This window comes from Cornus florida, unplaced genomic scaffold, assembly GCF_030987335.1.
Source record: "Cornus florida cultivar Cherokee Brave unplaced genomic scaffold, ASM3098733v1 CherokeeBrave_3.0.0_Hap2_Chr01, whole genome shotgun sequence".
Lineage (NCBI taxonomy): Eukaryota > Viridiplantae > Streptophyta > Magnoliopsida > Cornales > Cornaceae > Cornus > Cornus florida.
Window position 1 is genome coordinate 98,626,808 of NW_026775571.1, and position 72,089 is coordinate 98,698,896.

At 34.3% G+C, this 72,089-nt stretch overlaps 5 protein-coding genes across 5 annotated transcripts; 1 reads left to right on the forward strand and 4 right to left on the reverse strand.

Moving 5' to 3' along the window:
* Positions 1-13,864: 13,864 nt before the first annotated feature.
* LOC132308717 (plant UBX domain-containing protein 4) lies at positions 13,865-20,986 on the reverse strand. The gene is made up of 4 exons (XM_059806909.1): positions 20,753-20,986; positions 15,422-15,707; positions 14,801-14,896; positions 13,865-14,521 (listed from the first exon to the last, which is right to left on the reverse strand). Exons 1-4 carry the CDS (start codon positions 20,902-20,904, stop codon positions 14,144-14,146), a joined length of 912 nt encoding a protein of 303 aa, XP_059662892.1. The 5' UTR covers positions 20,905-20,986; the 3' UTR covers positions 13,865-14,143.
* Positions 20,987-23,820: 2,834 nt separating this feature from the next.
* LOC132308725 (uncharacterized) lies at positions 23,821-33,697 on the reverse strand. Its single transcript, XM_059806922.1, has 14 exons — positions 33,266-33,697; positions 32,261-32,412; positions 31,879-32,034; positions 29,647-29,777; positions 29,316-29,460; positions 28,916-29,175; positions 28,042-28,166; positions 27,249-27,292; positions 25,850-25,981; positions 25,636-25,713; positions 24,967-25,049; positions 24,758-24,880; positions 24,305-24,365; positions 23,821-24,226 (listed from the first exon to the last, which is right to left on the reverse strand). The coding sequence occupies exons 1-14, from the start codon at positions 33,390-33,392 to the stop codon at positions 24,065-24,067; spliced, it is 1,779 nt and encodes a 592-aa protein (XP_059662905.1). The 5' UTR covers positions 33,393-33,697; the 3' UTR covers positions 23,821-24,064.
* Positions 33,698-34,677: 980 nt separating this feature from the next.
* Positions 34,678-42,496, reverse strand: LOC132308731 (pyrophosphate--fructose 6-phosphate 1-phosphotransferase subunit beta-like). Its single transcript, XM_059806934.1, has 16 exons — positions 42,208-42,496; positions 41,619-41,780; positions 41,418-41,539; positions 40,742-40,795; positions 40,489-40,595; positions 40,194-40,299; positions 39,500-39,563; positions 38,385-38,473; positions 37,128-37,259; positions 36,788-36,958; positions 36,587-36,702; positions 36,364-36,475; positions 36,104-36,188; positions 35,338-35,382; positions 35,081-35,149; positions 34,678-34,991 (listed from the first exon to the last, which is right to left on the reverse strand). Exons 1-16 carry the CDS (start codon positions 42,392-42,394, stop codon positions 34,915-34,917), a joined length of 1,698 nt encoding a protein of 565 aa, XP_059662917.1. The 5' UTR covers positions 42,395-42,496; the 3' UTR covers positions 34,678-34,914.
* Positions 42,497-46,001: 3,505 nt separating this feature from the next.
* Positions 46,002-46,469, forward strand: LOC132278560 (probable transcription repressor OFP9). The gene has a single exon (XM_059780378.1). The coding sequence runs from the start codon at positions 46,002-46,004 to the stop codon at positions 46,467-46,469; it is 468 nt and encodes a 155-aa protein (XP_059636361.1).
* Positions 46,470-48,164: 1,695 nt separating this feature from the next.
* LOC132278568 (ankyrin repeat-containing protein ITN1-like) lies at positions 48,165-51,248 on the reverse strand. The gene is made up of 5 exons (XM_059780390.1): positions 50,925-51,248; positions 50,518-50,550; positions 49,449-49,987; positions 48,941-49,023; positions 48,165-48,825 (listed from the first exon to the last, which is right to left on the reverse strand). The coding sequence occupies exons 1-5, from the start codon at positions 51,088-51,090 to the stop codon at positions 48,165-48,167; spliced, it is 1,482 nt and encodes a 493-aa protein (XP_059636373.1). The 5' UTR covers positions 51,091-51,248.
* Between the last annotated feature and the right edge of the window lie 20,841 nt (positions 51,249-72,089).

The window sequence follows — 72,089 nt, forward strand, 5'->3', positions numbered from 1 at the left end:
TAATTGTTGTATTGATTGTTTTATAAGCTTATACAACTTGTATGCATGCCTAGGTAAATTATGTAGAATTTAATTTAATTATTTTCTTTGTATAAGATTTAATTCACACGGTTGTATATAGCTTGAAATTAAATTGTGGCATGCTATTAAATTAGGCCTTGATATGTTCACTAACATATATTAAATTAGGAGTATTTGAATAAGTATTGAAACTTTTATTTAATTATTTTGTTGTATGAAAATTTAATTCACATGGTTGTAACTAGTATGAAATCAACTTGTAATATGATATTAAAATAGGCCTCGGTATGTTCTTTACCCTATGTTAATTTGAGAGTAATTGAAATTGTTTTAAAATCTAGAGAAAATTAATTAATTAAATTAATTAATTTTATTTTAAGTGTTCTATTCACTTGAATGGATTTTGATTTGATATTGTTGATGAGCTTGGCATGTTCTATCATATATATTAAATTGAGAATATTTGGATAAGTTTTGAGAACTTTATTTATTTATTTTCTTCGCATTGAGTTTAATTTACCTAATTGTAACTAGTGTATAATTAACTTGTAATATGATTTTAAATTAGGCATTGATATGTTTATTAACATACCTTAAATTGAGAATATTTGAATGAACCTTGAATATTTTGTTTAATTATTTTTTTGTATGACATTTAATTTACTTAGTGATGCCTAGTGCAAAATTAACTTGTAGCATAAAATAAAAATAGGCCTTGATATGACCTTTGACATATATGATTTGTAGAATTTTTGGAGTTACTTTGTAATCTTGAGAACTTAATTATTTAAGTCAATTAAATTCTCCTTTATGCTTCTATTGAGGGAATTAGGCATTGATGTTGTATACTTGCTTAATTTGTAATTTGGAACTTGTTATATGATTACATGATAGCATTCCATGAGTTGAAATTATGATTTAACTTGTAAGTATTCACATTTTACTTATATGACATTTAATATGTCATTGTAACTTGAATGCCTAGGGCATGGCTTGTGTGTATTCCGTGACTTGGTTGTGCATGGTAATTGATATTGTGCATTGTGTATATGTGATATACATGTTGCACAACTTGATGATTTTAGGAAAGCTTGTTTGGACATTGGAATATGTTACGGTTAGGGCATGGTTCTAGTACTGGGGATAAGAGTTTCCTCTATAACATATAGTGCGCATTAGGTAATACGCACTAGGTAATACCTTGCGGGATAGTAACCCGGAATCACTTGCTTGGTCATTGACACTTTATGTCCTTTGTCTTTCCGCCATTGGTTGATTTCGCATTCAATTCTTAGTTGTAATTGTGGATTACTTTTAACTTGTGCTTGGGTGCATGATATTTTATTTCTTGCTTAGTATACTTGGATTTGTATACTTGTATGCCATGTATGTCAATATTGCTTAGTATACTTAGGAATGTATACTTGCATATATGTTGCATTTAGCGTACTTAGTATGTACACTTGTATATTGATGATATACTTTCTAGATAACCTAGTATACTTGTGTCTCGTATACTTGTCTTAAGTGCATTTCAATATTAATTGTATACTTGTATATTGAATATCTTGTTGCGTTGTACCGCATGCTTTTATGTTACTTAAATTGTATGAATGATGTGGTTTGTGTTAGAAATGTTTTAAGGTAGCTTAGGATGCTCCTTCAGTTTCACCTTGGACATAGACGTTAGGTGGCATGGACCATTTGTATTGATGTATATCAATTTAATGAATAGTAAAATGTTAGGTTTATGCATGCTCATCTCCTACGAGTAGCTTTATATTACTCACCTACGTAGTAGGGACATTTTTCAGGTACATGAATCATGGTTTGGGATGCACATCATGTCTTGGATGATTTGTAGACTTGAGTTTTCAATTCATGCAAATGTTAACATGAAATGCTATTTTTTTGCTTTTTATGTCAAAACTTTTATATTTGGTTTTAAATATGTAATGTGCACATAAGTACACCTTCTGTGATGTATTTAACATGAGATAAGGTTATGGGCCAATGATATTTATTTTGTATCCTAAATACTTTTATTTTCAAGTATATTGTTAAAAAATAAAAAAAATGGCATGCTTTAGCATCACTAAATTTGCATGGGTGGTGGGAAGTGGACTTTAACACTTCTATAGGTTCCCTTTAATTATGTATGAAGTGTGGCCAAAGGCCAAACGGACTTTTGAGACCATTTGATATTTTTAGTTTCAAGTTTCTCTTTTAAAAGTCATTTTTGGCAAAATTTAAGGTTTAATAGGTGATATTTTGTATTTAGCGACCATTGAGGATGTAGGCCATTGAAACGCGTGTAAATATGTATATTACGTTTGCGTCAATGCTTACCTTACACAAAATATCACATTTGTATGAAATAGATGCTTGTTGGTCTTAAGTTTTCCATTTAAAGCATTTTCTTTGCATTTTGAGGTTCGGATATGTTATATTTTGCATCGGGCATTTTTGGGAGCTGCGGACAATTCCCGTGAACTTAAAATCACTATTTACGTTTGCGTGCATGATCGTTTTAGCACATAACACCATTTAGGATTAAATGAACACTTGTTGCAAAGTTGTTTATTTATTTATTTTTTTATCGTTTTTGACCTAATCTGATCTAGGGGCATTTTGGAATTTTCTTTTGAAAAATAAATTCCGGCCTTGACATGGTCATATCGAAAATGTGATTTTAGGGGGGTTTCTTCACAACATTTTTCCAGAAAATACTGTCTTGGTCTCGAAAACCCAGTGTCAAATCTGATTTTCTGTGCATATATGTATTTTTTCAAAAAGTCTGTTGTAAGGGCATTTTGGGAATTTCACGTCAAAAATTAATTTTTCTTTTGACATGGTCAGCTTAGTATTTTGAGGGGGGTTTCTTTTTCGTGTTTTTCCAAAAACGACTTTTAGTGCCTCAAAACGGCACACGAATTTCAGTATTTTGCCCAGGTCACTATTCACTGCTGTCAAAACAGTGTTCATTGCTGTCAAAACACTATTCACTGACGCGGCAACGTCAAAACTTTGTTTTGACTGTTCCCTTCCATTCGGACTCCGACTCAAGTGATTCTTGAGTCTAACTTGATTAATTTTTCGTCGTCTTTCCAATGGTGTGCTCGATAGCACCCAAATCTTGCTAGAAATGACCATTTTGCCCTTGGGGCTAAACTTGTCCGTTTTTAAAACATCGCTTCTGCTTGTTTTCCTTTTGTTTCTGTAGCTTCATACGAAGTCATGATTGTGTTTTAGGAATGACGTACATTTCTAGAGACGTTTATATTTAAAAAGACCATTTTGCCCTTGAGGGCTTATTTGGTCTTTTTCCGATCTTTTTCTTTCGCGTTATTCTCGTTAAGTTCCGTGGCCTTATGGAGGTCACTTTGGCGTCAATGCAGCTCTAGAGACTTGATTTCTATTTTCGTTTACGCATTCAGATCCGTTATCGGGTCAAATTTCGGTTCATCACAGGACGCGCTGGTTTGAAAAACCAGGACCGTCACAATATAGGCCTCACATATGTATGTGTAACCATTACATTTAATTACACCCATTATTCCCACTAACATGATATTTAGTAGGTATAACTCTCACTAATATAACTATTTAGTCTTAACTCTCATGACTCTTGAGGTTACATAACCTTCACCATCACACTAACTCTTATATACTAATTCTCATCAAGATAATTTACTACTTACTAACTTGCTAAATGCCCACATACACTATGTAAGACAAATACTTGAAATGACTAATTAAATACTAAAATCAAGTTTATTTTTCAACACCCCCTTTTAAACTTGATTTTGTAACTTGAAAAAAAACTTTTTATTAATCTTGGGGGCTTGATCAAAGGTTTGATGGTTGATATTCAAATTTACCTCCTTTAATAGCTTCAATCTTCTTTGCTATTTTCATTGATTTGTAGGGCTTGTGTAACTTCTTCAAATGTTTGAATAATGCCCTTTTATTATTTACATTTATCTTCTTCATATGGGCGCACCATCTATTTTCTCTCTTTTTGAATTCTTGAAACTTCTTGAACTTCTTATGTGCTTCTTTTTTGGAATCAAAAAATAATTCTATATTCACCCAACCTGTGTCAATTACAAAATTCTCCAAACCATCTTGTAAAAAATAATTCAAAAACTTTTTCTTGCCTTTAGCTTCAATCTCATAATTAATTGGAACAATTTTCTTTAAAAGAAGTTCATCATTATCTACAAAATAAACATTATTTGATGAATATAAAGAAAGAAAAATTCATCAACTAAGTCAAATATATCTTCTTTCAAGATGGAATTTGTAATCATACCTAAAAATGTTAACTCACCAATATGAACTTTTGCCTCTTCTTTAGTATTTTATTCTTCTAAATCTTCAATTTCATTTTATTCTCCTCCACTTTTTCAATCTATTCTTTAACACATTTTCTTACCTCTTTCTCATTCACCATTTCAAATTCTCCTTCAACTTTTGAATCTCCAAAATCTTCAACTTCATTTGCATGGAACACCTCTTCATTCTCCACAATTTTGTCCTCAAGACTTTCATAATCAGCTTTCGTAAACTCATCTTCAAAGCATTGTACCCAATACTCTATGGATAGTGATGCACCTCTATGATTGGAAACGATGGTCTCGAGCATCTTCTAAACACAACTTGGAGTTTTGGACTCTCCAAAATATTTCTAAATTTCTTGATGTATTGCCTTTTGTAACATTACCAACGCCTTCTCTTCTTTCTTCACACGAATCTTGTTGGACATGCCATTTTTAGCTCTTCTCCAATAACATCCCACAAATCACATGCTTTGAGGTATGAAGTCATTATGATTCTCATTCTCTTATAATTAGAGAACATTATCTTCTCACTAAGAAAATACATTTTTCCCTCTTCATCATTATTAAGGAGAAACATATTTTTCTAAAAATGTTGAACCTTCTATGATCAACTTCGTCAGACCTTTGGGATCGTCTAGGCTCTGAACATGAAACCTGACTCTGGCTCTGACATAGAACCTGGCTCTGATACCACTTTGTTGGCTTTTTCTCTGATACCACTTTCTGACTTTGCTCTGATATCACTTTGTTAAAAATAATGGGCTATACAAACAAAAACAACTTTATATAATTTGAAAGAGAAATGGAGGAAGAAATATATTATTTTATTTATTCCTAACTTCTTTTTCTAAAAATGATTGGATTACATAATTATATAGGCCCCACATATGTATGTGTAACCATTATATTTAAATACCTAATTATACCCATTATTCCCACTAACATATATTTAGTAGGTATAACTCCCACTAATATAACCATTTAGTCTTGACTCTCATGACTCTTGATGTGATACCTCTTAGATCCGAGACACGGGTTGATCAGGCCCAAGCCCAAACCCGAGGGATATCGAACAATTAAAGTATTTTAAAGCGAACACGGAATACAAGGTGAAATAAGAAATAAAATAATAATAGTTGGAAGCAACTAAAATAGAAATCCTCAAATAAATAATTATTAAAATCCAAACTCCAAACCTCCAATTCTTTAACAACTGGGGAATCCATCTAGTGGACCCCTAATAACAAATCCCAACATAAATAAAAATAGCTAACATCAAAATCAAAGCTAATAAGGAAGTAGTCCTACGTAGTCGGTGGAATGGACGTCTGTATCTGCTCTGCACGATAACCTCTAACTCTGGAACTGACGAGCACCTGAAAAATAAAGGAGTGGGTCAGGCCTACATGCAAGTCCTGATCTACTACGATCCAAACAGTAATCCGATACGCAGATACATCCTAGAAAGACTCAACAATATCTAGAGTAGTCCATATATGTATATATAGTACACACTATAGGACGCTCGCTAGTCCAGTAGGTCTGTCACAGTCTGAATAGAAGGCAACATGCGAATACGCACCCGAAGGTGGGCATGAGTACCTAGACCTACCAGGGAACAACACCTATGTCCAGTTATCCATCCTAGGCGATATACGCGCCCTAACCATGGTCCTGAGACTCAAGCTCATACCATGGCACATATAATAAATATATAAAGTCCGTACTCCTAATACAAAATATCATCCATCTATTTAGTGGTTTGATATATGTATAACAAATCCATCCTGAAACCATAGTAGGTCATTCAATTTATTTGATTGACATGACACAAGTAGGTGATGGACTTAACATTTATGGTTAATCCATACCTTAATCTAAATTAGGTAGAATTTAGTGTTTGAACTAGTCCAAACCTAGTATGTCACCGTCTCATACCGGTACATACAATCCTCCAGTTAATATAGTTGACAATACAATATTAAATAGTCATCAACCATACTCCAGAATATGCACAAGATAAATTTAATGCATATACATAAATATTAGGCATTCAATATAGGGCCTAAAATCATATCCAATGTTGTAAATTGCAATAACATATGTAACCATTTACATCCTCCAACAAAATATGTATTAATATAAATTTATACATATTTAACAATATTAGGTATTCACTACGGAATCCAAATATCATACTCCAACAATTTAAATAGCTAAAATAAGTCTTAGTATTTAAATTCTACATATAGCCCATAAACTGATACCATCTAACAGCCATTAAGTACCAATTTAATCCAAACCAATCATAGTTGAATTTCCAGATAATTCACTACGTTCATAACATGGTGGAAAAATATGATTAAATATTATTAATTCATATACCAACAATTTGCTAAGTTCCAGTAATTAAATTTCTTAGCAAAATAGTGCAACGTATAGATTTTTCTTGAGCTGTATTTTACTCATTTCCTTAATCCAATATTGTAATAATGTTTTTCACTATTTTAATAAGTCCCTAACATTTAATTACACCCTTCAGTATCCTTTAAACAACTTTAGAATTCACTATACAGCTTAAACTACGCACACAAACACACTCAGTATGCACTTTCTGGGCAAGAGCAGGCTCTAGAAAAATTGAGCATGCTCTTTTATGGATTGAGCTGGCTCTATGGCTCTAAGAGCCAGCTCTAAACAGCCAAGAGCCGGCTCTAAGAATATTAGAGCTGGCTCTTTCCCTTTTTGGAGCCTGCTCTTGCTCCCTTGCATGCCGTTGTCTGTTCCTGCTTCATCTTCTTCAACTCCGGTGTTTTCCTAGACCCTCTGTGATGTTTTTAATCCTTGTTCTAGATTCCAACTCAGTCCTAGATACATTTTAAACCACTAACATCCAACCATAACATGTATTGAACACAACCTTTTAAAGCGACGATTACAGAATCTTAGTTATGAACTTAAGCGATTCAAAACAGATTTCTTATGTGAAAATTGAATATTATTTTTAATATTTATTTCAAAGTTCAATCTTAACCCTAGATTAATGTCTAGTCCTCAATACATAATCATGATCCCCATTTAATTAAAGCTTAACATAAACACCGAGAAGAAACAAATAACAGAAACATCAAGGATTAGGCAAACTAGATTATCAACGAGACTAAATAAAAATCATATATGCATAAAAGACTTGTTATTACTTTTATTTAAGTCTGTTTTAATCTTTATTTAAATCCCTGGAGTCCAACTAGGCATGCACATAACACGAATTAACAGGAAAGAGAAGAACTGAGACTTGCCTTGAGTTTCAGATTTGAAACTCTAATTCCACCATCTCTGAATGTTCCGGTAATGTCCTAGACTGCAGTTCCACCTCTGTTGCTATTGGTTTTACCTATGAGCAACCTCTCCTTCCTCCTCCTTGGTCCAACCTAGTTTTCTTCTCCTATCTCTCTTTTTTCCCTATGTATCTCACCGACTCTCTGTTTATAGACTTGTGCTTACGTTTTTTTCTAAAACCCTAAACCCCAGTGTTCTTATATATTTATAGGCTCTAAACAATAATCCTACTCTATGTAAAATTAGAGACACAAACCCTAATTTTAAATCCTACACCAACCCTAAGTCGGATACGTTCAAACATAAAACCCTAGAATTCATCCACTACCTAAGTCAGTTAACGTTTTTAATTTTATACGTGCTTGTAAAAGAGAAATACAATTTAACAGTTAATGCAAGAAAATAAATTTAAACAATCAATTAAAGAAAAATACACAATTAATTGAATTAAAATAAAATAAATCAAATAAGCAAATAAATGAATTTTAAACACCCAAGTAAACAATTAAATCAAATAATTAAAACAGTTAAGTCAACTAAAGAAAACAAAAACCAATCAAGTCAATTAAAACAAGCAAACAACCAATTAAATAATTAAAAAATCATTTAAAATAATTAAATAAAATTTCAGGACTATCCTTTTAAAATTAGGAGTATTACACTTGAGTTTACATAACCTTCACCATCATACTAACTCTTATATACTATTTCTCATTAAGATAATTTACTACCTATTAACATGCTAAATGCCCACATACATTATGTAAGACATATACTTGAAATGACTAATTAAATACTAAAAGCAAATTTATTTTTCAATAGAATATGCATGTAAGTGAGTTTTTTTGTCAATTAAAAAAAAAAAAAAAACTAGAGTATAAGGATTGAAACAAACTAATAGAAGTATTATACTTTCTTTGATTATAAATGAGTAAGTGGAAAGTTTGTTTCAACCCTTATACTCTCTGGTTTATTTGATAATGTGTGCGTGTGTGTTTGTGTGTGTATATATATATATAGTATATAAATATATTCCCAGCTATATCTATCCATCTATTTTAATATATACCTTAATGCAGTGACTAATAAAAAAACTAACATTGTACTTTCTTCGATTATAAATGAGTAACATAGTGGCTAAAACATGATCTTTCCTTTCAGTTGTGGGTCCTTCATCCTTATGTTTAATTTACAGTCCTGTTACAGGAATTCATTCCCCATTAGAGCCCGAAAGTTTTGATAAATGTCAATCGTCATTATCAAGATATTCAAAAAATGGCTGTGGTAGTTTAGGATTGATTTATGTCCTTGTTTAGGGTTTCGAAGTTGAGACATTAAGAACTTAGCTAGAGTTAGACTCAGTTTTAGGGTTAGATTTGTGGATGGTATAGTACGCGAATCCATCACAACACCTAAAAGTAAAGCAGAAAAAAAAAGTGACAGACGTCACTGCTATTAAGGTGAAGATAAAATAGATAGATAGATATAGCTAGGAATATATATTTATATATATATACACACACACATACACGATTACCACACACATGCTAGAGGAATAGGATGCTAGCTAAGCTATCCCATCTTAGCAAGCTTTTGTAGTTGCTTACGTCGCGTCCATGACCAGTGGGCATGATTGGATTGAAAGGAAAAGGAGGAACAATCAGCTTCCACGTGGTCTCCACAATTTTCAGATGAAGTCCAATCATTTTTAGGCTAATATTAAATAAATAATACTAGTATTAACTTTTTTTTCAAGTCTAATACACTAATCTTAATCTCTAGATTATTGGGTTATTAGAAAGCTAATCACCTTTTCGCTTCGGTATTGACTTGTTCAATTATTTGGATGTACATTTGTACATGTTCGAAATACAATCATAAGCTCCATATATATATATATATATATATATATATATTCACACACATACATACACATGGAGTTAATGGTTTAATTATCATTTTTCTCTTTCCATTTTTGGTCAACCAATAACAAATAGTAATCTTTCTTGCTTACTATAATTGTGTAAATGTTTTTCTCACGCTCTTTTAAGAAGATTAGGAGGAATCTTTATAGCTAAACTCATCTATTAAGTAGGGCAATTATAGATTGTACCTTCACAGTCTTCTAATCAAATTGATCCATTTTTGGTCTTCCAAGAAATAAAATTTGATTACATGTCCTAATCATTATTGCGGTCCCACCTAGATAAGTACATATGGATTATTCACTGTAAATGTGCAGTTCGTTGATTTTAAGATCAAATTAAATTTCCATTAATTTTCACTCTTACTTACCGGAAATAAAAAAAAAAAAAAAAAATTCCATTAATCCGCGTGTAGTCTGAAAAGAACTGCTCCCTTCACCTTACAAAATAAAAAAAAAATAAAAAAATTATTCACCTTTTTATTTTTAACTATTTTAAAACAGTTTTTCTAATTTAAAATTTAATGTAATATTTTTATAATATTTCTAATTTACTCTTAAAGACTTGAAGTTATAAAAAGATTAACTTCATGTTGTCAAAGTGTATATTTAAAAATTCATTATCCGCAACTATAAGAAAATGATATTAAAAATTAAATTATCAAAAAGGGACCATTTTTCTGTGGGATCTCAGGGAGTATCATAGATTTATAGCTAATTAAATTTCTATTTTATTTTTATTATGATGTTAAGAAGTACATTCACACACTCACTTTGTGACAAAAAAATACCATTAAATTATAACCATTGGTAAATTTTCATTAACCTATTAGGTCCCAGTAAGAATTATCAGAACTTGTTTAGAAATGTAATTTATTTAGATCTTAACAAAAAATTATCCAGTTGTGCTAGCTATGTACAATTCCTATTATGCAAATTTAATTTTAAATTTTGTGGGTTTCAAGCAGAGCCCACAAATTTAAAAATTAAGATTGTGTGGCAGCTTAATTTTCAAAGTTACTTTAAAACTTTAAAGGATTTTCACACTCTAATTAGAGAGTTCATAGTGCGAAAATCATCTACCTTGCTGTCAACCATAATTAATTGTGTCCATAAAAAACTTTAATTAATCAATTGAATACAATAATTTCAATTAACTACCTATTGATATAATTGCGTTGATAGAAATTCAGAAGATAAGTTATTAAGGTCAAAAGATAAATTATTAAGGTCTTGCGTTATTAAGGTCTCACTTTCAATCTGTGTCTATGTTATGAGACCAAAAAAAAAAAAAGAACAAAAAAAAAAATCCCTTTCCTCGATTCCAAACTTAATAAAGTCTATTAAGCAAAGAGACTAATGCCAAATGCCTGTGAAAAGTACGAACCTCTTTAAATGTGCCATCTCTCTTCTAATAACCACATCATATCACTTTCTGTATTACCGAGTAGTTGTTTGTACCTTCCGTTGTGTTCAAAAGTGTCACATGATCGACCTTAATCTTGTAACATTGACCATCAACCCTTCAACTTCATCTTAGTGCATCTTAAAATAAGAAATCGCTGCCACAGGGGCATTAGTCGCATTACCGGTGGCTTAGTCTTATAAGGCTCATTTATTCCACGTTAAATTCGAATGAAAATGTAATTGAGTATAAATTCGAATGAAAATGTAATTAAGTATAAATGGGTGAGTATACGACACTATTTAACAATTTGAGCTTTGGATAAATAGACAATCGCCCACCCGTAACAGTTGGTATCAGAGTCAGATCTAATTCTTGATCTAGTGCCACACCAAGCACCCGACCAGGAAGACGTCCGGGTGAGCCACCTCGGATAGGCAGGGTAGGTATTGCGAGTTTGGGTGGAAAAAAATGTCATAAGAGTCATTTGTTCCATATTGGATCCGAATGAGAAAGTGATTGAGTATAAATGGGTGGGTATGCAGCACTATCCATCAATTTAATTTTTTGGATAAATAAACAAGCGTCCACCCGTTACACTTAATTACTAAAATGCCTAATTCCTCAAGCGGATATTTCCGTGTTCGAGTCTCCCTCTCCTAATTTGTGGCCACAGTGATATCGTTCACATCATGCTCTTTCTTATGTTTATTTTCCAACATATACATCATAGGCCAAAAAAAATAAAAAATAAAATTGGGGTCTATATGTTCAACTCACATTTTTTTTGGTAGGAACATCGCTGAATTGGGCCATTCCTCATAGTTTATCGGATTGGTAAGTCTAGGATATTGGGTGGGTAAAAGAAAGTAGAGAGAGCCTTAGAATCCAATTAATAATTACTAAAGAAAATACAAAAATTTAAATTATTAATTAAATTTATTAATCAGAACCCTCAGTACACGTGGGCCAAATTTAGAATTGAAAATGATACTGTTTATGAAAAAATAAAAAACATAATAGAACTGTTTAAAATTTTTATGGTCTTATTAAATCTCGTTTCATCACAAGATTCATGTGGACAGAGATAAAAACTACTAGATGGGATGTCTTATCTACGTCTCAAATTTTAATGGATGATCGGTCAAACTGAACACATCCTCAAACTTTAATGGGTCTAATAATATTTTAATTTATAATTGATATTTAAACTAATAATCATAGTCAACTTACTAAGATCTGATATGGGATTATATATATATGTATGTATATATATATGTATGTATGTATATAGAGAGACAACATTTACTTTGAATGTTGGGACTTGGCAATCCTTTTGGAAATGTCCGTGCACCGCATAAGCCAAGACCCCACATCTGTAAACCACACAAACTCTCTACGTAATACATTCTCACTATGAAGTTGGACAATGTCACACACTAATCTTAAGGCATGTGTGTGTGATTGTGATAACAATTGTTGTTTTTCACAAGTTTGTCACAAAAAGAAAAAATTTTCTTTTTGATAAGCATGTCTATATGGTGGCTTTTGTATTCTCTATTCATGATATGACTCCCCCGTGCTTCCAAAGAGACATTGTAGAGAGAGACTTTTGTCAATTATTTTTGTTAACTAGACTTGTGTGGTTTGTGGGCCCACACATGACAAAAATGGGACCCTTCTTCCATCGAACCATAGAGAGAATTTTTAAAAGAAATCTTCAGATGGGGTTACACTAATGAGTTCTTTTGGCCGACAATATCTTGCTTTTTCTTAGTCTAATCCATGCCACTATGAGTGGATACCATACAGCATGATCTATCATTAAGATGGCAACTAAGACAGTTGATTGTAATATATATAACTTTATCTTATGTTTAATCATTTTAGAGAGAGACTTGAATAATAGTACATGGTATATATACCTTATGTTGAATACCATATAACATTAACACACGTACTAGCTAATAGACCAAGGATTGTTCAGAAATTGGAAGATCAAATAGATTAAGTACTGTGCAAAAATTGAAAAGCATCATGGGAGGTTGAATATCATACCACCCTTGGCCAAACATTCCCTACGCAGACTTAAACCATCATATAAAGATAAATGAGATACCGCTAGACTGCCAACTTTGACACTTCAACCAGATTTGAGAAAGCGACGGAGACAGAGAAAGCACCACTAGGGTTGCACAAATAATTCATACTGTATATCTAATATGGTTCAATTGTTCTACGTTTTTTCATCTGCCCAAAGTTTGACACCAGGTCTGCTAGTTTACAGAATCTGCATGGAGCTGTCACCCACTCAATCAAGTTCATGATTATACTGAAAACGACACGTTTCTAACAGAGTCTGTCTATCTGGTATGAGGATCAAAGGTTCCTGAGAGCTGAAAGCCTAAAAGAGAATAATATGACAAGGAAGAAGAGAGATTGGCATTAGCTGGCTGGTGAAGTACTAATGCATATGCCAAAAGCAAGCAAAAGAGCAACAGTGTATCATAGCTTTGCAATGTAAAGAATACATTTATAAGATACAAGACAATCAATACATTTCACTATTGTTCATGTGACAAGCCATCCCAAATTGATCACTAGCTGCCAACTCTGGATGTTCCACATCTATCTACAATTTTGGTAAACCAGATTTGCAATTCTACTTAAATTGCAGTCTGGTATGGTATTTCCCTTTGTGCAAATTAGGATTACCCAACTTTCGTCGGAAATTAGGTCTGACACACGGTTAGGGATTTAGCCAATGCTAGAGTTGGTTCGAATTGTTTTCTAACAGAACCAACTCAAGGTTGTATAAATGTATTATAAGCATTGATCAATGAAACACAATGAGTATATTATGACTGGAAAAAAGGTAACAAAGCTCTAGAAATTGTCCATGGTGTTTCTTTTGGAAGATTTTGACTTTCGATTGTCAATGACATTACAAAGCCGTTTGATCAAAAGTATCTACTAAATACTTTAACTGCAATCTCAGGAGAACAGATGTGATACAACTAGATACACAAAAAGTCCATTTCTAAATTAATAAAACAGGTTTAGTTATTCGAATAAGATCTGGCTGTAACATGACCAGAGCGCGCTGGTCATTCAGAACTTCTGGATTATGACAGAATTGGCAAGACTTGCCTGCTCAATTGTTTGGGTTGGATCAGTGAGTTGCTTGGGCGGGAAGCCAACGGTCTGCAGCTGATAGGTCCTGTTAGTCCCAGGCCTAGATGCATCGATGAAGGCACGAATATTAGCTATTGTGTGGTGGTAGTTGAATCGTGCAATCATGCGGGTTCCATCAGCCAACCTGAGCTGAATCGAGGTTGTTGGTCTTGTTTCATCCACAACTATGCCCTCAGAAGGGGTTGGATCAGTGCTGGGAGGGGTGTCAACATTTGGCTCAATTTCTGCTGGAGAATTGTTGCTACCTAGAGTCCTTCCCACACCCTGAAATGGAACTTGTTGCTTTTCAGGTTCCTGCAAGAAAATTTAAGAACAAAATTTTAGGTGAAGTTCATGTCCTTGAGATGATAGTAGAGGATTGACCTATGTGTTAGAAGGTGTATGGGAAGGTGCATGTATGCATTTAACTTTGTGTAATATGAAACAACTATCCATCAGAATACCCTGACTGGATATTTGGTTGTAACCATTGGTTTATTCTTCAGAAACCTACTAGTTCGAAAGCAAAAGTAGTACTTCGAATATTTATATATCTTACCCAAATAAAAAGTTTAATAATATTTAAGGACTTACCGGGCAGTTCTCATCCCTTCTTATGAGATTGACATGAACTGAGGATCTCCTATCTTCAGGCTCAAGCTCTTTTGGACACTCAGACTTTCTAATGCTCTGCATTGAGGATTGATCGAAACAGAAACACAAAACGTTAGACAATCAGTCAGTTGAACATGAAAGAAACAGCAAAAAAGATGAACAAGAAAGAAACAACAAAAAAGACGATCATGAAAAGAAAAAAAAAAAAAAAAAAAGTGATGGAGATTTATCATGCAAATACTGGCTAAGAAATATCATTTTCAAAATAATATATACTTTAGGTTCTAGATCCAAAACAAAGTCACAAGTACTAAAGTGTATACGCTCAGTCATTTTGATCATGCTTATAGAGATATTTGTCCCTAATAAATTCATCATCATCATAATAATAACATTTGGTGTTAAGTATATATTAACTGCTAAAACACTACCAACAACCTATCAAATAATCATATAACATCATTACACCTACAATCTGCACAGCGTATATAACATCATTGCACCTACAATATGCACAGTGTGTGAGGGTGGGGTTCTAATCTTTTTTTAGTAAGCATTAATCCTCCTGGTAAAAGGAATCTAATCCTCGGTTGATATCACCTCCAGGAAAGGCGCATTTTCAGGATCATCCAGCCTCCTCAAAGGGCCATCATTTATGGTGAAACCATTTCTCCAAAACACAATATTGTGAACTACAGCCTCAGGCTGTTGAGGAGTTGAAGCTACTGTTTCCCCTGACAGTAGTCTTCCAGTTCCCGTAAAACTTCTCGAGCTTGAAGATGGATGGAGATTTTCTAGAGGCCCTTCCACAGCACCCAATTGCCTCACCTGATCAAAAATTGCATCCACATCATTCCCCTTTGTAGGATCTTGAACGAGCATACCACTGCAAATATCATGAAGTTGATGTCAGCCGCCAACCATTATGCTTTATACAAGTTAATGCGAACCTCCAGAAATATCTTCATCTTCTCTAAAATAATCTTACCGAAATCTTACAAGATATACTGAAAATAGTTATGAATGAACAAACAGATGAATGGAAATAATGGACATAAAATAAGTAGCTTAATAAGTTTGACATATGGTTATCTAAATGGAGTTGTATGGAAATGAGACATCAATCTGCCCCTCAACTATTTCCTTAACAATCACCGTGCTATTTCACAACTTGTTGAGTTTAACTTCAAAAATTGATAATCATTGGCTAAGAAGGGTGTATGGGCGTGATTAGACATTAGTACCAACCCTTTGATATTTTGACTCTACCTCTCTCCATGGGAAATTGCTATGTCAAACCAAAAAAATTATTGCATCCAACAAAAAAAATGTCAATGATGAAAAAAAAATAGTCAATGCAACAACATAAAATTTAGTGAGTAGAGTAAGTACACATAGGAATGGACATATTCTATTCTATTTTAAATGAAAAGCCCAAATTTTGAGAACTGGGATATAGTAAATCTTCAAAAAGATTCAATATTTAACGTTTTGAATATTTTGCTGATTTTTTCTAGGGTCGTGGCAACTATGAGAGCAACCATTCTTGTGCAAAATAATGCCAAAAGTTAAGTATTTCTTTATTTCTTGAAGTAATTTTCTTCTTTATAAGAAGCAAAATAAAAAACGAATTAAAAACCTATAGAAATAAACATTTTAGAGAAAGATTTAAGTAAATAACCAGTGTGTAACAACAACTCAACTTATTACATAGGACATATTAAATTGGAAGTTTTTGCTCAATCAATTTCAATATACCTAATTTTTTAAAGTAAAATAGAGAACTTGTATATTTGAACAACATACCAATAATCCCCACTTGTAAAAAGAAAATTAGCCTCGCTCCCGAAGAGTACCTCGACAGAATATAGTTATTTTTTATATACACAAAAAGCCTACTCCTGTCAACAAGATTTTTAGTATGTACTGTTCCCATTCCATTCCATGCACCACAAATATTTGTGTTACGTCAATATCCACCCAACACATGCTTTGACAGACACTTTCCAAATTATAACACAATGCACTAATACACATATAAATAATCCAAATTCCACCTGATCAGCAAATATTACACAAAAGAACCAAAATTTATGAAATCACAGCTGCCTATGACTGACTTTATTTAGCTGGACTAACAATTTTTTATTCAATAGGTGTTAACCAACAAAGAAGGAAAAATAAACACTACCTTCTTTAGGTTGGCAATGATGAAAATCAGATTCAACTCTAAAGTCTAGCCTTTCAATTACTCTTCAGCAACAGTAAAGTAGACATGTTGGAATGCACCAACTTTTAAATTACCTTGTGTAGCTCCGTACAATTGAAATGGTTTCCTTTCAACCTATTAATGCCTCCTGCTTCTTTGCTTTTGTTATGGGTGTGGCATTTTGGGGCATATTTTAAAGAATTGTCCATCATCGACGACGGAATTACCCACCCACTTTCTTTCTTTTGGTCCAGGGCTGTGTATTGAAGGTCCTATTGGCAAACTTATCCACACCTCTAGGCAAATCCCTCGACCCACCAACATCGGGTGTTGGGAGGGGAATTAGACACTGGGAGAGGAATTGCCCAATTTTCTTTTTGGTTGTAGGTTTTTGTGTGTGGGGAGTGTTCAACCCTTGTGCCCTTGCCTATACAAGAAATATGACCGAATGTCTCTTCTCTAGTTTGGCACCCTAAATTGGACTCCAAAATAAAAAGAACATTTAAGTTAAGCCAATTCCTATATTACTATGCGCGTAAGTTAACAACAGAGAACCCCAAGGGGTAGGCTCAAGTAAGTAAGTCACTTGGCCCTGGTGCCTCAGGAAGCATTAGGTCTAAGGTTTGACTCCTATTGGGTTCAAACAATTCCTTGGCGAGGGGGGCCGGGGAGTTACCAACTAATAACAGGGTCTCAAATCATAATATTACTTCAACCACAAACTGACCCAACCATCTCTTTTGCTTTTGTGGAGTCAGGAACATATGCTTGTCCTTTATTGTTCATTTTATTCTATATCTTTTTGGTTGTGCGTTTTTGTGTGCGTTGGGAGTGAGCGGTGTTCAACCCTTGTCCCACACGTATATATGACATTTGATTCAGGTGTCAGCCTCAGCCCAATGAAAAAATCCATTTGAGGGCTTCCATCTAAAATAAAGTTATCTTCCTTGCCCCAAAAAACAAACTCAGTGGAACCAAATTGCTATAAAGTCATCCAACTTAAGGAGATGCCATTCCATAGGATAAAGAATCTGATCATGCAAAGAGCCCCGTTTCAGGCAATCAAACATGACCATTAGAGTTATATATTAGTGGTAGCCTATGAAGCATGAATACATTTATAAAGGGTTGTACCTGTATCGAGTCTCAGATACTTCAAGAGACATATTTAACAAGCCTTGAACATTCAATTAAAGCTTTTGCCAGTATAACAACATGATATAACTGTTTAAAGATTCTTTCTTCAGAAATATATTGACTAATTTAGTCTAAAATATATTCATGAAGCATAACTCTCAACTCTCATCTTGTTTGGCACATTTCTTTTAAAAAGAAATGTTAGGGCCTGTTTGATTCCTACTTCAGCGCTAAATGCAGAAGATAGTAAGTGATTTTTAAAAATAAGTGCGTTTGATATAATTTTAGGATACCGCTTAATATGGTAGGTACCGCTTAAAAGAGGCCAAAATTTTAAGCGAGAAGAGGGTTGCTTATCGCTTATCACAGAAGACGGTAAGTGATTAGGTTTTAAAACTATTTTTTTAATGACTACTCTACCCTCAAATAATCACGCTCTCTCTTCTAGACTTCTCTATGCAATTTCTTTAAAATTCTCTTTGTGATTTCTCTCTGCATCTGGAAATAGAGTGAGTTCTCTCGTTAAAAAACTCTTCTATATATATTTGGTTGGTTGTTATTTATTTATTTTACATTATAGAACAAATTATTTAAAAAATATATAATTTTACCAAATTTCCAAAATAATAATAATAATAATAATTCTACGTATTATATTATAAACACGTCTCTTTGGTTACCTATTCAAATTGATTTAACACCAGTATTTATATAATAGAATTCTATTTATAGATAAGAACTCTTTTTCACCTACTTTCTTTAATATTTTTAACATCATTTTCTATACCATACATAAATATTATATAATCCAAAGCCTATATATTTTAAATTTTTTATCACTTATTTATATAATAGAATTCTATTCATGGATAAGAAATCTTTTTCACGTACTTTCTTTGTAACACCCTTTTCAATACCATACATAAATATTATGTAATAAAAAATCAATATATTTTTAATTTTACTTTCTTTAATCTTATAACACCTTTTTCGATATCCTACATAACAATTTAACAAATATTATGTAATCCAAAACATATATATTTTAAATTTTACTTTATTTAATCTTTGTAGCACATTTTTCGATATCCTACAATGTTATGTAATCTAAAATCCATATATTTTAAATTTTCATCAATTATTTATATAATATAATTTGATTTCTAGATAAGAATTGTATTTTTTCTGATTATTTGACATTATTATTCATTGTTAAATTAAAATATTTCATTGAGTGAATTAATGTTTTTATAAAATATAAAATTGTTATGAGTACCATATATTGAGGGCAAAAATGTAATCTGTACAACTTTCAGACTTCAACTTTTGTATATAACAAACAATCTTAATGAATTCAGTACTTAAAATTAAAACATTATCAAACGGGTTTTCAAATTAATACATTCTACACTTAAAATTTCAGCGCTTAAAATTCAGTATTTAAGATTTTCAGTGCATAATTTTCAGTTTTATCAAACAGCACCTTAGTAACAATACATACGACATGACAAACAATAATATTTTAAATTTATACATAAAAATATATATAGTCTTAATTTATACATATCTATATATTCACATTTTATGTTGCTCACATCCCGTATCCATATCCATGCTTCATAGGTGGTAGGAAACAGAGCCAATGAAAGTTCGTTATGAGCAATAAGGCCAAAAAAAACTACTGATCATGTGATAATTAATTTTTAACAAAGAAGATGATAAAACAACCAACATGGATATCACAGGTATTAACAACTCAACAAAGGGGTATTGACACATGCCATGATTGTCATGATGTATGATGGCTGAAGGAGCGAAAACATAAAGTGATGTAAATTGTGTAAAATTAAAAGACTTAAGTGAAGAAAAAGGGTATGTCCAGATCAAAATTTCTCATCTAAACCTAAAAACACAGTCTTGTCACCAACACCGATCATAGAGCCCAAAAAGGCCAAAACAAGTACTGCAAACATTTGTTTGGGGTTTGTTCAAACAGCAATAATACCCCAAATCTAAGGATGTCCATAACATAACTAAAATGAAGCTTATAACTTTCTAGCCAAACTTCTTATAGAATCAATAGAGTCCTACAAATCATAATAACAAAGAAAGGGTGTCTAAGGATGTCCTTAACAGAACTAAAATGAAGCTTATAACTTTTTTGCCAAATGTACTATACAATCAAAATAGTCCTAAAACACACAAATTTTTTATTTTTTATTTTTAAAAAAAAGTTATCTAAGGATGTCTTTAACAGAACCAAAATGAAACTTCTAAATTTCTTGCCAAACTTCCTATAGTCCTAAAGCACATAATTGAAATATATATATATATATATATATAAGATGTCAATATTGTTACATCGAATTGTTTAATAAGTAAGAACGAATTCGATTTCTAATTCAACCCTGAAATCTACAGAAGAATCCACCTATTCATTTCTTACCCCCAAATTTTTCAGCAACAAAATTAAACCGCAATTGATCAATAAATAATCGAAACTGTTGCGTGAGATTTGATTCTCAATGAAAATGAAAGGAAAATGAGAAAGAATGGTGAAAAAAATAGGGTTAAGAGAAGTAGACCTCTTCTCGCCACCAGTGTAGTACTCTTGAGGGGCATCGGAGTCGCTGTCGTCGGAGTCGTGGCCGGAAGGGCGGTTCAAATCGGAGAGGGTTCGGATTCCACCGGCTCGGCTGGTTGAAGGTTTTGAAGGTTTCTTGTCGCGAGAGGCCATCGATGTTTCTGAGATTGAAAAGCTAGCTAACAGAGAGACTTGAGAGAGCAGTATTTTTACATACAACGAGACGTTTATTTTTTTAAAGAGAATATTATAATATTTTATAATGGTTCCCTTCTATTGCTCTCGATTATTCCAATCACGGCCTTCAAAGCGCGTGGGTACTACTTATTCATCCAAATCCGGCTAAATTTCACTTAAGATTTGTCAATAACCTCTATATATTTTATAATTCTACTTAACTCCCCTAAAGTTGTACTTAATACAACATATTTTATAGAATGTTAGTTTTGTTATTCTAATGTTTGAAATGATAACTTTAACCTTATTAATTTATTGGCAAAATGATAAAATAATACGCTTATCGAGTTAGATGATCTTCACTATCAAGAGAGATAAGTGTGATTATAAAACATATGGAGGTCTATGTATAATATTGATAAAATTCAAGAGAGGTGTGTAGAATTTATCTTTATTAATTAATGTAGATAAATTTAACTTTTATGTTGGAACACTGCAATATTTTTCACATAGGATAATGTAACTCATTCCAAATGTAAATTTGAATTTTTCATTAAGGTTGCAAGTTAGTGGTATTTCCTCACCTTTCAAAGTATCAGGTAGAGGGTTCAAGTTTCTTTAGGGACATGTGATTGTATGAGTGTATTTTTTGTTAATTAAAAAAAATTTAAAAATTTCTTTTATTCAAAATATAAGAGCAGAAATAGGGGTGGGACTAACCCAAGTAACTTGAGTCCTGCCCCAAAACTTAACTAGTGTGGGTAAACAGGTGTGGGTAAAGCATGTGCCAAAATGAGATTGAGTTTAAAATTTTAGAACTCGAATTTATTTTGGACGAATTTTGAGCAAAAAATTTACTAACATGAGCAATGTCCTGAAACACACACACACACACACACATAATATATATATATATATAATTTTTCTGGCTACATTCTATTTATATAAATTAAGGTTAACTTTGGATGATTCATTCTATTTATATAAATTAAGGTTAACTTGGATGATTTACTCTTTGATCCCATAATATTTATTGGTGTTTTGATTCAATAGTTTTACTGGCGTGTCCTAATTTTTCATACACCACCCTTGCATAGAAAATGTTTTTGTAGTTGTTACGACTTAGGAATGAATATGTTATTAGAAAAATAAGACTTTATACAACAAAATGTAGAGGAGGTTTAAAGTGTATGAAGTTGTCACTTAACATTGAGTTTTAACGTGATATGTCATCTAAAACATGTGATAATGAGTGAATATGCTGACCTCATGTAATGACATACACATGTTCAGAGGTCTAATTATACATGAGGAAAGCATTAAGTCCCAACATATCCATACTTATATCATTTTCAATATTTTATATATTTCTCTGCGAATCTAATGTGAGACTCTTTATTACTTTAATTTTACTTGATATATGTTTAGACCTAAACTCTCATGCGAAGGTATTACATGTACAACCTACTTAAAAAATGACTTGGGTGATACAGGTAAGAAATGCAAAATTGAAACTAATCCTAACTTGACTTGGGTATGGAGTCTTTCAAACTTTTGTGGGGAGATTATGGAGTGTTTAGAAGACTTTAGAATATTGGATTAGTTCTGTTAAAAATTTTACTTTAGAATAGTAAAGTGTTTTATAGAGTAAAGGGAAGCCTATAAATATGTGAGAGTTTCGTTGATACCGACAAGATTCAAAATAGGAAGTCTAAGAATAACGGTCTGTGATTGGACTTCGATTACAAATGAGCACGCAAATTAATTTAATTAGCATAAATGATGATAAAATATAAAGCTAGTGAATCAACTATAAAAATATAGCAACGAAACACTTGCTCTAGCAAATGTTTATTTTCCCAATTAAGAAGCTCATTTGTAATTAAGCGCAAATGTTTCGCAAGTGCGTATACTATTAGCAAATTTTGTTTTGTTAATCGCCCAATACCAATCATAACCATATTTAAATTCTATCTAATTCAAATAACTTAATTAATGTAACTGATGAGCTAAAAAAAAAATTGAATATAAAAAAAATAACTGATTGCAACTTTAAAAACACTAATTGTCGGAATCAACTCATCCCAAGCACGTAACACACGAAGCTCTTCAATCTCGAGTCTAATTAACTATAGTCACCATGGCATATATAATTATATGGTATGTAGCCTCATAATTTTTTATTTATTTATTTTTTGTCTAAAAAGAGTTTGAACTTGTACCCTCAAAATATACCAGATAGAATACAGGAAAGCCTTGACAACACATCTACATTGATTTGCAACACTTTTGAGATCATCTCAGCCGAGAGCACATGTCAAAAATGAGTATGGTAACCTGAAAAATATAGGTGCTGGTTAAGCTTAACATAACACATACTACTAAAACCTTGTAAATCTAGCGCTAATATTTGAAAGGTATCATCCAAAATCAATTAACATAACCCAAAAGCATCCCTACGCATATGAACTTCCTCCAAGTGTAACCCCAATCAAGCATTATAATTTTAAATTTTGAAATACAGAAATTAACATAATCTACAAACTTACAACTAAACTAATTTACAAATCCCATCAAATTTCACCATTTTTTTTTTATTCTAAACAATAGAAAATCAGTTATGAACATTTATAAAATTTGAGTTTGGCAGAATTATCGTCAACTGACTCCTTGAACAGACCAACCCACCCGAGTCCCACCCCTCATAGATTCAATTCCCTATTTCAAGAAAATCGGACCTTCCCTTTTAGATTGGGCCTCATATGGCCACAAGATGGAGTGAGCCTTAGCCCTTGAGGTGGTAAGAATTACAGGTCTGAGTAAGGCCATCCATGACAACCACCATGAATTATTTTGTTAAAAATAATAATGTGGTCCAAAAATGTTGCACCGAAAAAAAAAAAAAAAAAAAAAAAAAAAAAAAAAAAAACCTCTCTTCATAGCTTTGGCTCTATAGCCTTTACTACATAATAGGTGAACCTAATTAACAACTAATGAACATAGATCCATGCTCAACATCTAGCACATACTACGAGTTTCAGTGCTACAAATAGGCAACCGTTTCATCAAATGTTACATGCCCAACAGAAAAATGAAAAGAACTTTTGGTAAGCTAACTGTTCAAACAAAAAAAATATCATATCACATCTAACTGGGGTTTCTTCGTCAAAATGTTCCGGTCTTTCTGGGTTGCAACACCATCTAGAGCTTTCTTTCTGTTCATAGCACTCTCAATGTACTCTTGGAGAGGCGGGAGAGACCCATGCACTGCTTCTTTATTTCCTTGGCCTCGAATAATCTATCAGGCATTGAGTTTCGTTAACAAAACTGTTTAAAGAACAATATAACAAGAGCAAATTTACTGTTTAGTGTTTACCTTTGATGCCCAGCGCCTCTCTGCTTGCTGAGACACATCCCTAATATCCCGTCCAGACATTCTGATTTCAGCAAATGCCAATGTTAAAGAGTGAAAAGCAAACCCCCACATATCAAAACAAACCCCAAAAAATGTACAATCATAACAACTGTCATGAGGTAGACCTCATAGCAGAGCATTACTCAACAATATTAAGTGTGGTTTACATCGAACAAAAACAAAGGAGGTTTGCCACATTCAAGCAAATGTCAAAGGTATAGAAAAGAAAAACAAAGAAAAGAGTCAAAAGTTTGAAACCATTGACGGTTATGTTGATGGGTGCATCATGCATGAACGTCTCGGCCTCTACACCAGCAGAAGGGGGAGTGCCGAGGAGGGGGTAATTGCAGAATGGTGTTTTTGACCTAACTTATGATGGCATCAATACAAGTTAATTGAATATGTCAAACTTACCCTTCAGTAATTGCCGCAAATTCAGCTAATTCGGATTTTGTTAAGTGCTTTGCATACTGAGCTGCTATTTCCTGGCGGTTCTGCCGATCAGGTAGGTCAAAACAAATCATAGAATCAAACCGACTGAAAGAAATCATTAGAACACGAGTTAGAAAACAATTCAGATCAGGGTATAACCATTGTAAGAAGAAAAATATAACCCCAGATACCTAATCAATGCAGGATCAAGATCTTGCTTTCTATTGGTTGCAGCAACGACCACTACTTTTTTCTCCTGCTCAAATCCATCAATCTGCAGCAAATTTTTTTTTTTTTTTGAATTATCATGGCCATAGCAAAAACTGCCTAACTTCAATACCAGCATGTTCACATGAATCAATGTCACAGTGAGAGAAAACACTTCCTTTATCTCTCACAGCATTATACAGGTATCCAGAAAACTCCAAATAATGCCACTACCAAATATATATCAGAAAAAAAAAAAATTAAAATTAAGAGAATTCGCCTCAACCAAATCCTATTCTGAGTAAAGGGAAGCAAGAAATAATGTTTGCATGGCTGGTTATTCATAGCAGTGTAAGAAAGGAAATCTAGGTAGCAGTCCCCCACTCGTGCATTAAACAACCACACACAGAATGCTATGTAAATTTTCATCAGTACAGGTTCACTGATGCTTTCTAGTGAAAAGTGGGAGAATGGTAACGGGAACAAGATCCTTCTGGCAAGAGGATTTCGCAGATACAACCACCACTTTGAACTATCGCAATAACACAAGTAAAGTGGCAGAAGGTCCCTTCTTGGACCTAAATCTAATGTGAACATTTTTATGTTCAGCAGCAACAAGCACTAGTGTAAGGCCATTAGGATTCCTATATAACCTGTCTCAGTAACACTGATAAAATTCTGCGTGTGGCTTCATGTGTTTCACTATCACGAGCAACAGCAAAAGAATCAACCTGTAATAGCAAAAGAACATGGAAAATTACATTTTAAAGAAACATAACCAGCATAAATGAGCAGAAAACATAAAAATAAATGAGCCATAAATATATTTCCCCACACACATGAATAGACCTTATTTACACCAATTACCTCGTCAAGGAAAATGATTGCACCATTAGGAAACTCGTTGGCAAGTGAAAACACTTTCCCCAACAAGCGTTCACTTTCACCATAATACTTTGACATGACAACTTCTAGTGGCACATATAACAATGGAACACCCTGCCAAGGCAGACCACAATTTCTTTATTTCAATCAACAATGAATTCAATGATTTTGGTACATAGATTCATGCAGAAACTTATACAATGCAATCGACTTCATAGAGCATGAAGAATCTAACATGATATGCATTTTGTTCATGTCAAAGCACACATCTTCATGTGCATATTAAAATTTTCAGTTTATCTGTCCACTGAAATGTTTAATTTCAGATTTATGCATTTTACCTATGTCAGGCGAATAGAACAGAAATTTTCCAGTAATCATTTATAGTCATTTTGCAGAGGAAGATAAAGAACACAAACTTGCTGCCTGTATAAACTCCTACATAGATTTGGGCGCTTAATAGTTTTGCACAAAATTATAACTAGTGTTTTTTAAAGAATATAAAAATGCATTTCTTGGGTTGGAAAATCATCACATGGAGGGAGAACAATTAGATGATGATTACTAAACTAGATCTATACACGACCACACATATATATATATATATTATATTTATGAGTATAGTACATGCCACCCAAAAAAGGGCTGCAGACCTAAAGGAAATGCCACTTTGGTTCTATTGTACTAGCATAACTAAACAAACCAAATTATTGTTTCATCCCAATCACTTGCTAACCACATGAAAGATGCCAAAATAGCAATATGAGGTAATTCGTGGTATCAACTTGCCTAATTGCAAGTGCCAAAAGAAATTACTTGCAAAGACAAACCTCCCTCTTAGGCCAAAAAATGCATTTGAAGAATGTTGCAATGCAAAGGCAGACTCAAAAATGTGCACGTTCACACAAACACGTGCACACTCATGCACGGACAGAGTGTTCACCAATATCCATTCATCAAAACATCCTCGCCATCTTGTATAGGAGTTTTAACAAAACTAAGATCCACTCAATATGTTGATTAGATAGAAAAAAAAAAAAAAAAAACCCTCAATATGGAACTCAAATTCAACAGATAGACCCAACCATAATCGATTGATATTTCAACTCAACCAGGAATATCCTTATCTGAATGTTACACTCCTAGCTGAAACAAAAATGAAAAAAAGATTACAAAATAAGACAGCCTAATATACGTAGAACTTAAATTTATTCATGTATAATACAGTCAATTCTACATCCATGACACCAGATAGCATGGTGGGAGGTAGAAAGGCTAAAATATCACCAAGTGGGTGGAACTATATGTAAGCAACAGCTAACAGAAAAGGAAGTAATATCTTTCGGAATATAAATTGAAAATGGTGTGCCAAATGGAATACCGCTTGATTGGCAATTACACGAGCGCTAGAAGTCTTCCCAGTACCTGAAATTAAATATGCATTGTGGGTAAGTATGTCATCCTACAAAACAAATTTAAGTGTCAGCTGATATTATAGATGCACCATTTCTCAAATTACTATTATGATGACGAGTGGAGTACTTGGTGCTAAGGGATCTCTCACCTTTTATTCAAGTAAAAGAATAACACTTCATAGAGGTATGAAATTTGATCACTGGACCTAACTGTCCAAGTGGAACTCAAGTATAATTGAAGATGCAACAATACATAATCTAGTTGTTCTTCAAATATTAGTTGCCAAAATATAGTTTTTAAATTTCATGAAGCCGATCAGTATTCAATTATTCATATTTATCTCTGACTAATATGCATCACATTGTGTGTGTTGCTAGATTCTTGATTTATCCTTCAACAAAGATACGATGTTGAGCATAATCACGCATAGGATTCAAACTCAAATTCTCCACAACATATTTTAATCAACCAAAGTCAATAATCCCAACAGCTTGAGAACCAACCACAACACAACCTGTTCCAATCTATTACCCCATACAACTATTGGCTTTGGTGGTTGTTAAAGTTAAAGCCCAAAGAATAGAAGCATAATCTTAGGATAGAGTATTTTTTAGATTGATTTTTATTAGAAAGCTGCAAACACGTTGCATGTCCCACAAAAGCATGTTAAAGAAACAGTTCCTTTGGTTTAAGCAAATCAACATAAAATACATGTTTGACAATATACTTCAATGCTTTATTGTGGATGGAAGGCAAACCTGGTGGACCTTCAAAAAGCACTGCCCGGGGTCTGTTTGTCTCAAACTTAGATCGGGTCCCACGAGCAATATCATCGTATACCTCGGGACTATGCAAAGCCAACAGTATTGTATCTTCTATTTCCCTACATGATAAACAATCAAATATAGGCATATGTAAGCACTTTCATGTGATAACATGTACCAGATCGATACATGATTGAATGTACACTTTGGTATGCACAGACAAATAATAGATTATTACATATTCAGAACAAAATGAATTCAGCTTATCGTACACCTAGGGACTCTTGTGACATCATAGCAACACAATAGCATAACAACCCACTCAAAGCTTGAATGATGCAGCTTTTTGAGGGAAAATATCTCGTCAAATAAAACAAAGAAGTGCAAATTTCATTAAATCAAAATGAAGAAGGGTGAAACTTTAGAGAGAGTTAAAGCGGCCCAAGGTTAATCCATAGCTTTAAGCGTTCCTCATCCAGTCAAGTACTCAAGCCTTTAATGTCCAGCTAAGCAAGAGACCATCTACAAGAATGATAACAATAACAAACTTACACAAGTCATGGATATATGCCAAATTTTGGGAAGCAAGATATGTCCATAGAAAAGTTGAAATATTGTTATTTAAATGCCAGAATTGCATAACTAACTTATGAACTGGTTACCCAAAGTTTAATCAAAGAAAAAAAATATATACTGCAAACCAAAGCAAAGTTTCAAGTTAAGGTCAAGAAAGATTATATGCTACCATAAAGCGTTAGAATCAATGTAACATTTGGAAGGAAAAAAATGTGTGGAAATGATGAAAATAAAGGGAATAAATGTTGAGATGATATGGCTTAGAGGCTATAAATCCTAGCACATCGCATACCGTTTTTGGTCAGTATACCCAGCAATATTATCCCATGATATGTCAGTTCTAGTCTCTCCCACAATGGCTTCATTGAGTCCATAAATTCTCACTCCCATGGCCTCTAGACCGGCAACTGATTTATCTGTAGATGGCATCCTTGAAGCCTCTCCTCTTGATTTTCTTTCTAAGGTTTTATTTTGTCCTGCTAGTTGTAACACAGATACCAAAGCATCAAGCTCCTTTTGACTAAAGCTCCCCTTCTTCAAGAACTCAATTTCCTGCACCCATTCATGCAAATTTATATTTAAAAAACTAATGGTAGACAAGTTTGTTTCTGGTGATAAATAAGTAGCTCACAAAAAGAAAGCCGGGAATCCAAAGGAAATCATGTTAAAATTTGCAAGAAATGGATAATAACTGCTTTATCAGAGCTAATGAGCGAACGGAACATGAGAATGCATAGATCTCCCTCGTGTGCATTTGTATCTTCTGCATGGCCTTGATCCCCACCAGTTTTCTTCTGTTGTTTTGGATAACTAAGTGTCAATTGCCAGCCAACAGCACTGTAACAGAGCACATTACAATCACAGCAAACTTTAGTTTCCATTATAACTAGTGCAAACAACTCAATTACAACATATGTTGTATTTCACAATCACCACTGACAGCGAAAAAAACAGAGGAAATTAATACTTGAACATAAGAAATAACTGATTGGCAAAAAAAAAAAGCCAATGCTAGGAACTAACCTATCCCAAGCCCGCAAAATCATATCTGATCCTGTACCACGCTCTTCAACCTTCAATCCAAGACGTGAAACCAAGTTGGCAACCAAGAGCGGAATTTCACAGGTAGGAGGAATTTGGAACTTAATTGTGACCTGTATGAGGAATCACTACGCAATCAACCCTCTTTTCTAAAGTTAAATTACAATCAACCTTCTTTTCTGAAGTTAACAATTCTGTCTTATATAGCCTACTATGGGAATTGCTATATTAAAAATAAATGGAAAAAAAAAAAAAAACAATTTGATGAGGAGATAAAAGCCAAAAAAAAACGAAAACAAGTTTTCTCGAATAAGGATTGTGTTTTTGAGTTTCTTCTAACTTGCTAAACAGCAGTGGCGGAGACAAAAATTTACATCAGTGGGGGCAACCAAAAAAAAAAAAAACAATTTGATGAGGAGATAAAAGCCAAAAAAAAACGAAAACAAGTTTTCTCGAATAAGGATTGTGTTTTTGAGTTTCTTCTAACTTGCTAAACAGCAGTGGCGGAGACAAAAATTTACATCAGTGGGGGCAACCATGAACAATAATAAGATACATTTTCTTTTTCAAAACTAAACAATAAATAATAAAATTTAAATATTGATTGATAATATTTAGAACACCTTTATAATTGTTCCCAACAAGTTTTCATCTCATAAAAGGCATCATTCATTATCAATGCCAATAAATATTTTCCTCAAGATATACAATCAAACAATCTATTGATGTTAACCAAATACTACTCATTTTCTTTTCCAAAACTAAATATATTATTTTGAAGAAAGAACTATATTGACTAACAAGAAGGGGATTAGAGTTTCATTCACATTGGCTTAAGATCGAGAAATCTAGTGAAGAAATATTTTTATAATTTCATGCTTTGGTTTAGAAAGAGGTTGAGAGGGTAAAAGTGAGAAATTGATGGCCAAAATAGAGAAGATAAAATTGGTGTGTCATGAGAATTAGTGGCATAGAGATTTTGGGAAAGAGAAAAGAAACCCTCAATACGAAACAACTTTTAGTGGGGCATTTTTACGATTGTATAATAATATACAAATAGTAGAACAAAAAATAATAATAAAATAAAAAAGCAGTGGGGGCAACTGTCCCCACTCAGTTGTATACATGGCTCTGCTACTGCTGTACAATAATGCTTTTCTCTAAGATGTGAATATTGTACCAGTAACATAAAGAGAAGCAATAGTGACATATACATAAAAATTAAAATCAATAAGATACATTCATTTGCCGTTTCTAACTAAAAACTTTAGCAAAATTTTTATAATGGAAAACCCAATTAAATGTAGTCACCATGCCACACAAAATAATTTCAATGTAGCCTCAGATTTTTCTTGGTGTAAATATTGTAAAAAGAGAATGAATTTATACCCTCAAAATATACAAGATAGAAACCAGGAAAGCCTTAACAACAAAACTATGTTGATTTGCAACACTTTTGAGCTCTGAGTTTAAATATGTGTCTATAATTCAATGTTTCCGCCAAAACTCAATCCTGAAATGGTAGTTGTGATGGGATGACCTTCAACACAGGATTGTGCAACAATGACTCTATGACAACAAAGGGGTCTAAAATGTGTATGTCGCAATACCACTCAAAGTATGGCCAGCAGTGATAAAATTATAAAGCCACGTATTAAAAATAACTTTGGATTGAGAACTCAAGCATGGATCAAAAGGTACTTTACAACTCTCTAGTATTTGCACACATAAATGAGGATCACCAAGGCACATTTCCTGAAGTATTAGTGAGTCATTAGTTCACCTATTAGCTAGAAGGTAGAAGATTCTCATCAGATGTAAAGTGACCTGGGTAGACTTAAATATAAACAAGGTGACTAAGCAAAAGTCTGATATATAATCCACAGAAGACTCAACTCTTAAAATCCGCCAGAAGGTATTAAACCTGAAAAATACAGGCACTGCTTAACGTAACATATATATATATACACACTAAAACTTTGTACATCTGGCACTATTTAAAAGTTATTATCCAGAATCATTTATAAGGTTCCAAGTTTCTCTACCCAAAAGCATTCCTATGCGTATTGTCTTGTGAACTTCAAGTATCCTCGAAATGCAACCCCAATCAAGCATCAAAATTTATAATTTAAAATTTCAAAATGTAGAATCAAACATAAGCTACTGACTAAAAAATACTTTAGGCAGCTTTTTAAAAGAAAAAGATGCAGTAACCTTTTGGCCCTTAACAGCAACGGTGAACCGGGGATAAGAACCATATTGCATTCCTTTGCTTTTGAGCAACTCTTCTAATCGATGTCGTTCTTTCTTGGCTGCTTCCTCTAATTCATCATAACTTGAAGATTCGGGTGGCAAAGGTTTAGCAGGGGCCTGAGAAAAATAAATCCACATCTAATTCAAAATATGGCCTTCTACGTGGTAAATATTCATACAAACAAAATGTGGTTCATAATCTATCAGTGTGATGCTATTTCAAGAAATGAAAAAAAAAAAAATTTAACAGATTGAAGCACAAAAAGGATGACAGCACAAGACACATTCACACCCTTTACTAGCATGACTAGCAACACCTTCAAAGCAAAAGATGCAAACAAACCTCATCAGCATCTGCATGAGCTATGTCTGCTAGTCCAAATCCAAATAATCCAGCTATGATAGCTGAAATAGAAAACAATCCAGGAATGGCAGCCACTGATTTTGGCCGCTGACCTTCACATGCATAGGTATGGATATGGTGCTCAAAAGATCCTGCACATGCCAGTTTAAGTATTAATATATACGTAAGCAGTAAGAAAGTTTTCCAACATTAATATAAAATAAGCCGCAAGATAGTACACAATAAGAGGATTTTGTGAAAATAGATGTAAGACCGAGGAAGCTATTAGGTTATAAGAATTTTAGAACTAAAAGGGAAAATCCCAATTCATCCTCCAAGTTCAACTTTATTTTCTCTGCTCTCAGAGAGCTAGGCCAAATAAAATTTGACCCTTCCATTTTGGTTTCCTTTTTCAATAGTATTAATAGAATTAATTAACAGTTTATATATATATTTCCTGTATTGAAATGTTTGCTAATAATTTCACCACATATAGAGGAAATTATAAACTTGAAATGGCTTTAAGAATGTCTGGGTAACTATTTTGTGATTATGCAACAATACAAAAGAAACAGTTCATTTTGTTATGCACATGTTAAGGGCAAAAGACCAATTTATATCATATTAAACTGATTTTTTTATTTTTTTTATATTTATTTATTTATTTTATATAAAATTGAAATTTTCAATATCAAATTTGATTCCATACATTCTCTTAGAGGGAGTTATTATCTATTTTAATTTAGAAACCTTAATGTATTTGCTTAGTTTTGTTAATAACAACTAAGAATGTCCATTCCTACGTAAGCCAATGATCATCAAACTCTGCTGTAAGTGCTCCGATAATCAAATTTATCTCAAATTGATCAAAACAAAAACTGATTACACAGTCTAAATATCAACAATTCTATTTAAATCAAATCGAACAAATAAATTTACGGAAAAAAATTATATACATATATGTGTGTGTAGCAGAGAGAGAGAGAGAGAGAGAGAGGGGTTTACGATAAGAGAGTCGGTGTTGAAGGTGTGGTGATGGAGCGTAAAGAGGGTTTAGGGTTTTGTGACAGGCGAGCGTACGGCACTTCTGGACTGTCCTGGAAAGTCGTCCCAGTCTCATTGCTGCTGCCATGGAGTCTACAGTCTGCTTGCTTCTCTTTGTCACTCTTAAATATCGAGTAATTTGATCAGTCTGCCATATATACGTGTTGTTCACACCCAAGACTTTCACCAAATTTGAGGGGCATATGCATGAAGAAAAGATGACACACCGACTCTGGCTAAAAGAACGACACACCGACTCAGAGTCTTCGATGGTCGATCTAGTACTATTTTTTATTTTATTTTTTCTATCATATTTCGTAATTTCAAAAAAAAAATTAAAAACAATTTTGGACTGCCAATAAATTCAACCTTACTCGTATGGAGACATATAAGTCCTGAGTCTCCCGACATTTAGAATTTTCTACTCTTCTTTCTCTTCTTTTTATAGCAAAGATAGTACACTTTAATGATAGATGAGGGCCCTATTATAATCTTACCACTAAATAACGGATAGGGTTGAATTTATTTGCAGGCTAAAATTATTTTTAAAACTAATGACCATAATTATTTTAATTTGAGATAAATTTGACCGTGTTTTTGGTAAGATCTTACCACTTTATAATAACTTGTGTTTTTGGTAAACAGTTGTCCAAACTAACTCCTTCTGGAATTGCAATATTTTTTTTTTTGTTTTAATGGCTAATTGAAAATAAATATTGCTAGGAATTGTAGTATTCTATTTTATTTTCACTATTTTTTCATGATATTTTAGAATTCTAATTATATAATTATTAAATTTATGCATAAAATTGTTAACGATGATGACACTTGACTGTTTAAAAGGATTTCTTGAGGTTTTTTAAATAATTTAAATTTTACCTCAGCAACAACTTGGGATTAAAAATCAAGTTTTGAAGGGCAATTGTTACCTTTCTTTTATTACAAAAAAAGTAATTTGTAAAAGAATTTTGGGATTAAAAAATCATATATGTCAATTGATAGCATTGTGCTCCAAACCTCACAAAAAGAAATTTGTTACTATGATTTGTAGTGCAAAAAAATAATCTCCGTGCCTTTTTTTCCTCCATTGGCGCTTATCATATGTAGATGATTAAAAGATGAAGCATAAAACATGGTATTGGCTAAATGTCATGGGTTCTTGTCCCGCACCAGCACCAGCACCAGATTCAAACGGCGAGAGTCTAACTTAGAATGGCTTACAGGCAACACCAACACCACCTAATAGTTTAATTTTTTTGGGTTAGATGGCAAACGTAAGAGCTGTTACTCTTGCAAGATCCAACCCTCAAGAAGAGGGACCCAAATGGAACAATTAAAAAACACGGCTACAAAATTTGCACAGCAACACAGAATGGACTGACATGGAGCTTCAATTATTCAACTTCCAGCAAATGGAGCAGAAGAGGGGTGTCTCATGATCAAAATCCACAAAAGGTCAAGGTAATTGTCAGCATTCCAACCCCGAATTTTTTAAAAGAAAAGAAGAAAAACAACACCATAAATGATGTTTGAAGACCTCGCAAGATGCATCATAACTTGTGTAATTTAGAATTCTCATTCTAGGAGAATATGAAATTGCATCAGTGCGTCTAAGCTCCAACTCCAAGTTCCAACAATAGAGTGTTACTAAGAGAATCAGATGATGGACCAGTAAATTGTATCGGACCTGCAAACGAAAAGATCAACACGAATGTAGTTAAAAGAGGCAACTAAACACTGGATGAAATTCATAGGAATGAGAAAGGCAAAGCATACCAGGACTGATATATCGGTTCTTAAGGGCCCACTCTTCCCGCAGGGATGCAAATTTTTTGAATGGGGCACCTGAAACATTCATCGATTTCAATTATATTTTGGTTGGTTCAGATTTATGCAAGTCAGGGTTCAAGTCAATTGCAATTAATTATTAATGCATTACACCATAAAATTTCGTTGCATCCAGCAACACCAAAAATAGATAATCAATTCCACTTAACATAAGAAGCATGTGATTGCAATAAAAGGATCTTTACCTTCAAGCTCTACCATTGCCTTCTTTATCACAGGCTTGAATTTACCTGCAACAGAAATTGATTTTACAGAAAAGAGTTGGAATTTTTATTACAAAAATTAACACGAAAGATTCAATTCAACTAACAAAAACGGCTACAAGATTGTGAAATTTCCATTTATATTCTCCCAAAGGAAAATTTCAGGAAAGAGAAAATAATTTGAAGCTTAAAAGTTCCATTGATATGAAATCCTAATGTTACAAATGGAACATGACATAACTAGTATGAATCTATTAATTTATCTAATAATTGCAGTCACAACACCAACAAAATATTGATACTTGACAGTATTATTTTATAAAAGGTGATTGTCGCTAAATAAAAGCTCAGGTTGACAAGCTTGAGGACACAGGTTCAAGTCTAAGGACACTAGCTTTGTGCAAAATAATACCAAAGATTAGGTCTATCTCCAGTCTTGGTTTTTTAGTATTCCGCATTAAGTTAGACCAGCACAGAGTAATGGCTTAGTGCAATGGCAAAATATGATATGGTTGGCAGATATGTGAATGCTGGTACAAGTACGAAGGCAGCCAATTTGAACAAAAATCCACGACATTAGGTCTGCACTCAATCTACCCATCATAAGCCAAATTAATGTATTCTGCCAGTATGCTTTACTGGGATAAGATACGCAAACAAAGGGGAAAAAGTGAAAAGAAAAATGAGAAAGAAAATCTTTGCACAAAAAGGCATCTGTAATATGATGAGAAGATGAGGGTTAGTTTACCGTGTCTCCTCTCCACGTCCATTAATGAAGTCAATGCAGTTCCACCTACAGTCCATTGTTCGATTGGAGCAGCCAAATTACCGACCTGGAAATGAATTCAAAACTAATCACATAAAAGTTTTTTGCCCAGATCTTGTGTCAGAGAATGAGCAAAAGCTTGAATTCTATAATATAGATTATCAATGAAAAACTAGAATAACTTTCCAAAAAATAATAAAATGTTTATACAGGATGGTAGAACAAACTGAAGAAGTACAAACCGATGATATCAAGCCAGTTCTGCCACTATGAAGTAGAGCTCCAGCACCGTAACCCAATGCATAACAGTATGCAGCATCAAAGTTAGATGGCAAACCACACCTCCCTTCGTACCTACAAAGTAATATATTATAACCCTCAAACCAAATCCTCGTGTTGTCACTTCTAATCTAAATCACTTGATTCATAAATGTGATAACTTATATAGAAAAATAAGTTTGGTACCCGAAAAAGTGGGACTGGCCTTTGAACTGGCCTTTATTTGCACCCTTCTTCTTTCTATGCTCCAATTCAGTTTCAACCATTTGAATAAGCATTTTCTCTGTTTCTATTTTGGCAACCTGGATAAAACAGACAAGGATATAACATTAACAAGTTGTCCAGCAGAAGAGAAAACAGTGAATCTGAACAGTAAGACATAAATACCTGCACATTCCCGTGTGGATCTCTCTCAAGCATCAATTGTTCCTGAATAGCTGGAGGTAACAGTTCAAAAAGTTTCAGAGATTGATCTTTAAGTTTCTTTTTCCATAGACCGCCTTCATCTACAGTTTCATGGGCCAAAATTTCATTCAGTTCTGCAATAAGCTGCTGCACCTGCAAATGACGCCAAAAATCATGCAAGAAATATATCTATCAAAATTACAATAAATTAATAATGATATTAAGACCATAGCAGTCCTAATGATTCAGAGAATAGTGCCCGACCATTGAAGAAGCAGGCAAGGAAAAAGAAATATATAAATTTTATGATCCAGAATTTTGCCTCGGGAATGAAATCAATAAGGCCTTCAGGTATAAGTATGACGCCATAGTTATAACCAAGTTCTGCCCGTTTACAAATCACATCAGCAATGTAGTCTGTAACATTTTTCAAAGTCTGCTTCTTTGCGGCAACCTGCAACAAAAAACAATCTTTTAAAGTAACATTTAGATGGGAAGCTGTTACAAAGATTTGACAATATTTGTCAAGTATATTTCAAATTGTGAGATGATGGGTGTGTGGGTTTCAAACAGGGAAAAAAATATGTACGATGTTCCAAACTTTTATCAATTACATATTTCTGACCAGTGATGGAGCTCAGGACATTGCTTGTACACATGAATTGCACATGACTCTCACCTATGCTTGGGAAATGGGCAAGGACGGATAGATCTAGAGTTTTTCTATATTTTTTTAGGAATTATAATTTGAGTTAGCTTTGCAATATTTCCCTTTTAATTAGAATTAGGACTAGGTTTGCCTATGAATAAGGTCTTCTGTCTTGCATCCAAGTTGGACTGAGCATAGCTATTTTACGGCACCAAACATAGGCCGGCTATATGTTTCACTAGGGCTCATGGCCCCCATTTTTGAATCTTCATCTTTGCAGCAGCTATTTTGGACATTAGGGTTCTTGTACTGTCTATATATACATGGGCATATATATTAAATTAGGTACCTTGATGACTATTGAATAATATTGAGTTGATAACAGATTTCTTCTCTCCTCTCTTCTTCCCTCTCTCTTCCTGACTTCTTCTCACTTACCTTCTCTCTTCTGGTTCTACATCGGTCTCTTTCTCATTCTATATTACAAAGACTGCACATACTTAGATCCCCAAAACTTTGGCGGATAAAAAACTCATAGATGATGGTGTTCCCGCAAGTTCTTATGTTAGGCAAACTTGGTGGTGCGCTTATAAATGCCCAAATTAACGACTCTCGGGGGCTGTTTAATAGCAGAAAAAGGTCGTGAGCTTAGTTGGAACCTAATATGGTAGAACCTTGTTTCTTGACAAATTGCCACTCTTGAGATTTTACTCATTTTTTAAAAAAATTAATAACTACTTGAATTTTTTAAGTAGTTTTGCCTACAAGTCAACCCAAAAACATAACTATCGACAATGATGGGAAGACATAATTGTTGATAGCAGCATTTAAGAAGTCCCAATCACTGGCAAAAGCTTAAGTTTTTAAAGACATATGTGTAGCTAAGCCAGCAATGTATTTGGAAGTGAACAAATAAATGAATAGAAGTACCTCTTCTCCAATAAGGGTAATGTTGGGATGAGTTTGTAAAGCACACTCTAATGTAATGTGTGAAGCAGCACGTCCCATAAGCCGTACAACTGCAAACAATTACAGATTTAGATACCACATTCACTTAGACTGTCTGAAAAAAGCAAAAATGTAAATGGCACAAAAAAACGAGTGAAAAAATAAAGAGTTGAAAAGACAATAAATTCCAGTTAAAAAATACTGAAAATAACAGATTATGCATAGCTTAGCATGAAAAATTATCAATGTCAAGAGAAAGCAAGTATGAAATGTTAAGAATCAAGAATTTATATGTTCACAGAATGAGCTGTGCTGAAATGAAAATTATGAGATATAAGTCTGTTTAGACAAGAAAAAATAAAATTTGAGATTTATGCATCCTTGAGAAGGCACAGATGGTAAGGAATAGCATGATAAGCAAAAGTTGGACGAGAAAGTTTCACCATATACAATAAAGATCAATGACTAAGACAGACTAGAGAATTATGTTGCATATGTTGACAAACTATAGGAACAACAAGAAGAAAAACAAATTGCAAGGCTTGGATTTATGAGGAAATATGACACACACACATTCAATATGGCATTGCCCAAATAAATGATTGAATAAGCTTTATGTAGCCTACTCCCTACATGTTTTTATTTATTACAGAAACCACGTGGGGCTGGAATCCTAGACATTTAGGTTGGACACTGCAACCAGATATCACTCACACTACTAGCTTGGAACTTAATTATAAGGGTAATTGCATGTTCGCTTGTTCCAATTCCAAAAACATATTTGGGGCATTTCACTCAAGGATTTGGAGGGGGGAAAAAAATACGACAAAGAAACCAGAATGCAGGGAAATCAAAGAACTGGATGATTCTGTATCTAATATGGATAAAAAAAAAAAAAAAAAAAGGGTATGCAAAACTGGAAAATAAGGGATTTTCACAACAACAACAACAAAAAAAACGGCTGATTTTATATCTGTACGCTGCTTCATCCTAAGATATCTATTCCTACTATAAGCATGCAGGGAAAAAACAGCATAGCATGCAGATGGTAACTGGTAAGGACCATTTAATTTGAATTCCAGGTTCCATAAACTTACAATGATAATATTTTCCAGTTGAGCGAGCATCTATCATGACATTTCCTATCATTTCTGCGTATATCTGCAAAATAACCACAAACTGATTATTTAGCACCGTATAAGTTATAACAATAGTCACATGGAGATTTAGTCTCCGACGACATTGATGACATTAGCAGATCACATCCTATATGTTGAATGAAGCATTAGAGAATGAGAACAGCATACACATTCAAATTTGATAAACAAAGAGCATATTATACGTGCTAACTTATCAAAATCCACAAAGTCCTAAAAAACAGAAATTCAGAAGGATATAATCATGGTAACCAAAAATTTTTGAAAATAGATATCCTTTTTAAAAATAAATCACCTCATTCTCGTAAATGGCTGGCCCAAAAAGTACAGAAACTAAATATAACATTAACCAAGCTGTAAAGAAAAGGACAAAGAATGTTCTGAAAATAGAGTTAAATTCTAGGATGTCAATCATAAATATTCCACTTGTAAGATAGTTGAAATTCGTAGATCGGATAATAAACACAACATAACAAATCCAATATCAAGTGCCTCAAGTTTTAGGTTATTTGCATGAATCAAATTAACACCACTATAGCAATACATCAATACTTGTCCATATAATTAACTTTATCCATTAATATTTGGGGATACAAATTAGATGCATAATTGTCGAATGGCAGGGTTAGAACACCTTGCATGCAGTATCAAATCCAAAACTCGTAGGAACTTCCTTGGATTTCAAGTCACCATCAATTGTCTTAGGGCATCCAATCACCCGAGTTTTCAACTTTTTACTCCTGAGTAGTAGAATACAATTAGTAAAATCATACAGTTGGAACACCGAACATCATATAAAACTATATAATCAGTACATAAACAAAATTTCAAAATTTGTAAATTCGGTTTTTAGATAAGAGTACAAATTTAAAGCTAAAATCAAATAAAATAACCAACCAGCATCTCTATATCGAAATCAGAAAATTCACCTAAAGTTTTCAGCAAGGAGACAAGCATTTGTGTTTGAATCATCCCCACCAATTACAACAAGTCCATCTAAATCAAGCTTCAATGCTGTTTCTTCAGCTTGCTTAAACTGAAATCATGCCCATGCAAACTTGGTAAGTCTTAACCTTGAATAGGCTAATATAAAAACTCAAACCTAAGCACATATGAGTTGTCTAAATTTTGTAACAATCATTCAGCAAAGATTCTCACGAAGCCAAAAAAACAGTGAATTACCTGTTCAGGGGTTTCAATCTTGTCTCTGCCGCTACAAATCATATCAAAACCACCCTGCCACGAGGGAAAGAAAAATGCAACACAGTTATGACCCTATCTTATCTCTTTGGACACAGCTTATGTCCCACACCATTCTGTTACTCACTTTCCACTATTCTACCTTCCATTTTTATGCCTTTATTTTGAAATGGAAGAATCTAATTTCGAAAAGTACAGTCATAGAGGAAAAATGGAATATTGCTGGATTACAGGACTTCGTGTTCCTGTCCTCTCCAAACAAGCAATCATATGTTGACTTTCAAATATTCATGATTGTATTTTGGATTGCATATTTCACTTCTCAAAATTCAATTCCATTCCATCCCAAAATTTACAATAAAAAACTGCATGCATATATATACACATGCAAAGATAAAAGGGAAAAAACAACAAATATAGATTCTATGACAACGACACATACAATTTTCTCATACAAACAGCACACCGCATGCAGTGGGCATGCAAACAAATTTGCCACATATATAGCTTATAGGTATAAGACTATCATATCCAAATGTATATGCTAACCAGATTACGATCCATTAAGTTAGTAATAACTAGCACAAGGCATATCATATGTAAGTATAATGTATGTTTAATTATTAGAAACCACAAATTACACTTGAAAAATCCAAACCTGGTTTCTGTATGGGTAAATATACTCTGAGTTCAGCACCACATATTTGCACTTCATGATCCCAGCTGGTCCGCCCCTGAATCCGTAGAGTGTGCTTCCTTTGCAACGGTCCTGCAAATAATCTACCAGAAACACCAATAAAATTGAATTCAATAGCAATCCAAACCAAATAAGATCCAATTGAGAAAAACTCATGCTAACCGAAAATCCCAGAAATAACATTGTGTCCTCCAGGAGCTTGGCCTCCTGACAATACCACTCCGATCTTCAAGTTCTGACCGGATGCAAACTCAGCAGATTCACCTGGTACCAACATTGCAGACGGCTGCCCGAATAGGCCCGGAAACAACTTTGCAATCTCATCTGCAATCCCAGAATCAAGATCAAACCCTTGAAATGATCCTAAATCTCCGTGAAGTAAATAAAATATTCTTTTGGATCTACTACTGACACTGAAGTAATCAAACTAAAAATGCAATCCGAGAGACAAGATTAAACCCTTGAAATTATCCTAAATCTCCGTGAAGTAATGAAATAAATTTTTTGATCTACCATTGAAACCGAACTATTCAAACTAAAAAAGGATTTAAGCTCAGCTCAGTTATTCATTTTCTTTCATCAATCGCAATTGATTAAAATCATATATTCAAACATTAACATTTATATGCGTTTTATAAACCATTGGATCATAATAGATTCAGAGAGATCGAGCATTGCTTAATTTGATTAATCAAGCTTTATCTATACCAGTAGTAGATATACATAAATATTTAAAGATGATAAGAAAGACCTGGATTTCCGGCGGCCGAGCTACGAGGGCCATCGACGACCTTGAAGGGGTTTCTGACGACCGTCGGGAGAGGAAGAGAGTGGTCGAGACGGCTATTCTGTACTTCGCTGTATACCGCCGCCAATCGGCCAGAAACCGCCGTAGTCCCGGCGGCGACACTGCCGTTAGGTGGCAAGGAAGGTGCCATTGATATCGCAGAGATCAAAAGCTCGGATCTTTGGAAGATGCGGAGTACCTTTTGCCTTCGCTTTTGCTGTTCACTCTCTCTCGCACACTTTTTACTGAAGAAGAGTTGAGAGTAAGGACAGAAAAGTCTTTTGAGACTCGAACTTAGGGTAGTTGCCACTTGCCAACGGTAACAGGGTATTTTGGGAACGCAATACTATATTTTTATGGATGGTCAAAGATTGGCACGAGTCGTAATGGCATTTATATTGCAAAGCAATGAAAGTAATTAGCCATTAGATTAGAGCATCTCCCAACCCACCTGCTATGAGAACTGTTAATTCAAAATAAATAACATTTGCTATTATATGGTTGGTGGGTTTATAACTGGGCTCTCATGCAATGCTATTTGGGCCGTTATTTTTTAACTTTGCTATTTTTTATGCCAATTATAGCAAAACAAATAACAATTACTATATGGGCTAAGTAACAAAGCTGTAGATTCAAAACAAAATAATTATTACATGGTTCGGAATTGTGAATTTGAAATTTCAACGAATATTTTTGCAATGTTTTTAGTGGCAGTGTTGTGCAGCGTAATAACCAACATTAGATTGTCATGGTTTTTATTAGAGTTAGATTGTGTTTTGTTTGATAAACTCTTATAATCCAATACAATTGACAGGTAACACTTTTTATCTGATGTTAATCGGTGTCATCTGATGTATGTAATTAAATAAAGACAATATTTGCCTCCTACCCCATAAATAAGAAGTTCCTTCCACTGATTTAGTCCAATAAAATTTGGACACATGTACTCAAATAAAAAATATATTAAGAAGTGCATCAACGGGTTAACCAGGCTCAAATTAAAATTCATTTGAGAATATTTTTTAAAACTTCTCTCTTCCCCCTAATCTCCATCTCTATTCTCCTATCCACGAAACCCTAATCAATCTCCATGGACACCCCAAAGCTTGAATGTATTTCCTAAATTCTAATGATCTAATCAATTGAAACATTTTATTATTACTTAGCATTTTGGATTGAAACATTAATAGAGATCAAATTAAGAATTTGCTTTGCGAGAACAGAGGCTATCAACATGAACATCAAGTTATATGTGTATATAGAGAGACTGCCTTATAGATAGATATAGAGATAGATTCTATCCCTATATATATATATATATAAGTTATATGTGTATATAGAGAGACTGCCTTATAGATAGATATAGAGATAGATTCTATCCCTATATATATATATATATATATATATATATATATATACATATACATATACGTACATAGCAGGAATCCCCCTCTCATATATAGAAATATATATCATAAATATATAGAGAGAGAGATACATAATGCCATATAGATACCATATTAGATATAAGGAATTCTCTCTCTCCATAACTTATATGTGTGTGTGTGTGTGTGTGGGTGGGCACAGTCGAGTTATTCCCCTCTATATATGTTCTTATAGTATACTTGTATATATATGGATTGGGTTAACCCATATATATAAAAAAAAGGGTTTGTTTTAATTTGGTCTTTTTCTAATATTCCATAACTTTTTATTGGGCCACATCACTCGGGAAATTTCTACTTACAGTGTAGGAGGCAAGTATTGTGCATTAAATAATGAAATTAGTTTTGTTTCCCAATTCGTACAGAAAATGAATTTATCATTTATATACTTGTCCCACATTTGGGGAGAGGAGGGATTCGAACTTGGGCATTGTACACTTGTCAGAAATGTAAAATTCGAATACAGTCATACCTACTCCAAAAACTGAAATATCTACCAATTCTTCATTCTACACCTGTGATGCCCATTTTTTACGCCTTAGCCAAAGTTCCTCTATCTATTACATCTCTTTATCAACATGGAGTTTTGGGTTTTACTGTTTAAGTGATAATTGTAGCCACATGCACCATCTTGTTTATTGGACAACTTTGGTGCAAAGAAGCAGTACTTTAATGTACTAAAAGAACGAAAATCATGTTTTCTTACATACCAAATAAAGTAGGATTAGTAATCCATTATACACACTAATGAGTATCACATGCCAAAGACCTCATCCTTGCTTTTGATCATCTTCTTTCCTCTCTCAGTGACCAAAATGCAAGAAGGGAATCTAAAAAGAGATTCTCACCAGTTGTCTAACCTCTCTCAGGATTTTCTCAATAATTGGATTAGGGCAACAAGGGCACACTAAACAAGTGCCTAGATTAACAGGCTAAGAAATCCAAATAAAATGATATTGCAGCCAAAAGACTCTTTTCAGTCTGATTTAAGTAGAAAGTGAAGCACAAACAACACCACACCAGACATGCTTTATCCCTAAAACAACCGACAAGCCTCGATTTTCTTGGCGAGTTAGGGTTTTGTTTATTGTGCTTGACATCATTAGTCTGGCCTATCTGTGGATTAAAAGCATCAATATGGAATTATGTTGTACCTACATTGCTGCTTCTTTATGTATAGCATATACTAACCTTTTGCTATAGCCATATTAAAAGCTGCACTTATTTTCCACATGGATCAAGGATTGTTAGTCTAATGTCTTCCAACATTGTGAATGCAACATGCTCTTTGTGGTCTCCTGTGTAGGCACGTTTGTTCAAATATCAAGCTTCACGAATTAACGAAACACGAACGTTGAGCAATACACATGGAGATTATGCTCTAAAAATGAACTTTGTTGATGAATAAAATCTCTAGCTTCGGAACGAACTTTCTTCCAGAATCATTGTACATAAATTTGAGGAGTATAATAAGTTAAAAACTTGCATCTATTAGGCAGCTTTGGTATGCAATTCATGTTGTTTATGTTGATCTTCAGAATAATGGACAGCCAAAAATAGCAATGTAGGGCCTCTCAAAGTAGTGGTAGGTCTAGATGTTATGTCATATTGATTCACTAATTAAGCTGAAACACCATAATTGCATGTATATATTAATTTATGAAATATTTAAGAATCACTCTCCTCTTTCTTTTTCCTTTATACCCCCATGTACTTCCTCTTTTCTCTTCAACTTTTTCCGCTAGTTTCACTAATCTTCTTGTGAAGTTAACCTCACAGTGTGCTGTTGATGCATTTCAATAACCATGTAAAGCAATTTGGATATTAGTTTGGTCCTTAAATTGAGTAGAAGATTGAATTATGATCAACTTCACAATCACACTAACCCTTCTACCAGCAGTAAACCTTGAGTCTATGGTTGATGTTCATCAAGCACATGAGTGCAGACACTCACAGCACATGTGAAGCCAACTAAAGCTTTTTTTTCCCCTTCTTTTAATCTTATCTGAATTGGTAGGTCTCATGGTTTCCATCTTTCCACATTAGCCACACATCCAAGCATATGACACCTAATACAACCTATAAAGAGGAATTAAAGGTGTGCTTATCATCATAATCACTAGTTCAATAAACAAAACAGATGTTCCCCATTTGTCTTCAAATCTTCCTCCAACCATACTTCATCTTACAAGTTATGCATCAAATGTTCAGAATCCCTACACAATCATGATTAGTGCGACCCACTTGCCAATTGTGCATAAATCTTTTTTTTTGCAGGCATTTGCCTTCAAAGCTCTGTGCTAATGTCTAAAAATGCAAGTCTCTAGACAACTCAAGAAGCAGAAGCTTCAACTTGGAGGATGCAGAAGCTTGTGTTGCACTTGCAGGCTTAGTGTCTCTTCCTCGGAAGAAACTGAAAGCTCGAACTCAGATCGGTTTGGAACCATCTCTAGCCTAGCACACGCCATGGTCCAAGAGCGGCTAGACCAAATGATCAGGGAGAGGCAGGAGGCAAGACATAAAGAGAGGAGGAGGGCAAGGGGAGAAGGGGCTGAGTTCATTGTAATGGTGGCATTGGAGAAGTCTTCCTATGATCCGAGAGAGGATTTTAGAGAGTCCATGGTTGAGATGATTATGGCAAACCGGATTTACGAGCCAAAGGATCTACGAAAGCTCTTGAATTGTTATGTTTCGATGAATTCTGAGGAATATAGAGGGATTATACTGGAGGTTTTCCATGAGGTTTGTACTAATCTGTTCCTATGTTGTAAATGCCATTGATGAGAAACGTAATACTTCTAGATGATTAGTCCTATTCAATGAAAATTATGGAAAATGGAATACCTTGTGGTTTAGGCTCTTAATCACAAAAATAACTGGCAGATCTATGTTTGATACAAGTAAACATGGTACAATGCACCAGTGGAAGGAAAGATGTAAATGTCATTTCTTTGTAAACTGAAACTTTCAAAAGATATAGCAACTATAATATGCCCCCAAATCCCAAGCATAAAATAAATAAATAATGGCATAGGGGGTGTGAAGGGTTCAATTCTTATCACTTTTCAGTCACTGTTGAATGTATTTGTATGGTTTGTGCTTGGATAGGGATGTTAAATGGATGGGCTGGCCTGGTCCAGATTGGAAAATGGATTGTTCTTCTACTGCATACTTATGTTCTTCCTTTTTCCTCTTATCCCTTCATTTGCTTAAAAGTACCATTTTTTATAGTTTAAACCTTCATAGTGGAGAACATGAATGCTTATCATAGATTTAAACCACTATGAGGTATTAGTCATCATCTAGTTGGCCACTCTCAATATGTAGTCTGAATAATTCCTGCAAATATTGACAAGGTCTTTGAGTGCTAAAAATGGAACATTAGTCAGGCTTTAAACTAGAGAAACAGTAGTTTGAGGTTAGCTAGGCATGGGATTTGCAGTATGTGATTCACGGAAAATGAATGAATTGGAGATCTGAGGTAGAAGGATAACGCGCACACAGCGCAGTCAAAGTACATGAGAGACGCGAAGTCATTCTCTGGATTTACTTAGCAAAAAGATTCAACCTGAAAACTGCTGAATGTTCTTGTTATGGTACTGATAGAGACACAACTCCTCGTTCTTTTATTTTTTAAGGTCTGCAATCATCAACAGACCAGTGACCTAGCGGCACAAAGCCCTACTTCTCAAAGAGAGATTAGGGGTTCGAGTATCAGTGGAGGCATGTGTGTGAGTACCACCAACTAGGGAAAAAAAAAAAAGGTATGCAATCTGTTGCTCTGTGTATGAACATGGTATAGGAGAAAAAATGGTAATTCTGAAAAGGTCCAGCTAGGCAAATTCAAACATCATTTTAAAGAAGCTTACTTGTTTGTCATGAGTCGATGGTGAGGCAAAAGCAAGTATGAGAGATATCAGTCCTCAGCCCTAGTAGCAGAAGCAGAGGCCGCGAGACACGCTTTTGTTCAAGATCAGGCCATGGGGTTGTTGGGGATAATGTTTGAAGAAGACTCTCAAATTGAAATAGGTGATCCATGCTGTGTCAATCCTGTGCAGCCTATTCATTAATCAATCTTGCATATTGTTAAAGAATTGAAGCTGAAGTACACCTTCTTTTCTTGTTTTTTTCAATTCGTCTCTTAGTTCAGCTAGCCAGTACCAGTAAGTGATTGGCTAGAGTTGTGTTGAGTAATCAATTGAACAAGAATTGTGACAAAGTTAAAACCAGAATACTTGAAACGTAAACATAAATATTATAAGCAAAATTAGAATCACAAAGTACAAGTTATCACTCAACATGACAAACTAATGACGCGTATTTTCAGAAAATACTGAGAAATCAAGGAAAAAACAAATGATAGCAATCACACAATGGATCAAACTAAACAACAGTAATCACTCAACGGATCTCACTATGGACTTTATTGAGTAGGTGTTTGGAAGATGGTACTAAAATGAGATTCCATTGGGCAGATCAGACGAGGGAATCGATGGTTTGAGCAGTACAAGGGCATCTAGAACAGGTACAACTTGTGGCTTGGGATTGGGTTATGGGTTTGGATTTATAAAACATGAATGAATTGGTGAGCCAAGATTTAATGGAAGCACTACTTAATCGGGGAACTCCCTTTCCTGCTCTCTTGAGAGAGTACTTGATATTACTCATGAGTGATATATAAATAGGCAAGTATGAGAGTAGAAAGATGGTGGCGGGGAAGAAAGCAACAGAGTATAAGGCAATTCTTGTCCATTGTTGCTTATTACGTATGGTTAGGATAATTGTTGCTGCAAATGCCAACATCATCACTGAAACAGATAAAATCAGTAGTGTAACTCCTACCATAAGTTTTTGAGGAAGAGAATATTTGAAGTCCTTTAACCTAAATGGTGACGTGAGGATGGAGAGAAATGTAATGACTGATGTCAAAGCCAATGTAAGGGAGAGTACGTCAGCCATGGCAAAAATCAAAAAGAAAGGCTGGTTGAGGAGAATGGGAAGTCCAGTATTTTGATTTGGACCTCCTGGAACCGTGTAGGGTGCAGCAAAAGCAACAGTAGCAATAAGCACAGCAACAATGGAGCAATTTTCAGCGGTGCGCTTCAACCATTCATTGGCATCTTTACGAAGTGTTTCACTATTAGTAGCAAATAGTACTTCAGCACTCTTTCCATCAGAGTTGACGCACTTGGTGAAATGGTTCGTAGAGATTTTCTTCACGCGCTGCATAAACATGGAAACACATATATAACTTTGTTAATTTCCGTAAATCAGCACTCTTTCCATCAGAGTTGACGCACTTGGTGAAATGGTTCGTAGAGATTTTCTTCACGCGCTGCATAAACATGGAAACACATATATAACTTTGTTAATTTCCGTAAATCACTGATTTGATTAAATTCTCAATTCTTCTTTGATAATCCCTTTACAATTAAATTAAAACAAAGCAAAGTGCTTCGAGCTGTTGGACCATGGCCCTTTTCATCAAGGGATGCACAAATGGCAAAATACCAATCTTTGATTCAACATCTTGAAGCCTCCTCCATAATGGCCATGTTTATGTGCTATACATGAAAAAGTATGTGTTTGTGTACACAAGAGTCGCACCTCAACCACTGGGCCATTAGCCCAGCTGGTATAACCTCTCCTCCCTCAAAGGAGAGGTCAAGGTTTTGAGCCCCATATTGGGCATTCGTGGCTGTGTGTGCGTGAGTATTTACCTAACCCCCCCAAAAAAAAAGAAAAAAAAAAGAGTCGAACCTCAAACAAGTGCAAGTCCTCCTGCAATAGCAGAGCAGGGTTTGGTTTGTCTTTAGCTGCATGATCAGCTGCTCTTATCCCAACCATGTGCAGTATGGAGTTCCCTATATTATCAGTCTTTCTTATGAGCCTTTTCATTGGAATTTCCATTTTCTCTACAAGATTGAAAATTTGCATTTGGCGATACTTGATAGCTACGTGTAAGATAGTACGCCCATGATAATCAATATGCTCAACTGCCTGAGGATATCGCTCGAGTATCTCTTCAACAATCTCTATGATGCCTGCCTTACTAGCCAAAAACAAGGCAATTTCAGCAGAGTGTCCAGTCCTCATTGCATGACTTGTTGGGGCCATTTGTACTTCCTCTACTTCTTGGCCATATTTGTGGGTCTTAAGCTTACCCCAGCCAATTACAGATTCAGTGGCCTTCCATGAGGAATCTCTTTTTATCAAGAACTTGGTAAGTCTCAAAGCAGATTCATACCTCTGTTTTTTCTTCCTAATTGCCTCACAAAAGGGTATCTGGAAACATGATTCTATTTTACAAGATATTGAAATCAGTAAAAGTTGCATACATATATAGAGACAAATTGGTAGAACTATTCAAAGAAAAAGAAATATGTTCAACTATGTTGAACCATCATAAAGACAAGTATTTCTATCTAGATCGATCCTAGAGCTCATCCGAAGCCAAACTAAAATATTTGTCATATAATGACAATAATGCATGATGGAAGGCATGAAATGACAAATATGAAAGAATGAAAGGGCTTCCAAAATCAAAGATAGGAGAAACAATGGTGATATCTTTCGACATACATCATTTTACCTGCTTCTGTCAAAGTAGTATTTTTAATTAGACCTTAGAAAACCCAATACTTTTGCAATATTTAGGATGTAACTAATCAGGAAAAAAAAGAGGCAGAAAGAAAGAAAAATGAAAGGAATCAACAAATCAGACAAAAATAAATAAATAAATCAATAAAATCAGATAAATGACATTTGTAGATTACAACAACATGGTCCAACATCAAATATGAGAGAACAAAGGTGCACAACCCTTTACCTTCTTCTGTCTCAATGGTATCATCAGCAACCCCTGTAAAAACCCAATTTTTTGGTGATATTTAGGATGTAACTTAATAATAAAAAATAAAAAAAATGACAAATCAGATCAAAGATAAGACAAATACATGGCATTAGTAGATAGCAACAACATGGCACACATGCATGATTGCTGTGAAGTGTGATTGGATAAAAAGAAGAGGTCTTTTATAGGCATAGTTGATATGGAAGTATAACAATGATATTATTGCTCAATTCCTTGCCGAGAAGACGGAGGAATAGAGAAGAAAAGTTCCAAGTTTAGATTGCTTTCATTACAGTCTCAACAATGAAATGAACCTCATTTGAAAAGAAGGATATTATTTATGGCAAAGTCCAAGGAACCTGAATTAGAAGGAAGGATCTTACAAGAGTAGATGAGTCGCTTGATGGAACTTAGTTTACTCCCACTTAGGAATGCTGATGGATTGCATGCAAGAAGCTGAAGAGCAGTCATCCCATCTCTATCTTGTGCAACAGCTAAGTATTCATACTTTTCCACAATCGAAAGGGCCAAATCTGTTTCATGTTTCATAGCAAAATCTGAGTGAAAGCAAGGAAACGGGAAAAAAAAAAATAAAAAAAAGAAGGATCAGCCTTTCTATTTTTTTTTTATTATTTTTTGACCTTAGCATCTCTCAATATCTTATTCCTAAGTGTTTTGTGTGACATCCAACAATATATAATACAGTATGTATGAAAAATTATCTAGCTAATCTAACTAATCATAAATAGTGAAGAAAAAGCATTTGCTTTTTGGATAAGATTATAAATAATGAAGAAAATAGTTACATGATTAAATATTGTATATCAGTTCTTCTGCTCATGGATACTCACCAAAATGCTCAGTGAGGATGGACATGTGAAGTATAGTGCTTTTATTCTCACTCTGATGAAAGGCATTGAGGCCTTCTTCTGTGCCATCACTTCCAAAGATTCTGTTGATTTCGCCATCTAGAAACTTGAACATATCCTTTTTGCCATACCGGGCTGCACGAAACAGAGCTGTCTCATCATGCCCATTGCGCATGCCTAACAACTTTGGTGCCTTGAGCAACATTTCCCTTGCAGCCGGGACCATTTTGTTGGAAGTGGCTGCCTCATGAAGTATAGTGTTTCCAATGTTGTTTAGACTAGTCATTTTGCAATAATGACTTTCAGGCAACAATTTAAGTAAACGTAGTACCAAGTCAGCTTGTTTGGAGTAAGTGGCCATTTGTAGGACTGTGTCATTTTGTATGGTTAGTATGTGCACTGGTCCCTCTGGTTTTTCTTTGCAAAGTTGGATCACCTTGCAACTTTGTTCTCTCATTAGAGCATCATACAGCTCCTTATTGTAGCCATCTTCTGCATCATTGGTCATGAGAGCCATGAGTGAGTGAGAGAGAGAGAGAGGGCTTCACAAAGATGAGTTAATAACGTGTGTGATCGCCAATGCGCGTGCTTAAATAGGCAGACTCTGACACAGGAGAAAGGCCAGGTGAGCTCCAAATAACTGCCTTTCAACTTCAAAGATGCAATTACTTGTTAAGAATGTATATGCTCTTAGTTTCATACCCTGGAGGTACCCAATAAGCACTCACTGTTTTCAAGAAAAACAACTTTCCCTTAGAGGGGACACTACTTTATTGGTACCCCTTGGATACCAATAATTCCTCATTTGTTTCTAAGTGAATTGGATCAGAAAAGTGCAATGCACTATGAAAGTGTTAGCAACTTCACCTTGAAACTGTTTTTCTAATTAAGGAACTTATTCTTTGTCTAATATATGAGAAAGTAGTTTCTGCTTTGCTTAGTCGTGAACTGCATGTTGGGCTTTTGTAATATTTATTAAGGTATGATTAATTCTTTGTTTATAGTAAACGAAGTGGTGTCGACTTTGCTTCATTGAGAAACAAAGTTGCAGATAAAGTTTGACCTACCACAGTGAAGCTTTGATTCCAAGAAACTAATCTTCAGGCCAATTATTTTACCAGGCGAATTTCACTTACTTCATGGACTCATTTTACTTGTAAGTAGGAATCATTCTTTCAAAAAAAAAAAAAAAGTAAAAAGGGAACTCAAAACAGACCTTTCATATTGTAGAAGGAGATAACGGTTGAGCTAACAGCTCAGTCTTTGTTCCCAATTCCCATTAACTAGGCCCTTCACTAATGGATGCTCATAGCTATATAATTATGATGGACGTGTTTAAGCACTGTATTTCATTTGTTTACAGGAGGATGTTAATTTCATACTATCACGGCCATAGTTATAAAAGTAAAACCAATATAGCTATTAATATGCTCTGTAAAGAGCTTCCAACCATATGGCATGACCACGCGTAATATATGTTTACGAATGCAAACAATGTCAATAAGAAATACCATGATAGAGTGTGTATGTGTGTGTATGGAACAACATATTTTTTCAGAAAAAATTAGAAATAGTAATCAGCCGGAGCTGAGAGAGATATATATATATATATTTTGTGTAATTCTTTATCCTTGCTCTATGGGATAGAAATTTCCCTTACTTCGCGGACTCAGTTTACTTGTAAGTTGGAATCATTCTGTTAAAAAAAAAAAACGAAAAGAGTAAAAAGGGGACTCAAAACAGACCTTTCTTGTTGTAGGAGGTAAGAGTCAAGCTAATGGCTCAGTCTTTGTTCCCAATTCCCATTAACTAGGCCCTTAACTAATGGATGCTCGTAGCTATTTAATTATGATGGAGGTGTTTAAGCAGTGCATTTGTTTACAGGAAGATATTGATTTGATACCATCACAAGTACAAAAGTAAAACCAAGATAGATAATAAATAATATTCTCCATAAAGAGCTTCCAAACATATGGCATGACCATCCATAATATATGTTAACGAGTGCAAACAATTTCAATAAGAAATTCCATGATAGAGTGTGTGTGTGTGTGGAACATTGCTGATAGAAATTCAGAGAACATTTGTGATACCCCCTAATTTTGGAACACGGATTGATCAAGCCCGCGCACAAAATCAAAGGATATCAAAACAATTTAAGTATTTAACAAGCACAGAATACAAAGATGAATAATAAAGAATAAATAAACCGCTGAAGAAAACTAATAAATAAATATTACTTAATGATTCTCCAACAATTACAATTCGGAAATTCCATAACTCAAGGACCCCTTAAAACATTATCCAATAATCCAATACTATTAAAAAGTACACAAGATGAATAGATGAATGACAGTCTCCCAGCTGCGGATCCTCAACCTCGAGACTGGAACCTCTAATAACCTGAAAAATAAATCGTGGGTTAAACCCTACGAGCAAGTTCACTCTACCAGGCCTCTGAAAACCAATAAGCAGATCATCTCTGATCAAAACCAAACCTAATAAAGTTTTAACTTTAATAAAGCACGATATACATGTCTATATATAATTATATATACTATACTAATCACATCCATTAATAGGTTTATTAAATTTCCATACCTATTAAATAATTATTAAAATAATATTCATACCTAGACCAATCTACCATTTCATTTTATAAAAACTCCTTTGACCTTAATCCCATCCTAGTCAGTTGTCTAATCATTTAAACAACAAATTATAATAAAAGAAATACTCTATTTAATCCCAACCCGATAATGATTTTAATTGTTTAAATCACATATCCAAAATCCAAGTTTTGACAAATCATCCACGTCTTCCCCAATATTATTTTATTAATGTAAAATAATACACTAACCAGTAAGTACTAAACTATTCTCATTTAAGAATATCTAACCCTAATCCAATCCATACATACAACAACCATAGATGATATTTTAATCATCTAACACATAACAACGTAATTATGCTTTGGCAAATCAACCATGCCATTGTAAATATTTTTATTTATATATTGGCAATTCAACCATGCCTCCATAAGTATATTTATTTATACATTGGCAATTCAACCATGCCTCCGTGTATGTATATTTATACATTGGCAATTCAACCATGCCTCCACAGGTATATTTATTCATACATTTAATTAGCAATTCATCCATGCTTTCCATATATGTATTCTATTCATACAAATATTTAGGTAATATATTTAATCATTTGACAATTCATCCATGCCCACACTTTAAGCATGAATTAACTTTAAAATTAACAATACGCTAAATCATACATAGCCATCACATGCATATTATACGCATATCATTAATTTAACAACCAGCCTATTAAGATATGCCAAATAAGAATGATAATATTAATCATCTTAAATGATTTATATATATATATACCTACACATATGTTATTTAATGTATATATGTGTTTAACACCTTCTTTAATAATCCTTGATTATTTAAAATCAATATACATACATACATACATATATATATATATATATATATATATATATACACTTCCTTCCATAACAAATTATTAATTTATTATATTTACACAAATTAGTGCAACTAAATATGTCAGAAATAGTTTCCTTTAAAAACTCCATATTGGTTTAAATAGTTTTCCGACACTTTCTCACTAAAACATAAATATCTCCTAGTAGGATGGGAATCTGATAATGAAATTGGTACCATTGGAAAGAAGACGAAAAATCCTTGAATTTGAGCTCAAGAATGACCCAATTTCGATTTAAAATGACTAAGTTATGACCGTTTTAATTTCTAGTGTCGAATTAGGCCAACATAGTTTCCCACGCGCGCCCACGTGCTTACTATGCACTTGCACGCGCTGGATTCAAGCCTCCTTGTGTGCTGGTATTGGCTAAGCTCTTTCTGCTACCGTGAGCTCACCACACTGAATCCATTACTTCCTTTATGCCGCATCCAATGGTCATAAATGAGTGCGCAAATGAACACGCTCACACTAGATTATTTTCTATTAACTATAATAGATCTAAGGTCCAGATCAGCGAGTGCACCATCTTCTCATGGTCTGCAATACACCAAATAATCCCATAGTTAACCAGACCACTTCTATGGTCCAGATACACATGCGCACCAAAGTTTTATGCGCCGCGATGCACCATATCAATTCACATAAGTTTAATTAATCAAATGGCCCTAATTGGCGTATACACCCTATTATCCTACACCGCGCCGCACTGGATCAATTCTTTATTGTGCCGCCGCTCCACATATATAATTATTTTCCTAACAAATAATAGGAAAATAAATCCTAATAAATTCCTAAAAATATCAGAAAAATTCCAAAAAATTACAGAACAATTCTAGAAAATAAAGAAACCATAATTAACTCTCTTGGGTCACAAATCCACCTATAGATTGATTTTAAAATATACATAACACCTATATATATCAATTAAAATCCAATAATCTAAAAATCAAATATAATAGTTTATACTTTTTAATTATTCCGATCTAACCATAATTTTTAAACAAATAAATTTAATTAAAGCCTTGATACTCAAGGTGAAATCCTTATGAGTTCTAAGAGGAAAGTTAGAGAAAACTCGCCTGAAGGTTTCGAAACGAAACCGACGCTTTAAGCTTTAATTATCTCTTCCAATTCCGACGTCCTCCTTTTCAGATCCGACCTCCTCCTTGTCAGCCCTTCTTCTTCCTCTCTCTCTGTCTGTTTTATTTTTCTAACGTGTAAAACCTTTAACCCTAAAACCTTATGTGTATTTTTATACACCTTAAATTCCAAATCCTATTCCAACTAGTATTATGAATTAAATAAATAAGATAAGTAATTAAATACAGAAATTAAAATAACTAATTACATGAAGCACATAAACAAACAAGAATTTACAACTAAGTCATATAATACCAATAAAATCAACACACCAATAATTCAATCAATAATCAACCACACAAACAATCAATCATCATACATAATCACGAAATATAACTTAATTAAAATAAGATAATTAATCTAGCACTTAATAAAATAAAATAAATCATTGAAAAATAAAATAAAATAATTAATCCTAATTAATAAATCTTTTAAAATTATCGCGGTATTACAACATTGCTGTTATTTATTTATTTTTTTCTTGAACTATTTTTTTTTTTTTTATCAATACGTTTTAAAATTTTCATGAGATTTTGTAGAATGTAGTGTGATTAAAGTAGTTTAGATTTCAAACTATATGCATTTACATAAATTTCTAAAACAATTCTAAATTCTTTCATTATAGTTGAGTTGTACTCCACTTGTTATTACATAATCCTTCATGATTATTTTTGGAGTCTGTTTATGGTGTCATGGAGCTGCCTTTCCTTGATGATCACACACCAAATTACTTTGGGCCTTGAAGTTTGACACCTGAATCACAATAATACTACACTTGGGATGTTTGTTTACAACTAAAATCAAGGTTGTATCAGTTACCAGTCTTGTTAGTCAAGTTACTGTATATCAGATTTCGCATGTTCGGCACATTCTTTCTGTCAAAGAATCTTCATCTTCCCTTTTTTGTTTTCTACTTTATATTCATAGATTTCTGGTACTTCAAATATTTGTAAAGTTAGAACTTGGTCTTCTGTAATTTTCATTAGATTTTGTAGGTTAATGATGAAAATATTAGAGTGTTTTAAAAGACTAGTAAAAATGTACATGTTTTTTTTTTTTTTTTTGAAAAATAAAAAAAAAAAAAAAAAAAAAACTGTGTACCCAAAGAGCAGAGAGAGAAGAAGAAGGGGAGGGAGGGGAAGGAAAGAAAGAAATTCAAGTAGAGCTTTGACATTACAAATTCAGAAATCTTGAATGATTCTAATAAAAAAGTTTACTTTAACAAAGTCAGAGATCTTAAGTGCCATATAATTTGGTGCTAAGTTATATTTCCTCATAAAACCTTCGCTTCTATCACAATTATCTACCAATTGCCTAAGAACAGTTTAATAACATTCTACCATGTGCAACAATATATGGAAAAAAAAAAGAAAAAAAAAAGAAAGAATTTACAACCTAATCTGAATGACAATTTGCAATTGATACTATGTGTGAGGTTAATAAAACAGGAAAATGAAATATATTTTTCAACTACATATAACATTCAGTGCATCATATGTATTTCTTATTTGATAAGAGAATTTTTTTATTTAATTGGACTTTCACGATAATAATGTACCGAAAGTGTTAATAGAACATGTCATGCAATACAAATTTACTAATTCTACAAACATTTAAGCAATTATATTATCCTTACATCCAAAAATTCCAAAAAAAAAAAAAAAAAAAAAAAAATCACTTTCCAGTAACCTTATTTACCCAGAATTTCATATCACAACATAGAGAAAGACATGAAGTTCTTCTTTATATTTCATCCAATTTTGTATATTGGAATATTGATTAGAATATGAGTGATAAAAACCTTTACAAATGGTATGCAGATAACATTTGAATAAAATAAAATAAAATAAAATAAAATAAAATGCCAGCAACTACCAGAAATTATAAATTAGTAAATAGTTTTCTAGCTAAATAACTGGAAGAATGATGACATTTGCACATGGGAAGTCAAAAGAAATGCTTTGTTGAACAGAAGTAGTCCTAATGAAACTGTGATAACAAAAAACACTCCACAAGGAGGAGAAGCAAAACAGATGGAAAACTTTAACCATTGGTGGTTCTGACAGAATAAAATGTTTTGCTTCATGTTCAATGGTGAATAATTAATATTCACCATCCTAATTTAATGACTTTTTGCCCTCTGGCAATGAAGATGAGGATTCCCACAAGTGGGTACTGCAAGAGGTAGCAACCCTACTGGCTGCCCTGCACTATAGAGTTCTTCATATGTCATCCCCATGCCGTTCCTCATAATCTCAGCAATCAGACTTGCGAAAATGAATACATAAATAAATACCTAGATGTTGCGATAGGAAACACCGAATTGGAGCTTTGAATTTATTTTGTTATGTTCGGTACTCCCAAACATAGCAAAAGAATATCGTTAACTCCTGCTCAAGTGTGATGAGTAAGGACCTACAACTATTGCTATGGGTTGGGTATTGGCCCACCTTATAGCTTAAACTTTTGAATTGGATTGTAAAGCTGATTATTATTTATTATTTATTTGTAAAAATCATCTCGAATCCAAGTTGGATTTGAATATCAATATACATGACACAGCTAGGCTTTGACCCGAGATGCAAATTAAACCCAGCCCTATTCAATAGACTATGTTTTGTTTGGAATTTGGATTAATAAATTCATGAGTTGAATAAAAATTGTGTCCTTAAGATCCAACTCAGCCTTGGATTTAGAATTGAACCTGGGCATTATTAACATATGAATTTGGACTTGGATTTACAAAGAAATCCTCCATTTTAGTGCTTAGTAAAAAATCCTATACTTTGCAGTACATAAAATTTTTAAAACCAATCTGAACTCTAGATCAGGTAAATAAATGATTCACTTGGGTTTGTAGACATTAAAATTTTAGTGGGCTTTAATTTTGACAAATGGACTCATTAAATATGGACCTAATGTTTAATTAAGTTATTTAATTGGACTAACCCTGGTCCACTTAAATTATTTAATTAGCCCAGCCCAGATGATTAAATGGAAAGATAATTATTCCTAATAAAATATATTTGGAATAATTATTTTTAAGGATAATTATCATAATATAACCGGCCCGGTCAAGTTATGATATTTTCCTTATCAGAGAGGACACGTGTCATCATCCTATGGATCCAAGAAGCCTATAAATAGAAGCCTGGAGGAAGGGAGAAGGAAGACAGAAATCCAGAGTCTTGAAATCCAGAAATTCAGAAATTCAAGGGACAAAAATTCAGAGTCTAGAAATCCAGAGACTCAGAAATCCAGAAGGTCCTGAGGGCAAACCTGAAAGCGAAGAACACCAAGCACATCCAAAGTCGTGCCGTTCTTCACCAAATTCAACAAATCCTCTCTGAAGACGAAGAACAACAAGCACATCCAAAGATGTGCCGTTCTTCCTCAAATTCAACAAAGGACACAAATTCAGAAGTCCAGAAATTCAGACACAAAGTCAGAATTTAGAAGTCCAGAAATTCAGACACAAATTCAGAATTCAAAAGTCCAGAAATCCAGAGACTCAGAAGACACAAATTCAGAATCCAAACCCAAAAGCGAAGAACATTAAGCACATCCAACGACGTGTCGTTCTTCATCAAATTCCACGGTGATCAACAACAAGCACATCCAACGACGTGCCGTTCTTCATCAAATTCCACTGTGATTCAAGACTAAGCTCGTGCAGCCCTTGGATCCAACCAACTAAAGGAGATCGAATCAGAGGACTGTCTTATTTGTAAAGAATATTATTACAGAGGATTGTACTCAAAATTTTCAAATTAATAAATTACTATTTGCTCCACATTTTGTTTTATTTGCATACTTACAAAATTTGTGTGTACAAATTTCTGGCACGCCCGGTGGGACATCCTCTGCCTCTCATCTCTTTCTCCTACATCAAATCCTCAACAAATTCATCGTCAGATTCTATGACTTCCAATAAGATTCAGACAAAGAGCAAGAATACCACCAAATACATCACGGTCATTACAGACAACATCAATATCATCACAAAAGGTGGCAAGAAGGTTGCAACTTCGTCAAGTGGTATAAACACCTCTGCAAGTTTAATGATGTGGAGTATGGTCAAATCATCCATTCTTGCCAAAAGACAACACGATGCGATGAGAGTCAATTCTGCCAAATCTGTCAAAGTAATAACTCAAACTCATACCGTCTTCACCTCGCTGGGGGCAAGAAAGTAGGTTTCTACAACCTCAAAGGTTGCTCGAATCACAAGTTCAAGTTCCACCTCACTAGGGGTAAGGAGGAAGGTTCCTATAACCTTAAAGGTTGCTCCAGTCACAAGTTCAAGTTCCACCCCGCTGGGGGCAAGGAGGAAGGTTCCTACAACCTCAAAGGTTACTCCAGTCACAAGTTCGAGTACAAGGATGGTCCACCCAAGGTCAAAGATTTTTTCTGACTCCATCACTGTGCCAGTCATGATAACGAGTACTACCTCGTACGAAGAGCAATTGAGGACTATGGCCCGTGCAATTGAAAGATTACAACACTCTCTCAAGGAGCAAGATTTGAAAATTGCCTCACTGATAGAAAAGTTAAAATTACGTGACGACAATGCTGAGTCAAGCAAAGGCCGAATTCCTCATTCTAATTCCATGCCAGAGGACACTCCAATTGATGATCAAAATGACGTGTCTGCCAATCCAACAATTGATGTTACCTCTGTTACCTCACTTTATGTCCAACAACTTCAAGACATGATAGTGAATCGCATAAGAGAACAATACAGTGACGTTTCTCAAAGTGCTCGCATGTACTCAAATCCTTACATAGAAAGAATTGACATCTTAAAAATGCCAGTTGGGTATCAACCTCCAAAGCTTCGACAGTTTGACGGAAAAGGCAATCCCAAGCAACATGTCGCACACTTTGTAGAGACTTGCGTTAATGCTGGTACTGACGGAGATCTCTTTGTCAAGCAATTCATTTGTTCCCTAAAAGGGAATGCATTTGATTGGTACACAGACCTCAAAGCTGGAGGTATTGACAGTTGGGAGCAGATGGAACGAGAATTTCTCAACCGTTTCTACAGCACTCGTCGTACTGTAAGTATGCTGGAGCTTACAAACACAAAACAGATGAAAGGTGAACCTGTGGTTAACTACATCAACTATTGGTGAGCACTAAGTCTTGACTGCAAGGATCGTTTATCTAAAGTTTATGCAGTTGAAGCATGTATGCAAGCATGCGCTGGGAGCTTCTTTACATCCTACAAGGGATTAAGCCTCGCACATTTGAAAAGCTTGTTACTCGAATCCACGACATGGAGCTTAGCATGGAAAATTATGGTGCTAGGAAAGATGTTCCAGATATACTTGACAACCTTCAAGAAGATGAGGAAAGTGAATCAGAAGAAGAAGACAAAATACTTCTTAACTCGGACGATGAAATAACTTCATCTTTCATTATAAGCATCATCTCGAAAGACTTGCATCAAGAAACAATGACTTCAACCGAAAGTGCAAAATCATAGGGGGCATGAAGTCAAGGAAACCAAGAAGAAAATCCTTAAAGTGACCAGTGGCGTAGCCAGAAATTTCCTCCAGTGGGGGCAATTTTTAACAACAATAATATATATATATATATATATATATATATATATATATATATATATATATATATATTATTTGAACCAAAATAATATATGTAAAAATTAAACAGTACTAAATATTTCAGAATATTTTTCATATTTTGAAAGCACGCAGTCGAGTTTTCAAAATGTTCACGGCATAATAATAGTAAATTTAGATGATAAAAAAATATATATCAGATTACTTATCTCTGCACTGCAGTATTTGTTTGGATTTTATGAATTTTTGAAATATTGAAGACTCGCCAAAAGAGAAATGTTGAAGATCGAAAATGTAATGGAAATTAACAACGCATTTGTTTGTGATAAAGTCAAAAGTGTGAAAGAATATCTTGTATTTTTGGGGAAAGTGGGAAAGAATATAATATTTTGAGAAAGTGGAAACAAAATATCATATGTTTTGGAAATATTATATTCCTTTCTTTTTTTTTTTTTAATATAATACCGTGAATGGTTATTTGGTTATATATATATATGTACAATGTCAACTTTTAGTGGGGATAATTATACAAATATAAAAATCTTTTCATATAAAATTAAAAAAAATTAAAAATTCAGTGGGGGCAGTTGCCCCCACTTGTCCCTATGTGGCTACGCCACTGAAAGTGACGACGAGATAGTCCATACCGTTCAGCATATGTTTGGATTGCCGTCTGATTCTTACAAAGTTGGAGAATAATAAAAATTGATGATGCTCCCAGATACGAGCCTAAACTGTCGACGATGCTCCCAGATACGAGTCTAAACTGTCGATGATACTTCCCGACATGAGAATAAACTGTCAACTTGAAAAAAATGACACTCCTTGACACGAGTTTAAACTGTCTACCTAAAAAAAAAAAAAAGAATCAAGAACTCCTTGATACGAGTTTAAACTGTCTCCTAAAAAGCAAAAAAAAAAAAAAAAAAAAAAAAAAAAAAAAAAAAAAAATGACACTCCTTGACACTAGTTTAAACTGTCTACCTAAAAAAAAAATCAAGAACTTCTTGATACGAGTTTAAACTGTCTCTCAAACAACTCCTTGACATGAGTTTAAACTGTTTACCTGGAAAAAAAATATCAAGAATTTCTTGATACGAGATTAAACTGTCTCCCAAAAAAAAAAAAAAAAAATGACACGAATTTAAATTATCTACCTGAAAAAAAAATATCAAGAACTCCTTGATACGATGTTAAACTGTCTCCCAAAAAAAAAAAAAAAATGACACTCCTTGACACGAGTTTAAACTATCTACCTGAAAGAAAAAATATCAAGAACTCCTTGATACGAGGTTAAACTATCTCCCAAAAAAAAACAACACTCCTTGGCACGAGTATAAATTGTCCGCTTGAAGAAAAAAAAAATCAAGAACTCTTTGACATGAGTATAAACTGTCTACCAAAAAAAAAAAAATTGTGAACTACATGATGACTTGATCCCTGTTTAGGGTATGTAGGCATCTTGGAAGTTTGTTCCAAGTTCAGTCAACCTAAAAAAAAAGGGCAAAGTGTGCTCATCGCGTGATATCAAAAGTGATTCGTCACACCCTATCAACTTGGCACGTCACCAAAGTGTAGCTGTAAAAAGAATTTTGGTCTGTCGTCGTAGTTATAGCTACAAAAGAAATTTTGATTCGGCAAAGTGTAGTTGCGAAGAAATAAATTGGTTCGTCGTCAGACTGTAGCTGCCTAGAAAAGTTCTGCTCACCGCCGAGGTATTGCTAAGAGAGAAATTTTGCTTGATGCCAAGGCGTCGTTGAAGAATTCGGTTCATCACCAAGGTGTTGTTGTAAAACTCACCACTGAAGTGTCGTTGAAAGAAAAAAAAAAAAATTCTGCTCGTCGCCGAGGTGTTGCTGAAAGAAAATTTTAGCTTTCCGTCAAGGTATTGCTAAAAAAATATTTGCTCGCTGTCAAGGTGTTGCTGAAAGAGAAATTTGGCTTTCCGTTGAGGTGTCATTGAAGAAATAATTCACGGTGTTGCCAAGATATTGCTGAAGTAAAAATAAATCACCACATGAAGGCATAGGCATGCAAGCTTTGTCTGTCACATCCTTATAGCATCTGCAACAGATCTCTATCTTCGAGACAAATATGCACAGCACACTTGCGTAACTCGGTAACTTCATGTCAAGTGGCTACTGGTTAAGTCAGATCTTTTAGTGGAGCTTCGGTTTGAAATCATCATCAAATCTGGCGATGGCTAACAATGCTGGTAGCATGACCTCTCGGAGTATGGTCTCGTTCTATCAATGGCTGTTGGATGATCCATGGCTGATGAAGATGCTCTGGCGGCGGGTGTTGACAACGTTGTCTGAGCTAGTGGTAAAACCTCTCTCTATCTACATTTATTGTTGCTCTCTGGGCTGATTCATGGCTGCTGACGACACTGCCTGTGCTGGTGGCATGACCTCTGGGAGTCTGGTCTCGCTCTATCAATGGCTGCTGGATGATCCATGGCTGATGAAGACGCTCTGGCGGCGGGTGTTGACAACGTTGTCTGAGCTAGTGGTAAAACCTCTCTCTATCTACATCTATTGTTGCTCTCTAGGTTGATTCATGGCTGCTGACGACACTGCCTATGCTGGTGGCATGACCTCTGGGAGTCTGGTCTCGCTCTATCAATGGCTGCTGGATGATCCATGGCTGATGAAGACGTTCTGGCGGCGGGTGTTGACAACGTTGTCTGAGCTAGTGGTAAAACCTCTCTCCATCTACAGCACAGACAATCTGGCGGCGGGTGTTGACGAAATCATTTACATATGTCGTTGCTCTTTGGGCTGATTCATGGTTGTTGATGACACTGTCTATGCTGGTGGCATGACCTGTCAGAGTCTGTTCTCCTCCAAAACGGTGATAATATGGGACTTGAAACTCTTGAAATACACCATGGTTGACAAGCACCCCTTGAAAAAAGAAAAAAAAAAGAAAAAAAAAGGGGGGATTGGCATGCATGGACGATTTTTGTTCCAAAGGAACAATGGGTCCTTACGGACTAGCTGCGTTCCAAAGGAACAAAGGGTCCTTAGGGACTAAATGCGTTCCAAAGGAATAAAGGGTCCTTGCGGACTAGTTGCGTTCCAAAGAAACAAAGGGTCCATGCGGACTAGATGCGTTCCAAAAGAACAAAGGGTCCTTACGGACTAGTTGCGTTCCAAAGAAACAAAAGGGTCCTTACGGACTAGATGTGTTCCCAAAGGAACAAAGGGTCCTTACGGACTAGTGGCGTTCCAAAGGAACAAAGGGTCCTTACGGACTAGTGACGTTCCAAAGAAACAAAGGGTCCTTGCGGACTAGGCGTGAAAAAAAAAATAAAAAAAATGCTTACAGTTTATACTCCAAGAAGTTTGGAGGACCAAAAAAAAAATATAATTAAAAAAAAAAAAAATTCCTTCAGAAGCGTGAAAAGGAAAAAAAAAAAAAAAAAAAAAAAAAATTCCTTCAGGAAGCGTGGAGGAGGGAAAAAAAAAAAAAATTCTTCCAAAAAGTGTGAAAAAAAAAAAAGAAAAAGGAAGAAAAAATTCGTGAAAAGGAGGGGAAAAAAAAAGTGAAAAGGAGAAAAATTGCATGAAAAAAAGAAAAAAGAAGAAAATTTTTTTTGCAAAAATTGCGTGAAAAAAGAAAAAAAAAAAAAAAAAAGAAAAAATTGCGTGAAAAAAGAAGGAGAGAAAAAGGAAAGAAAAAAAACAGAGAGGGAAATTTTTTTTGCGTGAAAAAAAAAAAAGAGAAAAAGGAAGGAAAAAAAAAAGAGAAGGAAAAATTGCGTGAGAAAAGGAAAAAAAGAAGAAGAGAACCCCAAAAAAAAAAAAAGGAAAGAAAAAAATCATGAAAGAAAAAGAGAAAAAAAAAAAGAAAAAAAAAGTGAAAAAAAAAGGAAGGAAAAAAAAAATATTCTCTTCCAAAAAGCGTGGAGAAAAAAAAAAAAAAAAAAAAAAAGAAAAAAAAATCGTGAAAGAAAAAGAGAGAAAAAAAAAAAGAAAAAAAAAAGTGAAAAAAAAAGGAAAGAAAAAAAAGGGAAGAAAAAAAAAATTCTCTTCCAACAAGCGTGGAGAGAAAGAGAGAGAGAGAGAAAAAAAAAATCCTCCAAGAAGCGTGGAGGAGAGAAAAAAAATTTAGTTCTCCAACAAGTGTGGAGAAAAAGAAGAAGAAATATATATATATATATATTGGTGTTCTCCATCAAGCGTGAAAAAAAAAAAAGTCATACCAATTATTTGTTCTAGCAGATACCGCAATCCAACACCATCTTCAGAGGCTATAATCTTACAAGTCCTTCAGAGCCGATTGAAATTGATGTCAAACCCTATGACTTGGGTGGTATATATAGACAAGAGATTTGTATAAATTGGAAAGTAAAAAATCCAATTAAAAAAAAAAAAAAAGTTGGATACTTCAAGTCCCACTTAAAAAAGGAGACAAGTCCTGTTAAGCGTGGGACTCAAAGTGTGGGCAATTTGTAGACATTAAAATTTTAGTGGGCTTTAATTTTGACAAATGGACCCATTAAATATGGGCCTAATGTTTAATTAAGTTATTTAATTGGACCAACCCTGGTCCACTTAAATTATTTAATTAGCCCCGCTCAGACGATTAAATGGAAAGATAATTATTCTTAATAAAATATATTTGGAATAATTATTTTTAAGGATAATTATCATAATATAACCGGCCCGGCCAAGTTATGATATTTTCCTTATCAGAAAGGACACGTGTCACATCCTATAGATCCAAGAAGCCTATAAATTGAGGGCTGGAGGAAGGGAAAAGGAGGACAGAAATCCAGAGTCCAGAAATTCAGAAATTCAAGGGACACAAATTCAGAGTCTAGAAATCCATAGACTCAGAAATCCAGAAGGTCCTGAGGGCAAACCTGAAAGTGAAGAACACCAAGCACATCCAAAGTCGTGCCGTTCTTCACCAAATTCAACAAATCCTCTCTGAAGACGAAGAACAACAAGCACATCCAAAGACGTGCCGTTCTTCCTCAAATTCAACAAAGGACACAAATTCAGAAGTCCAGAAATTCAGACACAAAGTCAGAATTTAGAAGTCCAGAAATTCAGACACAAATTCAGAATTCAAAAGTTCAAAAATCCAGAGACTCAGAAGACACAAATTCAGAATCCAAACCCAAAAGCGAAGAACATCAAGCACATCCAACGACGTGTCGTTCTTCATCAAATTCCACGGTGATCAACAACAAGCACATCCAACGACATGCCGTTCTTCATCAAATTCCACTGTGATTCAAGAATAAGATCGTGTAGCCCTTGGATCCAACCAACTAAAGGAGATCGAATCAGACGACTGTCTTATTTGTAAAGAATATTATTACAGAGGATTGTACTCAAATTTTTCAAATTAAGAAATTACTATTTGCTCCATATTTTGTTTTATTTGCATACTTACAAAATTTGTGTATACAGGGTTCCTTATCCATGTACTGGAGGCCAAGGTAGAAGAGGAAAACATTCACACCAAGGGCAAAAATACACCAAGTACAACAAATTTTGCTTGTGATTCTTGGAATGTTATTTTTGTAGCATTCAAATAGACCATTAGTCCAATGGTATAATCTCTTTTCTTTTAAAAGGGAAAGTGAGGGGTTCGAGTCTACAGTGAGCAATTTGTGAAATGTGTTTGAGTACTTACCTAACTTTAAAACAGTAATAATAATAATAATAATAAAATAAATAAACCCTCTCTATTTTAGAAGGTCTAAACCCAATTCCTAAATATTCTCATTTTCTTCCTTTTTCAGTTGTTCTTTGGGTAGAATATGGCATTGGAGAAACAAGTTGTTTATAAAAAGTCCAGGTAAATTTAGAGAACATTCTAAAAGAAGCTTACTTGTGGTCTGAGGAGTTGATCGACTCTAGAAAGCCATGCCCTTCCACCTCATTCCTTGAACAATCATTGATAATCTCCCTCTAATCTGTGGAGCCAACATTGACAGTCTCTTCAGAAGGAAAATATAGTTAATTTAGTTGTGCTATATTGAAAGGGAAATCAATGGTGAGATCATTGAGGCAATAGCTATGGGAATCAAACCTGAGTTCTGTTATGTAGTAAAAGCAGAGACTTCTTCTATTCATTGGTCTATCTTTAATTTTGATCTCCCACCAAAGTTGTATTTTATTATAACCAAAGAAGTCCAATGCAGGGAAGAGTGCACCAAAAAAAGTCGAAAGGATACTGGATCCAAGCAGAATGGCAATATACACCTCAGGATGACAGAAGAACAAAGAGATGCTGGTATAATATGTAATGACCCATAAGATACCAAAATAATAATAGTAAAATATATAAAATTTTGGCTTGACCTCCGCAAAAAAAGCCCTCTACAACCTGTTGAAATACAAAAAAAAAAAAAAAAATACAATAGCCTCATTAGGCCTTAAAAAAAATAACCTATCCTGTCCCAACGCACAATACATTTATTATATCACATTCCCAAAATGATTGCATACTTATCAAAAATCCCATTCCTTCATCTCATCTAAACAAGAAACACACTTAAGTTATATCAAGTTACAGTCCATAAAATGTAGCTAGAATTTAAAAGTCCATAACTTACAACATTGTACCAATTAAACTAAAGTTTCACAAAATAGCTAAGATTACATTTACAAAATATTAAGGTTCTAATACAAAAGATAGCAAAAATAAAACAGATCCCCAAGCTCGTCTAAACTTGTGGTGGATCGTCGTCCGCCACCTCTTTTCCATGTCCTGAAAAATGTTAAAAAAATAATGGGGTGAGTATAAGCTTAGTAGGAAATGTCTAAGACACACTTCTTATATCCCCGTAAATCCCACACAAAGAATGGATAAAAAGGGACGGGTTCATACCATGGGGAAAACATAATCTCAATCATAACAACAAGCATAGTATAAATAACATCCAATCACAAATTTCCCACATGTACCATGAAGTGCAATGTCATGCCTATGTCACTCTCCGTTTCCGAAACAATTCCATTTCAGCAACCAAACCGTTAGTGTAATCCGACCCAAGGCACCTCCAAGGCGTCACGAAAGGAAGATTGGTTAACTATCCACGAAAACAAGGCACCTCCAAGGCGTTGCATCTGGCCTAGTTAACTCAACTACATTCCCTTCTAGACTACACCAACATCACGAACCATTAGGCGCATCCTAGGTGTCCGGTTTTCGTAACACTTTTAGAAAATATTTTCCCAAAAATAATTTCGTTTGTTTTAAAAATATTTTTCCCCTTTTCTGTTTCCCAATGAATGCATGAATGCTTGTGCTTCAATTTATCAACCCAACCATATAACTTTCACACATACTATGCAAGGCAAATTTATAAATCACATGATGGAGCTCTCATTTAATATTAACTTTGCATAACTAGCATGTAAAATATAAAGTCAATTTCATACAAACATGTAAGCATGTTAAATCACCTTAAAACAATTAACAAATAGTTATATATATTCCATGCTTATTATTTTAAACAAATCTTTGCAAGAATTAGCACTAATTAAACATGTTCATTCTTGCACTAATTAAACATGTTAGGCATCACTTTAAGCTAGAAACTCACAAAAATACAAGAATTCATGCATTAGAACACCCCTACCTCAAATTTGATGAAAACCCCCAATTTGAGCCCAATAACCCTAGAATTTCGAAATCCCTAGAGTGTACCAAAACTGAAATTGCTGGTACTCACATGTAGATCTCACCGTGCTCTTCGATTTGCCGCAAACGGCACTAAAAAATTCCAAGAATGGAAGGAGGAATCAAAGCTTGAAATTGTAGAAGAAAAAAAAGAAAAGAGAAGCTACTGGATTGACGAGAGAGAGATACGCAGAGAGAAAAAAAAAAAAAAAAATCTGGTCAAAGGCCATTAGGCCCTTTTTTTGATATTTAACATACTGGTGGGGCCCACTAACTTTATTTCTTTTTTATTTAACATTAAATATATATACATATATATCACAAACATTACATTCTCCCAAACTTTAAAAGATTTCGTCCCCGAAATCAGGCCATACCTGAGGGAGAAAACAACTCTGGATACTTGGAGTGAACCTCCTGTTCGAGCTCCTAAGTAGCCTCTTCAACTCCATGATGCCTCCAAAGAACCTTTACCAACGGTATCATCTTTTTCCTCAACACCTTCAGCTGTGTGTCAAGGATCTGAACTGGCCCCTCTTCGTAGTAAACGTCCTCATCAATGTCCACATCAACCCAACTCAAAATGTGAGACGGATCCAGCTCGTACTTCTGTAGCATCGATACATGGAAAACATTATGGACCCTGTCCATCTGCGGTGGCAATGCGACAACTTGCCACTCTTTCTGAACCTCATTAACCCTTTCCGTGGAAAAACCCAAAGAAAAATGTGGTCTCCCACCTCAAAGGGTAGTGGTCGTCTCCGCTTATTTGCATAACTCTCCTATCGGATTTGAGCTGTAAGCAATCTCTGCCTGATTAGCTTAATCTTCTCGGTAGTCTCGAGTACAAAGTTGGGTCCTAAGGCGGTTGTCTCGCCCACCTCAGTTTAACAGACAGAAGACTTGCAAGGTCTGCCATACAACGCCTCAAATGGAGCCATCTGAATACTCGCCTGATAACTATTGTTATAGGCAAACTTAATAAGTGGAAGGTGATCCTCCTAACTACCACCCAAGTCAAGTACATAGGCCCGAAGCATATCCTCCAAGATCTGGATGGTACGCTCCAACTGGCCGTCCGTCTGTGGATGGAATGCCGTACTAAGGTGCAACGATGAACTAAATGCTGCTTGAAGTCCTTCCCAGAACTTCAAAGTGAACTTGGCATCCCTGTCTGAAACAATAACCACTGGAACTCCATGCAATCTTACAATCTTTTTCATATAAAGTACACCAAGTGCCTCTGCGTCATCTGTTGCCTTAATAGGCAAGAAGTGAGCCGTCTTGGTCAATCTATTAATAATGACCCATACGGCTTCATTTCCCCTCCGTGACCTAGGAAGACATGTCACAAAATCCATTGCAATTTCCTCTTATTTCCACTGCGCTACCGGCAATGGCTGCAATAAACCAGCTGGTCTCTGGCGCTCAGCTTTCACCTGCTGACAGGTAAGACACTTAACCACAAACTGTGCAACGTCCTTCTTCATTCCATTCCACCAATATTGATATCTCAAATTGTGATACATTTTGGTACCACCCGGATGAATTGCAAAGCGAGAAGTGTGAAATTCCCATAAAATGTCCTCACGACAAACTGTGGGAACAACCAATAAACCCCTGAACCGTAGACCTCTATTTGCATGTAAGGTCAAATCCTTCACGGTCTCACCACTAGAGATCAAAGTGTAAATGGCATCCAAATCCGAATCCTATCTCTGTAACTCAATCACCCGTCTGACAAGAGTGGGTTGAGCCACGAGACTAAACAAGAATGCTGACTCACTGCCATCAACATCATCATCAAAGTAATATAATCCCATTTCAGCCAAATCTTCAAGCATCTTCCACTTCCAAATGGCTAACCCGGCCAAAGTCCCACAAGATTTCTAGCTTAAAGCATCAGCTACCACATTTGCCTTACTCAGATGATACTGCAAATCAAAGTTGTAGTCTTCTAAGAATTCAACCCATCTCCTCTGTCTGTTGTTCAAGTCCTTTTGGGAAAAAAAGGTACTTGAGACTCTTATGATCCGAAAACACCTAAAATCTCTCACTATATAAATAGTGTCTCCAACACTTCAAGGTAAAAACGACTGCCGCTAGCTCCAAGTCATGAGTAGGGTAGTTATGCTCGTGAGTCTTCAACTGTCGAGACCCATAAGCCACTACTCTACCATCCTGCATCAGTACACAACCCAAACCATCACATGAGGAGTCACAATATGTCACATAACCCAAGCTATGCTCGGATATCACCAACACTGGAGCCATAGTCAACTTTATTTTCAGCTTTTGAAAGGAAGACTCACAGGCCTCATTCTGTAATACTTATAATTTTGTAAAGGATATAATTGGAATTTAATTTTTATTTCTTGTGCATTTTAATGAAATAAGTGACTATGTGGTTATGTGGTTATGTGTTTCTATTTGCTTAATTGTTTATTTGAAATACGTGGTTTAATTGTGTATTTTATTTTGTATGATAGTGTATAGTTGTTTGATTCGTTGTATGTAATTTTTGTTATGAGTTGATGTGTTTGTTAAATGTAATTTTATTTGCAAGTTTAAGTGTGTATTTTATTTTAGTAAAAAGGAGTTGGATTTGGATATAGTAGTGGACCAAATAAATGGGTCACATGGACTATTTGGATGGACCTACATGGGTAGGGTTATCACCCATCGGTAGTGGAGGTTATTATTATTATTTTTCTAATTAATAATGATAAGGAGGATTAAGTTGTGTCTTGTAATACTCCTAATTTTTTAAAGATAATCCTGG

Coding starts and splice junctions, on each gene's coding strand:
- LOC132278560 (XM_059780378.1), top strand. CDS start 46,002: ATGCAAGTCTCTAGACAACTCAAGAAGCAGAAGCTTCAACTTGGAGGA.
- LOC132278568 (XM_059780390.1), bottom strand. CDS start 51,090: ATGAAACATGAAACAGATTTGGCCCTTTCGATTGTGGAAAAGTATGAA. Junction 50,551..50,924: donor CAAGCGACTCATCTACTCTT/GTAAGATCCTTC, acceptor GGGTTTTTACAG/GGGTTGCTGATGATACCATT. Junction 49,988..50,517: donor TACCATTGAGACAGAAGAAG/GTAAAGGGTTGT, acceptor CTTGTAAAATAG/AATCATGTTTCCAGATACCC.
- LOC132308717 (XM_059806909.1), bottom strand. CDS start 20,904: ATGGCCTCTCGCGACAAGAAACCTTCAAAACCTTCAACCAGCCGAGCC. Junction 15,708..20,752: donor TACACTGGTGGCGAGAAGAG/GTCTACTTCTCT, acceptor TGATATTTGCAG/TGGTATGCTCGTTCAAGATC. Junction 14,897..15,421: donor AAAATGCGCCTTTCCTGGAG/GTGATATCAACC, acceptor TCCTCAATGCAG/AGCATTAGAAAGTCTGAGTG.
- LOC132308725 (XM_059806922.1), bottom strand. CDS start 33,392: ATGGCAGCAGCAATGAGACTGGGACGACTTTCCAGGACAGTCCAGAAG. Junction 28,167..28,915: donor GGGTATACTGACCAAAAACG/GTATGCGATGTG, acceptor TTTATCATGTAG/GGAAATAGAAGATACAATAC. Junction 27,293..28,041: donor GCTTTTTGAAGGTCCACCAG/GTTTGCCTTCCA, acceptor ATTTAATTTCAG/GTACTGGGAAGACTTCTAGC.
- LOC132308731 (XM_059806934.1), bottom strand. CDS start 42,394: ATGGCACCTTCCTTGCCACCTAACGGCAGTGTCGCCGCCGGGACTACG. Junction 40,796..41,417: donor TTTACCCATACAGAAACCAG/GTTTGGATTTTT, acceptor CCCTCGTGGCAG/GGTGGTTTTGATATGATTTG. Junction 35,383..36,103: donor GGACGTGGAGAGGAGACACG/GTAAACTAACCC, acceptor TTTCTGTTGCAG/GTAAATTCAAGCCTGTGATA.